The 72,089-nt window shown below is 38.8% G+C and overlaps 1 protein-coding gene and 1 long non-coding RNA gene across 3 annotated transcripts in view; one reads left to right on the top strand and one right to left on the bottom strand.

Annotated features, from left to right (window-relative positions):
- Positions 1-17,944: 17,944 nt before the first annotated feature.
- LOC116623165 lies at positions 17,945-42,734 on the top strand. 2 transcript variants are annotated; one of them, XR_004297681.1, is made up of 4 exons: positions 17,945-18,001; positions 19,517-19,674; positions 29,647-29,801; positions 42,380-42,734. It is a non-coding gene; the product is annotated as an uncharacterized LOC116623165 (long non-coding RNA). The 2 variants fall into 2 exon arrangements; XR_004297682.1 differs by lacking the exons at positions 29,647-29,801; positions 42,380-42,734 and adding an exon at positions 24,156-24,444.
- A 19,397-nt stretch (positions 42,735-62,131) lies between these two features.
- LOC116623144 (nuclear RNA export factor 2-like) overlaps positions 62,132-72,089 on the bottom strand; it is a 23,048-nt gene continuing 13,090 nt past the window's right edge. Inside the window, exons 2-21 of the mRNA XM_032390069.1 lie at positions 71,711-71,894; positions 71,327-71,477; positions 70,941-71,024; positions 70,721-70,825; positions 70,524-70,604; positions 70,336-70,405; positions 70,100-70,188; positions 69,872-69,979; positions 69,585-69,694; positions 67,728-67,764; positions 67,280-67,348; positions 67,139-67,194; positions 66,892-66,999; positions 66,713-66,771; positions 66,487-66,602; positions 66,352-66,394; positions 65,698-65,770; positions 64,961-65,143; positions 62,519-62,579; positions 62,132-62,380 (exon numbers count right to left, since the gene is read on the bottom strand). Coding sequence (XP_032245960.1) covers positions 62,336-62,380; positions 62,519-62,579; positions 64,961-65,143; positions 65,698-65,770; positions 66,352-66,394; positions 66,487-66,602; positions 66,713-66,771; positions 66,892-66,999; positions 67,139-67,194; positions 67,280-67,348; positions 67,728-67,764; positions 69,585-69,694; positions 69,872-69,979; positions 70,100-70,188; positions 70,336-70,405; positions 70,524-70,604; positions 70,721-70,825; positions 70,941-71,024; positions 71,327-71,477; positions 71,711-71,745 — 1,683 coding nt within the window. The 5' untranslated portion in view covers positions 71,746-71,894 and the 3' untranslated portion in view covers positions 62,132-62,335. The remainder of the gene's footprint in view (positions 62,381-62,518; positions 62,580-64,960; positions 65,144-65,697; positions 65,771-66,351; positions 66,395-66,486; positions 66,603-66,712; positions 66,772-66,891; positions 67,000-67,138; positions 67,195-67,279; positions 67,349-67,727; positions 67,765-69,584; positions 69,695-69,871; positions 69,980-70,099; positions 70,189-70,335; positions 70,406-70,523; positions 70,605-70,720; positions 70,826-70,940; positions 71,025-71,326; positions 71,478-71,710; positions 71,895-72,089) is intronic.

Genomic DNA, 72,089 nt, shown 5'->3' with positions numbered 1-72,089 from the left:
GTTTTATAAAACACAGCAGAATTTCAGCTCTTGATCAGTGTCAGAAATGAAACTTAAATATCTCAGACAAAAGAGGGAAAGAAGGGGTGAGGGAAGGACCATTGCTCTAACCCTATATGAAGACCTATCTGGAAGTTTTTTCAGTAAAGGAAACATTCCTAGAATCCCCAGTCATTTTCAGAACTCTTTAAGACATGTGAAAGAAATACAGAGTTGTAAAAAATTTAAATAATACAGACATGCATAAGGTGAATCTGTCTATATTTCCTTTCTTCCAAAGATATCCTCTGATCTAAAAATCCTTTAATAATTTCTTTGCATTTATTATACTAGTACCTATGTATATAGGCACACACACACAAATTGTTCCTATCCTTACCCAATTTTTCTATTGGTGTGTATGTGCTTTTTATATATTAAGAATATTGACCACTTTTTTTTTAAGATTTTTTTTTTAAAGATTTTATTTATTTGACAGAGAGAGAGAGAGCACAAGTAGGCAGAACAGCAGGGAGAGGGAGAGGAAGAAGCAGGCTCTCCACCGAGCAGGGAGCCTGACGTGGGGCTCGATCCCAGGACCCTGGGATCATGACCTGAGCCGAAGGCAGCCGCTTAACCAACTGAGCCACCCAGGCGCCCCGAATATTGACCACTTTTATAATACACTTTATAAATATTTTATTTCAAGATTTTTTATGGCTTTTAAATGTATTCATGATGATTTTTGTCATATAGAATGTGTTAACATTTTGCCTATGTACAAAGTTCAACATAAATAAATTTGGACCAGAAACAGTGCACAACTGCTAATCGTATAAACCACTCTCCTAATTATATAAATCTGAAAGTCTCCTTGCTCCCAGCTCCAACTGAGCTTCCAGTCAGTAGCGTGCATCAACCATTAGTATGTACAACTGAGGCTATTTTTGATCTTCTGACCATCCCAGCACTCCAGTTGAGACCATCTAAAACAAAAGAACCACCTAGCCAAACCATATAATCATTACAAGCAATAATAATAAACTGTTGATGTTTTAAGTTTCTATGTTTGGGGTGATTTGTTATGGATCAGTAGATAGCCAAACACTGCCTACATTTGGATTGGTTGAATAAGGGAAAGACCATGTATATATTTGTGAAAGCTCTCAAGATCTGATGAACTGTGACTCCTTGAACCACCTCATGAAAGGGTTTCTCCTACATGGGGACCTCTCAGAAAAGAGACACAAGCTTCAGATTATATTTCAAAATTCTAAAAGATAGGGAGTTGCTTACAGATGCTACTACATAGTGAATTTTATTTATTTTTATTTTATTTTATTTTATTTTTTTAAAAAATTGTAAAATTGCTGTACTTTGTTAAATGCTTTTTCTTTTTTTTTTCTTTTTAAGATTTTATTTATTTATTTGACAGAGACACAGCGAGAGAGGGAACACAAGCAGGGGGAATGGGAGAGGGAGAAGCAGGCTTCCCGCGGAGTAGGGAGCCCGATGCGGGGCTCGATCCCAGGACCCTGGGATCATGACCTGAGCCGAAGGCAGACGCTTAATGACTGAGCCACCCAGGTGCCCCACATAGTGAATTTTAGAGCCTAATGTCTGCATATGATGCCTTGTGACTGTTTTTTTTTTTTTTTTTTGAAGTGTGGTAAGAATGGTCCCATGGTTTTGAATCATAAAGAAAGGAATGAAATGGCCTCTTCCTCTCTGATTATTTCATATCCTGGACTGACTTCTTTCATTTTGGAAGGAAGCATTTGATCAACATCCAGGGGGTGCTGCAGTATTCCATAATCACCAACAGACCCTTACTATCAAATCCAATGAAAAAGACTGTACACACTACTGTTACAATTCAATTTGTTACACAGCAGAAGTGAGGGAGAAGAGAAGGAAAAATGCCTTAGAATAAGAAAAAAACCTACCGTATTTTAAGAGAAAGGATTCTGAATATTAGCTGTTTGGACACCTTGTTGTCATGATTGCGTCTCTAGAATGGGATGTACAGTTGTTCCAGACAGTCAAAATAGCATTCATTAACATTCAGTACATCCATTCCCCTGTTAGCAAAAGTGTCGGTGTCAGGGTCAGCATAGTCAAAACCGTCAGGGAACCCAGTTCAGGTATGATTTTTATTATAATCACATAAAAGTGAGCTTAAATTATTTGATAAAAGCCACATTTAGAGATAAAAGAGAATCCCCAACAAGAGGGCAGCGATGAAACTGCAGAAAGGCATGCAGAAAATTGTAGGCAGGAGCAGAGATACAAACAACACGTGTGTGTGTGTGTGTGTATTTATAGAACACTGCAGTCTCAGAACAATCCCTCTTTCAGAACAATCTCTATCTCAGAGGCTTGCTGGAATAATTAAATGAACTGACCATGTAAAGAAGTAATCATAGTGAGAGTTCCCTTAGCTTGTTCCCTAATGGGCAGTTTTCATGTGTTTTGGGGTGGCCTCTGAATTCTACCAGGTACCTTGGGCATTTAAATAAAATTAGGGGCACTTGGCTGACTCAGTCAGTAGACTGTGTGACTCTTGATCTCAGGGTCATGGGTTTGAACCTCATGTTGGTCTAGTAGAGATCACTTAAATAAAAAAGACCTTTAAAAGATAATTATAGAAGAAAAATAATTAGCAGAAGACATATACCGAGTGACTATTCTCTACAGGCCTAATTTTCTTACATATAATTCTTGTCAAATTGATTCCTTGCACATAAAAGAGCTTCTTCCCTTCTGAGAACTCAGATTGCTTGCAAAAATGGGTATCTCATTGATCGCCACAGCATTTCTGAATGCTTGGGAGTGCTTTGTCCTTTCTTCAGGTATCACTTAGGAACTGGGACCCAGACAGCATTCCTGACTTTTGTTCTTGTCTCCTTCCTGCAGATTCATCATTATGCACGATGTTTCTACTATATCTTAACATTCTGAGGCTCAAGGAATACTAGAACCTCCCAAGCCATATGTATTCATCATGTCAATCTAAAAGGTCCGAATGGGTTAGGAAATGCACAATGATTGAACTTTATCAGCCAACGTGTTCCATTATACAGAAATGATGTTGGATCACATTCATGATATAAACATCTGTTTAATTTTCTTTTCGTTGTCACATTTCTGAATGTTCTCTATGATATAGTCATGCTATTGAATTCAGGGCAGAGTTATATCTGCTAAAAAGAGAAGAGATGAGTGGGAAAAATTAATGTGTTAAATTTTCAGACAGAATGGTTGGGTGCACTACATTCCATATAGTTTCCTTTGAAACCTGGATAACAATCCCCTTGTACAGATCAGGAAGTTAGGTCTTGGAGATGCTAAGTAAACTTTCCAAGTTTACACACCTTAAATGAGTGACAGAACAGGATTTTAACCCATGTTCGCCTATTTAAACCCTATGCTCTTCCCATGCTAATAACATATAGACTTCTATTTAAGCTTTCAGAGTTCAAGGATTGTATAATTTGAATTAGCTTGATAAACTGTCCATGCCTGGTCATACATGTAAATACATGTAAATACATATTATGCTGTAGTTGGATAATAGGGCTTGGAACTCTGAAAAAAAGGCCTGTGATGGAGATATGATTTGGTCTGGCAATGCCTTGCACTTACTATGTGTACAGTAAGTATTTGTTAAATGAATAAAAGAGAGAAAGAAAGAAATTTATATTTGTTAGTCATCGGTTAGAAAATAAAACTTAAAGAATATCTCTTTTTAAAAATTATGTGATTGAAAAAAGAATTGGGATAATTCTGTACAAGCTATTTAATAAAATGCTTTTTATAAATAAAAGAAAGTGGGGGCGCCTGGGTGGTTCAGTTGGTTGAACGTCTGACTCTTGGTTTCAGCTCAGGTCATGATCTCAGGGTCATGGGATTGAGCCCTGTGTTGGGCTCCCGGTTCAGAGTGGGGTCTGCTTCAGATTCTCTCTCTCCCTCTCCCTCTGCACCTCCCCCTGCTCATTGTCGCATGTTCTCTCTCTCTCCCTCTCTTTCTAAGATAGATAAATAAAATCTTTAAAAAAGAAAGCGTTTTTCTTTTATTTATTTTGTGAAAAGTGATATTTTTAGTAGATATAATACATTGTACACTCACAAAGCTAATGAAAGGTAAAAACTGTAACACCTTTAGTATTGTCTAGTACTCAGTAAACTTTGAAAAAATATTACTCCTGTCTCCCTGCCTTGTCTTTCCCATTAAATATATGATTTTAATATAAATCAAATAATAAATTTATTATAGAGAATATTTAAAGATGTTGAAAGCAACAGATGAAAATATAAATACATTTTTAATAATCTGTGAGCTTCAATGTTACTTCTGAGTTGTAGGATGGATCACCTGATAAATATGGGCAAAGGGAAAAATAACCATTATGCTGTTTCCTTTAATTTCGTGTGCTCTCCTTTCTCTTATATTACCTTCTAGTGGATCATTAGAGAAATAGTTTCCTACTGAGTCCAAGAAATAAACGACAATAATGACTCCGCTCGTTAGAAGACTGGAGATAGAAGATCAGGGATCCAGATAGCAGACCCCTTACCAATTATTGTACCATGAACATGTTTCTTCCTCTGGGATGGCCTCATTTTTAAAAAACAAAATGCTGTGTATTAGGTTGGGCAATAAGAAACTGATATTATTTTGGTCAGAAATGCTCCAATACTGACCATTTCATAAAATTCATTTTAATGTAACAGTGGGTAGGAGTATGGGCTTGCTGTGATAAAACCTGGGTTTGACACTATATTCCACATCAAACCAGTTGAATCTTCTGTGCCTCAAGTTTCTCACATTTCAAATGGGGATAAGAACAGTATCTACACCACTACTGTAGTTGAGAGTTAAGCGTGATAATGTAAGTAAAGTGTTAGATACATTGCAAATGCTCAATAAATATTAGCTACATTTATTGTTGTGTTGTTGTTGTCATGCTTGACTTTCCCCGAGAGCAACTAATGGGGGAAATGTTACTTTTTAGCTATTAAAATGTTCTATGAAGCAACAATATTAAAACAGGATAAGACTGGTGGAAAAATCTGAGATACAATTTAATAGAACAGAATAAAAGCTCAGTCCCAAAAAGGTTTTAAAATGTGATAAACTTGGCATTTCTAACCAGTAGGTCACATGTATTTTTCATTACCTACTGGTAACATGTATTATTCAGGAAGTGGTGTTGGGTCAGTTGGTAAATTTTTCATTAAAAAATGTAACTTTGATCCTCTTCTCACACCATAAAATATGAAGCAACACAAAAAAACAAAACAAAAAAAAAACAACACCACGATACTCGTGTGAAAACTAATATACAGCTTAGTGGTAAGGAATTTTTAGAAACCCAGAAGTTTAATCAAATTACACAGTATGTATTTTAAGTACTTGGCACTCAAATTCATTAGTAGTTTCTAATTAAACAAAAATGAAATATCCCTTATCTCATAGACAAGGGAAAATTAGAATGGTGGATAATGCCAAGTGTTGCTGGGGGTTTTGGGGACCTGTCACACTGCTGGTAGAAGTACATACCAGTGCATTTATTCTGGAGATCAATATTGAAGTGCTTAGTCATAGCGAGGGTATACATGCTCAATGACCCACCAATTCTGCTCCTGGATGTATATCTCAGAGTCATTTTGTATATAGCTAAATAAGGGAATATGTATAAGGATATATTTGTGGTGGTGGGAAATTGAAGGCAAGTTGGAGGTCTATCACAGGGAGAGTGGAAAATACATGTCTGTGTTTCAGAATCATTGCTGATTTCTGTTTCTGATATGTAGTCCTTTCTCATCCATTAAAAAAAGTCACTGAAACCTTTCTAGCTTCTGTTTCCTCAACCAAAAATAAGGAAACTGGATTGATTAAGATGTCTTATCCTTTTTACATCCTCTGATGTATTACTTCAATGGACATTCCATAAACCTTTATGTTTTTTTGCCTCTGCCCTTTTAATATTAAAATAATGGACAATAACTTTGAATAGTAATTTAAATATTAGGAGTTTGACTCTCTTTCAAAGGAATCTCTACTGTAAAATCTTTATGTAATAAGAATAACCAGTTCATAATTCACTTATTCAGAATACTGTAAATAGAGATAGCTTAATAGTGAGTGTATTTATGGAAAAACATAAAACATGAAAGAGTAGAAAATGACATTTTGTTGGGCACTAAAATTTTACTTGAAAAAAGGTCAGAGAGGCCTGGTGTAAAACCCAGTTTATCACGGCAATCTTTATTTATTTATTTATTTATTTATTTATTTATTTTTAAAGATTTTATTTATTTATTTGACAGAGAGAGAGACAGCGAGAGCGGGAACACAAGCAGAAAGAGTGGGAAAGGGAGAAGCAGGCTTCCTGCCAAGCAGGGAGCCCGATGCAGGGCTTGATCCCAGGACCATGGGATCATGACCTGAGCCAAAGGCAGACGCTTAACGACTGAGCCACCCAGGCGCCCCATCTTTTTCTTTTTCTTATTTTCCCTCTTATTTTATATCTTGGCCATTTAAACACTTTATTTTTAATTCCAAATCACAAAAAGTAATATATGGTAAAGTATGAAAAAAATGTTGATGGTAATGGTAAAAATTTCAATTATTTTAGGAGTGTCAGAAGTAAAATGTGAAAGTCTGGCCCTCATAACCAAACAGTATTATGTAATGTGTCTACTTCTCACAAATTCTCATGTAATACAATTAAACAAACCTAATTTTTCAGGCCTCTTTCTATAGCATCTGGCTGAGTAGTACTGTTTTCAGAGGGACTCGGCTATGCCAAACTATATCTACTGAAAAAGAAAGAAGAGCTTACGTTCAAGTAGGAAGAGTAAAGGCTCCTTGTTTCCAGGGTCTAAAGCAGAATGTCTGTAATTGCTTAATTGCTTTCTGCCTCAGTCATCTGGCCCTTATATAAACCTTTTACTATTCAGAAGTTTCGCTTGGGGACCAAGCCAGACCAATCCAGCAGCAAAATCAACAACCTCTGCCCCAGTCATTTGTTTGAGCCCTTCTATCTCTTAGACATCAAAAACGAAAGTACCAACTTTTAGGTTTCAAAAGAGGTGCTAAACATTCAGAGCAGACATCTGCAACATCTTGCCAAGTCCAAGCATCTTTCTCTTTATCAAGGAATCTTTGGCAATGAATGTTCAGGTAACAAAACAGAGCCATAGCCTTCTTTCAGAAGATCCTTGTGATCAGTGGACAGAACAGTCTCCTGCTGAGGAGATAAAGTAGGAGAGCATTTGACCCACACATTGGTTCAATGAGAACTTGGATTAACTCTGGCTAAATGTGGTGTTGGCCTGGGGGTACAACTTGTCTCATAATAACTATAATACTGGGTTTTTAAAGACAGTTTTATATATTCTTCATCAAATTGCCACTGTAATCCAAGATGACTGACTTCAAGTCCTGTGCCCTTTCTATAATTTAACCCCATGCTGTTTCATGATGTGCTTATGCTTAATATTGCCATTCACTGCTGACCACTTCCAGGTGTATTTACTGTTATTGTGACCTTAAAGCTTCTGCTCAGTGGAATCTAAGGCCTGCACTTTCTAACAGAACATCAGTAGAGCCATGCTCCTCACTTCCCTGAGGCTTTTTTTCACTTAATTCCAGTTTATGGACTTTAAATTGGTACAACTTTTCTGGGTGGCAGGTGGGGAATTAAATTAAGCATGTGTATACCATTTGAGGCAGCAATTCCATGTCTTGAAATGTACCCTAAGGAAATAGTTAAGGATGTGCCCAACAGTATGGAAACAATAAAATTCATCAACCTAAATTCCTAATTTTGATCTTTACCACAAACGTAAATTTATTGAAAGATAAAAAGAAAACAAAGGATATCTATCAATGAAGGGGTATATGGAAACATAGATAAGTGTTCTAGAAACACACAAACACACACGAATACTCATGTGTACACACATCAAATTAGTCATCGAGTTCTATTCATAAAAACCTAAAAAGTACCTATACGGGTTTCAGGGGCACAAGGAGGACAAACTCATAAATGAGCTAGATCTATTCTAAACACAAATGTGAAATGCCTTCTTTAGCAATAGAAACTGACAATGTCATTCATCTCACCGTTATTTATTATAAGGAAAATGCATTAGTTGTGTGGTAGGATTATGAAATATTTATGTTCTTTTGATCTTTTGTATTATTTTTTTTTCTTTATGGGTAGGTGTTATGAGATAAAACATAAAGAATGAAGACCTATCAGTCAAAAATTGTGAATTTCTCATTAATATAAGTACACAAGCTTTTGTAATTTTAATAGCTTGTGGAAACTCATTTGGTATGACCTAAATCAAATCAAATTATAATGAAATTATAAAAGGGTGAGGATATTCTTTGGTATAGCAAAAATCAGCACTAAGAATCCACATCACTTTTGAACATAAATAAAAATACAGACATGAAGACTTAGAGGTGTAACACATTACAACAGTAAAGAAACAAAACCCCACAGACATCACCCTCAGTCTCCTCGAGCTTGTAGTCTAAAGGGTAAGATAGTGAAGCCAGCAGTAATGATGAAGTGTTGTAGCTACTAGGATAGGGGAAGTCAGTGTGCTGTGGGAGCAGAGTAGATAGCACAATTACCCAACTGGGCTTGGGTGTGTTGGGGAGGCTTCCCACGGGAAGTGATGTTTAATCTAGGATCTGGGGGATAACAAGTCATTAGCTGAGTAAAGAGAGGGCAGGGCTAATCTGAGACCCTAGCCAGATATAACAGTCAGGAAATACTCTATGACCTGCTTCATCCCCAGGGAAATCCTGTGTGGAAATCCACTCCCAGCAGTTGGGCATGTCCGGAAAAGTGCGTGAAACTTAACAGCACAATTGTAGAAAGTGCCTGAACTCTGCAGTTCATGCCCATGAGAGAAACCACAAACGAGACTTCCCAAGATCTGTCTCGTCTTTAACTCTTTCTACACCATCTTGGCAGTGAGCTCTAGTCAGGAGGACACAAATCACAGATGGTAGCCACAATTGTGGTGAACATAGCATAACATATAGAGTTGCTGATTATTATGTTGTACACACAAAACTAATGTAACATTGTGTGTCAACTATACTCAAATTAAAATAAAAGTGAATGCATAAGTGAGAAGGTAGCTCAAATGCTCAAAACATCAGGATGATTCTACTCTACTATTGCCCCCTTCCCTTTAGAAGGTTATCTTCCAGGATTCCTGGACTATGGTTTATGCTAGTGGGCTATGATGTCTGAGCCTGGTCACATGTGTACAGGTGAACACTAACACTGGGCAGATCTAGTGGAGTGTAGACTATTATACTTCTGGAACTCAGGAAAGATGAGGTCAGGAAACCAAGATTTAGGCTGGCCATGGGAGGCACACAGGAGACACTCAAACACTACATGATGAATGGAAGGATGAATGAATGAATGAATGAATGAAGGAAAGATTTTGGAGAAAGCAGAAGATGAAACTGTGTTTTTATCTCTTCAGGGAGTTTCCATCCATATTTACCTTTTGAGATGGATTAGGATTATATTATATATCTGCTTTCTAATCTGATTTTTAAAATATTGTTGATTTTTATTATTAGAAAGTCATTTTTTTCCTTTCAATAAAAATACCCATTTTCATTAATGTGGGTTGCAGTTTGAATATCATAGAGCAGGAATTTGGGGAATGAGAAAGCTCTTTGTGCTCCATCAACCAGACAGAGCTTTCTGGAAGTATCCTAGAGCAGGATATTGCTAAAGAACTTAGGAACTGCCTTCGACTTGAGAGAAGAGGAATAGGCAACCTGAACCCATCTTAGAAGGAGATGTGCGTGCGGAACATTCTTCAGAATAGGTCACATATTAGACCATAAAAACAAGCCTCAACAAATTAAAAAAGATAGAAATCATACCATGCATCTTTTCTGACTACAACGCTATGAAACTAGAAATCAACCACAAGAAAAAAATCTGGAAAGACCATAAATACAGGGAGGTTAAATAACACGCTATTAAACAATGAATGGGTCAACCGAGAAATCAAAGAAGAAATCAAAAAGTACAAGGACACAAACAAAAATGAAAACACGATTGTCCAAAACTTTGGGAAGCAGGAAAAGTGGTTCTAAGAGGGAAGTTTATAGCAATACAAGCCTACCTCAAGAAGCAAGAAAAATATCAAATAAACAACCTGACCTTACACCTAAAGGAGCTAGAAAAAGAAGAACAAACAAAAGCCAAAAATGGAAGAAGGAAGGAAATAATAAAGATTAAAGCAGAAATAAATGATATAGAAACTAAAAAAACAATAGAACAGATCAAAGAAACCAGGAGCTGGCTCTTTGAAAAGATCAACAAAATTGATAACGTCTAGCAAGACTCATCAAAACAAAAAAAGAAAGGACTCAAGCAAAATCACAAATGAAAGAGAAGTAACAAACACCACCAAAGAAATAAAAACAATTGTAAGAGAATATTATGAAAAGCTATATGTTAAGAAATTAGACAACCTAGAAGAAATGGATAAATTCTTAGAAATATATAACCTACCAAAACTGAAGTAGTAAGAAATAGAAAATTTGAACAGACCAATTACCAGCAAGGAGATTAAATCAGTAATCAAAAAAAATCACAACAAACAAAAAAAGTACAGGACCAGATAGCTTCACAGGTGAATTCTACCAAGCGTTTAAAGAAGAGTTCATACCTAATCTTCTCAAACTCTTCCAAAAAATAGAAGAGGAAGGAAAACTCCCAAATTCATTCTATGAGGCCAGTATCACCCGGATACCAAAACCAGATCAAGACATCACACATACACACACACACACACACACACACACACACACACACACAGAGAGAGAGAGAGAGAGAGAGAGAAAGACTACCACAAGCCAATATCTCCGATGAACGTGGACGCAAAAATTCCCCATAAAATATTAGCCAACCAAACATAATAATACATGAAAAAAATCATTCACCATGATCAAGTGGGATTTATTCCTGGGATGCAAGGGTGGTTCGATATTGGCAAATCAATCAACATGATACATCACATCAATAAGAGAAAGGGTAAAACCATATGATCATTTTGATAGATGCAGAAAAAGCATTTGACAAAGTACAGCATCCATTCATGATAAAAACTCTCAACAAGGTAGGTCTAGAGGGAACATACCTCAACATAATAAAGGCCATATATGAAAAACTCACAGCATCATAGTCAATGGGAAAAAACTGAGGGGTTTCTCCCTGTGGTCAGGAACAAGACAAGGATGTCCACCCTCACCACTTGTATTCAACATAGTACTGGAAGTCCTAGCCACAGCAATCAGACAACACAAAGAAATAAAAGGCTTCCAGATTGGTAACGGAGAAGTAAAACTTTCACTATTTGCACATGATATAATACTATATATAGAAAACTTGAAAGACTCCACAAAAAAAAACCTGCCAAAACTGATAAATGAATTCAGTAAAGTTGCAGGATACAAAATCAACACGCAGAAATCTGCTGCATTTCTATACACTAATAATGAAGCAGCAGAAAGAGAAATTAAGAAAAAAAATCCCACTTACAATTGCACCAAAAATATTAAGATACCCAGGAATAAAATTAACCCAAGAGGGGAAAAAACTAGTCTGAAAACCACAAAACATTGAAATGGAAAGGCATTCCATGCTCATGGATTGGAAGAACAAATATTATTAAAATGTATACACTACCCAAAGCAATATACAGATTTAATGCAATCCTTATCAAAATAACAACAACATTTTTTTTTTTTTGCAGAGCTAGAACAAAGAATCCTAAAATTTATATGGATACACAAAGACTTAAATAGTCAAAGCAGTTTTGAAAAAGAAAAGCGAAGCTGGAGCCATCACAATTCCAGACTTCAAGTTATATTGCAAAGCTATAATCATGAAAACAGTATGATACCGACACAAAAATAGACACACAGATTAGTGGAACAGAATAGAGAGCCCAGAAATAAACTCACAATTATACGATCAATTAATCTTTGATGAAGTAGGAAAGAGTATCCAATGGGAAAAAGACAGTCTCTTTAACAAATTGTGTTAGAAAAACTAGTCAGCTACATGCAAAAGAATGAAACTGGACCACTGTCTTACCCCATTCACAAAAATAAACTTTAAATGGATTAAAGACCTAAATATGAGACCTGAATCCATAAAAACCCTAGAAGAGGGCATAGGCAGTAATGTCTTTGACATCAGTGTAACATCTTTTCTAGATATGTCTCTTGAGGCAAGGGAAATAAAAGCAAAAATAAACCGTTGGGACTACATCAAAATAAAAAGCTTCTGCACAGGGAAGGAAACAATCAACAAAACTAAAAGGCAGCCCACGGAATGGGAGAAGATATTTGCAAATGACATATTTGATAAAGGGCTAGTATCTAAAATACATGAAGAACTTTTACAACTCAATACCCAAAAAGCAAATAATCCAATTAAAAAATGGGCAGAAGACACAAAGAGACATTTCTCCAAAGAAGACATCCAAGTGGCCAACAGACACATGAAAAGATGCTCAACATCACTCGGCATCAGGGAAATGCAAATCAAAACTACAATGACATATCACCTCACACCTGTCGGAAGGGCTAAAATCAGTAACACAAGAAACAACAGGTGTTGGCGAGGATGAGGTGAAAAAGGACCCCTCCTGCACTGCTGGTGGGAATGCAAACTGGTGCAGCTGCTGTGGACAACGGTATGGAGTTTCCTCAAAATGTTAAAAATGGAACTACAACACGATCCAGTAATCACACTATGGGGTTTCTACCCACCAAATACAAAAACATTAATTCAAAGGGATACATGTTTGTACATTGGTACAAACATACTGATGTTTATTGAAGAATTATTTATAATAGCCAAATTATGGAAGCAGCCCAAGTGTCCATCAATAGGTGAAGGGATGAAGAAGTGGCATATATATATATGGGAGAGGGAGAAGCAGGCTTCCCGCATATATATATATATATATATGCCACTTCTTCATATATACATATATATATATATATATATGATGGACTATTACTCAGTCATAAAAAATGAAATCTCGCCATTTGTAATGACACGGATGGAGCTAAAGACTATGATGCTAAGCAAAATAAGTCAGTCAGAGAAAGACAAATACCATATGACTTCATTCATATTTGGCATTTAAGAAACAAAACAAATGAGCAAAGAAAAAGAGAGAGAGGCAAACTGAGAAACAGACTCTTAATTAGAGAGAACAAACTGATGGTTACCAGAGGGGAGGTGGGTGGGGGAATGGGTTAAATAGGTGATGGGTATTAAGGAGAGCACTTGTGATGAGCACTGGGTGTTCTATGGAATTGTTGAATCACTATACTGTATACCTGAAACTAATATAACGCTGTATGTTAACAAACTGTAATTAAAACAAAAAAAAGGAGTTGTGTATGTTTGTGTGTAAGTATTTGGGGTTATAGATTTTAACATACTTTACACATATATTGGTTTATTTTTAAATAATAGGATCTTACTGTATAGTTTATAATTAGATTTTCCCATTGTAAAGTATATTGTGAGCACCTTTCAATATCAATACATATATTTTTCGTGATCAGTTTTTTGATTCAGTTTAAAACCAGCTGTTTTCTGTGTGTTGAAAGTATCAATACAATTATTTTTCACATTATGAGATCAATACGTGTTTCTTGAAATAAAATGAAACAATATAGCAATACATTATGTGAAGGCAAAATTTAACCTCTATGTCTCTTATGTCACAACCCTTTACTCCATAAAACCACTATTGCTAATAAGCTATGTGTCCTTCCAGATGTTTTTCCTTGCTAATTACTTATTAACTTAAATATATCAACAGATTATACAGATACACATGTAATTTTATATTCCTTTTGCTTTGCCAGTAGTATTCCTCTGTGAGATTTCTGCTTCTTAGTATTTATAAATTTCCATTTATCTCCATTATTATTTATAATTTTTTTTCATTTATAAGGCAATACAGCAGGTGTTTAAAAATGCACTGATGGGGGCACCTGGGTGGCTCAGTTGGTTAAGCATCTGCCTTAGGCTCAGGTCATGATCCTGGGGTCCTGGGATCAAGTCCGAGCCTGCTTCTCCCCCTCCCTCTGCTGCTCCCCCTGCTCGTGCTCTCTCTCCCTCTCTCTCTCAAATAAATAAAAGAAATCTTAAAAAAAAAAAGAAAATGCACTGGTGGGCATTCTTCACTGTCCTGACCATCTCTAGGTAAATTCCAGTGCCCTGAATAATTAGCTTCAAAGCCTAGGAGGCTGCAAGTTAATTTGGAAAGATCTTGGGCCTAAGGTACAGTATAGGTTTTGAGTCCCTCCTCTGTCACTTACAAGCCTGGAGACTAGGGGCAAGTTACTTAACCTATGAATCTTATAGTCTTCATCTGCTTAATGACAATAATTCTAGCTACCTTGAATGGTGGTTATTAAGAATACAGGAGACGAAATATAATAATGTTTATCCCATATAGTAGAAAGTATATAAATGTTATGTTCATTCTTCTTATTTCACCTTCCCAAATTGCAACACCAATACTTCTTCTTTATTTTTTTTTAAGATTTTATTTATTTGACAGAGAGAGACACAGTGAGAGAGGGAACACAAGCAGGGGGAGTGGGAGAGGGAGAAGCAGGCTTCCCGCGGAGCAGGGAGCCCGATGCGGGGCTCGATCCCAGGACCCTGGGATCATGACCTGAGTCGAAGGCAGACGCTTAACGACTGAGCCACCCAGGCGCCCCAACAACACCAATACTTCTGCCTGAACCCTACACCATCTCAGGAACCAGTTAATTCATGTGATCCCTTGCTTAGTTGTCTTAGCATAACGTGCACATTTCAGCCCACAATCATCAATACAAAAGATCATTGCATTAGTTACCGTATGTGCATGATACAGATGACACACTAAGGAAATAATCCAGTCCTTTCCTGTTGTTTCATTCTCCACATTAATTTTAGAGGTTTCCCATTGAGTCCTGGGAAGACAAGATGCTACAAGACAACAAAGCATAAGAGCCGTCTGTTTGAGAGGTATTTGCATTGAGATTCAGGTCATTGAGTTGCAGTTATATTCAAGTCACTTATCTTCTTTCAACTTCATTTGCATAACAAAGTAATGCTGTCTGCAAATTGTTAGTAACATGGATTTTAAATACACACAGTCCATCACCGTAACTTTGCCAATAACTGATTGTGCGAACTTGCACAAGTTACTTAATATTCTAAGTCTCTGTTTTATCTCTAAACAGAACATTATAGTACTACCTATTCTACATGGTGGTAGGGAAGAATTAAATAGATAACACATGGAACAGTCTTGGCCTAATGACTAGCACATAGTGAGTGCTCAGGTAATTTTAGCCATTATCGTTATTAGTGTTCCTCTCAGCCAGGGCCAGGATGAAGGCGAGGTAGGTGAGGCACGTGACGCTCCTAGAGCACACAATTTAAGGGGACACTCACTCTCAGGATAGTACAAATGCTGATTCCACACCTGGAGAATATGGAGTGTCTTTTTGAGAGGGAGGGCTTCTTTTAGGCAGGCCCCACTCTGGTCCATAACAGGATTTCAGGTGGATGCTTTTTTGTTTTGTCTTGTTTTGTTTTGCCTACTAGGGAGGCCAGAGAACTCTGAGCATCTGCAGTGTGCTTGGCTCTGTGATTTCTCCCTTATGTATTTTACCTAATTTATTCATCACTCATAACTCTGATGTGGGTAACGGTCTCCTCCATTAGGAGGAGAAAGTGAACAGAAAAAAATGAAGTACCTTGTTTGGGGACACACATTCACTAAGTGGGTAAATAGAGATGAGAACAAGTGTCCTTCTGACTGTCAGCTCCATGTTTCTTCCAATATACGACAGAGACTCAGCTGTAAATCCCACATTTATAAACCAGGGGATATTTTCTTTTTGTGTTCATGTGTAACAAAATCGAAATGCATATGCTTTTTCTGATATGTATGTCCTAGTCCTTTCTCTTTCATTCGCCAGGTGTCTTATTTTGGGCAAGTTATTGAACTTCTCTGGGCTCCATTTTGTCACCTGTAAAAATAAGTGAGGTAGATATCATTGTCAGGAACTCCCTATTTCACATCCTATACTTTATTATTTTATTGTGCTTATCATTTAGCTTTGTGCTCTTCTGTCTTCTATAGTTTTATGGGAATAGAGGTTTATTTTGAAGAACCAACCTGGTCTGCAGTTTAAATTCTGGTGCTGGTGAGAAGGGACAGAGGTGTACCTCATTACTCCGTTATCACTTGAATACAGAAAGGGGGCCTCCAGTTTAGAAGAGGAGGACACCATAGATACGATGAGAGCACAGCTAGATTATATCTCTTAAAGCAAAAGACATACTTCAGATTGATGGGGACTTGAATGAACTCTGAATGCTTAACTGGGTCCTATTTTGCAGTAAAATGATAATAAAAAAACTTCAATTCACGGGAATTTAAAGTATTTTCACATTCTTCTCCTAAAGCTGGAATGGCACTCATGGTAATGAGTCTAAGGCCTGTGCCTTTGGCAGCAATTAACTCTAAGATACCATATAGTGGTTCCCTACAGTTGGGGACACTTGATTATAATATACAGCTCATTTTTAACCTTCACAATCCTGGATGATTGAAAAGCAGGGCAAGTAGAATTCAGATAAGTAAGGTCAAAAGAGGTGAAGGAATTTACCCAAAGTTGTCACAGAGATACTGAGTTTGGTCTGTTAGGACCCCCAAAGTTCTCCCAACTTAGCTGGACTCTCCAGAAGCCATGCCAAAGAAGGCTTCCCCGCCCCCCGCCATGAGTGTCTTGCCTTTTAAGGGACAAAGGAAAAATGATTCTCCAATGTTAACATTTAGAAAGTAAAATAAGAAGACAGGAAAACACATGGAACATAAGAAGTGCATGTAAAATGTTATTTATTTTTACCTCCCTCCACTCCCCTCTAGAATTTCCTGTGCCCTTGGGAAGGGAACTCTGACTTGAAGCAGAAAAACAGTTCTCTTTTAGGAGAGGACATTGGGCATAAAGAACAACAGGAATTCTAAATTGCATAGGTCACCCTTCCAGCGGTGAGGTAAGCCCAAATCTCTCCCAGAAATCTACCACTGTGTTATGTCAGAAAGGGCTATATAGAAACCCTTTCTTTTATGAGAATTCACTATGCTCAGATCATGATTAGATCTCAACAAATATTTGTCCAATTTAGTTGCGTTAAACTGACTCTTCAGTAAGGTTTTGTAGGTCTTAGTCAGCTATATTCAGTGGAAACCCTTTTAATAAGGTGACCACAAATTTCCACAAACCCATGGATGAAAAACCCAGCTTGATAAGATGGGACAAGTAGATAGACAAAAAGCAAAGGGAGGAGCTAAACATGAAATTTAGCCAGATAATCCACCAAGTCACTACTTTATCTGTGAGAAAATTTTTTATAGAAATGTAACACAGCTCAGTTAAAAATATGTTTCTCTGAATAAATATTTCCTGAATGAATGAATTAACAAGAGAGGGGCAGATTTGGGAGTCGTCATCAGCAAATAAAAAGAATACACTATTTCAATTTTTTCCTATACATTCAAAAGTTTTCAAATATCTTGTATCATAGTGTACATACTGCTTCATAATCTGTTATTAAAAAGTACAACGATTACTAGTGTTTCTTATAGAAATCAAGGCTTTTCTATTGCAGCAAAGGTTGTGTATTGAGATAATCGCCACCTGCTGGTCAGAGTCAGAACTACATCTCTCGATATCTCTGGGAGGAGGCTCTACAAGGATTTGGGGAGGGAGGGGCCTCTGTTCTGACCCACCAAACAGGGCTTGCTGGAGGCTTGAATGGCACAGGCAGGCCTTCCTGCAGAATCAGATACTGTTTAGTTCTCTGAGCTCTTGACAGGAAGTTCCACCCCTGTCTCAGATGAAGAGAAAGCCGTCAGTGTGAGTGTTTCTGAGGGAGTGTGTATCTGTGTGTGTGGGTGTGTAGTGTGTGCGTGTTTGTGCATATTTTGTATTTTGGGTCATATCTTTTAGACACATTTGCTTTATGATATGTACTTGCTCGTATACATAAGTGTATTATCAACAATAAATAGGATCATATTGTACATAGTGTATAATCTGCTTTTTATTGCTTAATAGTGAATGCTGTTCTAAATGAATAGATCTATAACATTATCTGTATGAGCTACATCATAACAAAATGTTTCTTGTGCTTTAAAAATTGTATTTCAATTACTTTTCTGAGTTATAAAATTGATATATATGTACATTAGGACATCAAATCATAGAGAAATGTATAAATAGAGGTGAAACTGCTGTTTGCCCTCCTAAGATAAATGTTCTTAATAGAGTGTTAATATATTCTACAAATGTTTTTATCCCAATATAATGGTACTAGCATATATAAGTACTTTTGTGCAAATACATGCACTATATATATGAACAATATAAATATACAGCTATACATATCTGTTATTCAGCAAAAAGAAAAAGGACAACATGCTAATCTACATCTTTTCTTTTTTTTCTTATGAAATCTTAGGATTTTTATTTGTATTTCTTTCATTATTGTGTTTGGGTTATCTTTTTATTGATTTGTTGGGCACTTCCACAGCTTTTTATGAAAATTACAAGTTACCCTTTACTCATCTCTTACTATTCAAAAGGAATTATTTATATTGAGGATGACCATATAATTTATTGTTTGAACTGGGCACTTTTCTTAAAGATTTTATTTATTTATTTGATAGAGAGAGACACAGCGAGAGAGGGAACACAAGCAGGGGGAGTGGGAGAGGGAGAAGCAGGCTTCCCGGGGAGCAGGGAGCCCGATGCGGGACTCGATCCCAGGACCCTGGGATCATGACCTGAGCCGAAGGCAGACTTTTAACGACTGAGCCACCCAGGCGCCCCTGAACTGGGCACTTTTGAGAGTGAAGGTTGCACTGTTAAACAACAGACATAAATTGGGAGCATGTCAAACCATATGGTCACTTTCTCATTTATCATGAATATTAACTCAATGTCTATAGTATATGTGAATGATTTTCCTTCCCATTTTATATTTTGTTTTATTTTCTTGCAATGTAAGTGTTTTAAAATCTTACTGATTTTTATTATTAAAAAACAATATGGTTAATTATAAATGTTTGAAGAATACACTGGGGTGGAGTAATTGCCAGTCTACTGGGAGGTTAGATAGAGAAAGCATTCAAAGCCCATGAGGCCACAGGAAGCAGAGAGAAAAGGTCAGGTTTTAGAACAAGTCCAGGTTTAGAGTTCCTGGTCTGTAATTTACAATATTACTAACCTGAATTTATTGGCTTGAGCTCTAGGTTATGAAGAGGATAGTAATCTCTATCCTGAAAGTTCGTTTTTGGGATTAAATGAAATGAGATATGAAATTACTATGATATAGAATGAGTTTGATGAATGTTTATTTTCATCACCTAGGTCACCTTCCTAGTTGTTTAAAAGCCCGAGCTTCTGTACAAGCTCCACGCACTGCCTCAGGGATCAGCCAACAGATTTGGTCCCATATCCAGGTGCCTTGGCACAAGGGGCGGGATTTCATCTCCTCTGTCATCTTCATCACCCAGACGGGTTGTTGAGTGAGTACTCAAGGGGCCACAAGGGCAGGGGAGTGTGATCCAACCATTTCTCCAGCCTTAGAAGCCCATCTTCCAGAAGGGAGGCTGCTCTGTATCTATTGTGGGGAGAGGGCAAGAGCTGGAACCTCCATTCCTGCCTCTTACAAGATCTATGTATAACTCTGGAAAATTTATTTACTCTCTGTGAACCTGAATTCTGCTGCTGTAAAATGGGAAGAATTTGATACCTTTCCCACAGAATTGTGTGAGGAAAATGAGAAAACTTAAGGAAGTGTTTGGCATATAGTATGCAACTTAAAAGAAGTTTGTCCTGCCCACCTTGACTTTTCTGTACCATAAAAGAGACTGACATAAAGCAAAGAGCAGAACTGTCAGATTATTTGGAAATGTAGCAAGAATAAATGAAATGTTTAAATACATAATGTATGAAGTTGAGTGCCATTTCTGTGCTGTGGAATGAGTTATCTGAGGAAGTTGGGGAAAGGGAAGACAGCCATTGCCCTATTTCCTTTTATTCCATGTGATTTCCTGTCCCTGTTACTTCACTTTCTATTTGAACATCCAAAGAAACAGTGTTCCCTGAGCCCTGGAAAGAGGAGACAGTACAGACGAACTAAGCACGATAATGAACCTCAGGACCTTGGATGAGTCATTTCCCCTGTGCTGGCCTCACCTCTAATATGGAGTCACACGCACGTTGGGGGTTTGGGCCAACCATTTTCTGGTTGCATGACCTTTGGCAAATTCCTTAATTTATTTGAGCCCCATTAAAAAAATCTTTCAAATGGTTGTTATAACAGCAATAACCTACAAATTGAGTTGTAATGAAAATTAAAAGAAAAAACACATGTAAAACATTTAGTGAAATGTCTGGCACTAAGGGCTCAATAAATGTTATCTTTATGTTCCTTTATTATTAGCTTTCTCAAGCCAATCAGAAGAAGGATAAAGGGCTTGTGCTTGGGAAGAGATGTAGAGTATTACCTTGGATGACAAGGTTCTACAAAGATGCAGTATTAAAACAGTCCAATCCTGGTGCAAGAATTGACATATATGTTAATGAGACAGAATAGAAAAATAATCAGTAGAACCAAGTGCATGGGAACATTGAGTATTTGATAAATTGCTTGAGAATTCATAGTCAATAAGAATTGGTGCTGGATCATTGGTAAATTTCTGCAAAGGAAATGGAGATCTTATCCTCACGCCAAATGATATAATGTGAAGGTTAAAAAATTAGTACACAATACCATATATCCATCCGATGTGACTCTAGTCACATAAAAGGTATGTGTAACTGACATGAATGTGCATATATGTGGATGTTTCTGACTGCAAGGGGATGTTGCAAACCATGAACACTGTTTATCAGTGAGAGTAAGATTGGAGGTTATTTGTATCTTTATATAGTTGCCTGTGCTTTTGATAATATCCGAAATGAACATGAGTTACTTTCATAGTTAGAAACAAAGCTCATGAATGCTTTTATAGTTAAAGAACACAAGGCAGTGTGATGAGTTGAAAAGATAAAAAGGCTTTGTGGTCATACGCACTTTGTGTTCTTATCTGAGTTCTGCACATTACTAAGGAGTGACCCATAGGTAAGATACTTAACCCCTCTGTGCTTCAGTTTCCTCATTCTGAAAAGGAGGAAAATAACCCTTTCTTCACAGGGTTATTGAAGTAATTTGATAGAATATCAAAATATAGATTAACGTGCTGTGTTTTATTCTGAAGTGTACCTGGGATCCCATTCCAACTCTGTTACTTACTCCTGCAAATTTCTTCACCCCTCTGAACCTCAGTTTGCATATCTTTAAATGTAGTGATAATATTGATCTTGAAAAGGCACTCTCCCTCAGTAACTATTTCCTTGAATATTATACATAATAGTAATAGAAAATAAAGAGACGGTTATTTCTGACTAGTGGCAGAAGAACTAATGGTAATTGTTATTTTTTTCAAGTGATTCTTACTTTCTTCTTTTTAATTAAATATTTTTTAAGATTTATTTATTTGAGAGAGAGCATGCACATGGGGGGAGGGGCAGAGGGAGAGGGAAGAGAGAATCCTGAGGAGACTCCCCGCTGAGCACGGAGCCCAACTTGGGGCTCGATCTCACAACCCTGAGATCATGACCTGAGTTGAAATCAAGAGTCCTATGCCTAACTGACTGAGCCACCCAGGCGCCCCAAATTAAATATTTTATATCTGAGAAGCCTTGATCCAGTCATTCTGCCCTGAGGAATTTATCTTACAGCAAAACTTGTTACAAGAATTTCCTATTTGAAACAATGGTACAATCATGGTGATTGTGCATATATCTTTAGAACTTGTTTAAGATTTTCCATAGGATAAATTCCTGAGAGTAAAAATTTTCATCCAAAGCATATGGCATTGTCAAATGCAGATTTAAAATGTTCAGTACTGATTTCCACTCCCACCAACAATGGGTGAGAGCTCTTTCCCCACAGTCATCCAGTAAGTTAAAAAGGGTAAACCTTTTTTGCATGTTGACCCAGCAATTCCTTTTGCAGGAATTTTTTCCTGCAGGACAATCCACAGCTCTATATTGCAGGGGTTTACCCCATGGTTGAAGCAGAAGGACCAAGGGACAAGAGAGTGGAGGATCACTGAAGTGAAACAGCTGAAGTGATGGGCCATGCATTTTAAGCTGGATTAGAAAGGAGGGTGCAGATTTAAGGAGCTGATTCACTGGGAGAAAGTAGAAGGGTCAGATGATGGGTTCCATGGTCCATGCCCCCATTCACTGCTTCCCCAGAGAGCGTGCACATGGGGGGGAGGGGCAGAGGGAGAGGGAAGAGAGAGAATCCTGAGGGGACTCCCTCTGGGGAACCCAAGGAACTCTGGGCACCTGTTCTGTGCCTGGAGCTGGGATTGTTGCTGTACACTGTTTTACCTCCCTTAATCCTCATGACAGTTTGATTTTTCAGCTCTATATTCTAGATGAGGAAACTGAAGCTCCAACAGGTGAAGAGCTGTATTTCATTGAATATAAGATGCCATCACTTTTAAGACACAAGCTATTTTAGATATTACCAAGAAAGATAAAATGCTTGCTGTAGTAATGCTAAGACCAGTGACTGAAGTGTTAAAAAGTGAAACAAATGTGTATTTTAGAATGGATTAAATGCAACAGCCGGTGTAGGGTTGTTCATCCGTTCTGTGGAAAAATTGTGATTGGAGGCTATCCTTTTCTGATATCAGTCAGACTCCATGTTCTTGACATAATACAAATAAGACAAATCAGGTATTGTTTTCTCCTCTCATTACCTTATTGTGTGGTACAGTAGAAATATTTGTATTCCTTTCTGATAGCTACGTGCTAGTCCTTTCCCTCCTGCATAGTGGTTCTATGACCTTGGGCAAGTCACTGCATTATCTGTGTGCCATATTTTCCTCAGTTGTAGGTATTAAAAAGAGGGATTCTGTCATCAGGATCACTTTAACCCATTTACATTGACTTTCCTGATACTCAGCCTTACATTACTTTGCCTCCCTCCAATCTGTTACTTACAGAACAATTTAAAAAGAATCACTTAATACCTTCTGATTAGAGTCCAGGATTGTTTGGGGTGGGGTGAAATGGTGAAGGGTAGAGGGTGTTCTCTTTGAAAGATGCCTACAGTCACATGGCTAAGTAATGGGATTTACTCTTTCATTCTTCTGCTTAATGGAATCCACATTACCATATATGGAGCTTTCTTAATCCAGAACACGTACATTCAGAAACAAGGGGAAAGTGCCAGAGTGTTGGAAGTAAGTCAAGCAAAACCTGGTAAGGGCTTGCCTATAAAATACATGGAAAGATTACTAAAAGGTAGAAAATAAGTGGTTTTGGTTGCGCTTTAAAATTCTAGTTGAAAAAAAAAAGAAAGCTGAGGGAGGATGCAAGCAAGGCCATTCAAAAGTTTTATTCATTTTCTTTTAATACCATTATTTTAATAATAATATTATCCTTTTAATGTCAACAATACAGACATGTGTAAAGTAAAATTACAGATTATTGTTTCCCTGTCTCTGTATTTCCTGATCTCTCTGGATTGCTAAGTACTATCCTACAGAAATGATCCTTGTATAAGATTATTTGTTATTGTTGGTTTGTAAGTAAAATTTAAAATTCTCAATGTGCATGGACTTGGAACACTGTTTTTCTCCTCTTAAAAATGTAGGGACCAAGTGGATAAATATGCTAAAGTGAGACACGTCACAAAATGCACTTTCAGAAAGGAGTAGGGTGCAGAATATTCCAGGAGAAAGACAAATGAGAGAGCTTCAAAATACAAAATAAGGCCATTTTTAATGTTTATATTGTGTGCATTGTAAAAGAATATTGCTCACCGTATGTGCCTTTAACAATTCAAAAAATAAGTGAGCATATAAAGTAAAATCTGAAAATATCCATCACTTACCAAGACCTTGTTGTATAATGCTATGTATTTGCTTTTGTGTACCTGCAGATCGAAGCATTTGGCTGATTCTGTTTTTACAAGGACTCTGAAAAGTTATTTCTTGCTTACAAGAGAAAAGTGGGGCATCATGTTGCCTCTGACCCATATGAAGGCATTTCTATCATTCATAGCACCCACTCAGAAAAAGAAGCTTCACACTGCTTCACATTTCATCCCTTTTCAGTCTAAGGGGCTTCTAGAAGTCCATCCCTGACCAGACCTTCAGGATGAAGAGCTGAGGCCACCCAGAACTGAAAACAGTCAAAGATATTTGAATCTTCTAGAAACTTTCATAGACTGTGTGGTATCTTTTTCTTGATTTATATAATAGATTACATATTCTTCATCAATTCTGGATACTAATCCTTTGTTCATTATATTTGTTGCAAATATATTTTTCTACTTTGAGGCTTGCCTTTTCATGCATTTTAAAATGCATGTTTTGAAAAAAAATAAAATGCAGGTTTTGATACACAAGTTTTCTATTTCATTGTAATTTAATTATCAGTCATTTGCTTTATGGTTTGTACTTTTTGTGTCTTGTTTTAGGAAGTTTTCCTACCCCAGTGTCAAAAAATTAATTCCTATATTTACCTCTATGTGTTTCAAGATTTTTTTTAGATTTAGTCTTTAATCCATCTGGGACAGAATTTTTATGGGTGTGAGATACAGAAGCAATTTTACTGTATTTCTTGTACATATAAATAAACAATTGTCCCAATACCACATACTGAATAACTTATCTCCTCCCACTGACCTGATCTGCTACCTCTGTAAAAGGTTGAGTTCCCGTATGTGTATGGTTCTGCTTCTAAGCTCTCTCTGGTGTTCCAGTGGCTTAAATGTATATAAGGTTGCCAGATTTAGCATGCAAAATACATACCATTGTTTATCTGAAATTCCAATTTAACTGGACTTTCTGTATTTTATCTGGCAAACCTATTTGTCCCTGTGCCTATATCGCACTGTCTTAATTACTATAGATTTCTAATGGGTCATGGTGTCTGGTAGGGCATGTTTCCCTATCTTGTTTCTGGCTTCAGAATTATCTTGGTTATTGCTGGCACTTTTGCTCTTTCCAATACACTTTAGAATCAGCTTGTAAATTTTTTGACATTTATATTATGGGCTAGTATGTCAATTTTTGTAAATGTTTCCTTTACAAAATGCTTGAGAAGAATTTGATTTCTCTAAATGTTGGTGTAGAATCCTATGGTCCATTAGATGAAGATGTTAATTTCACTTTTTCAAGTCTTCTATGTATTTACTGATTTTTTACCTGCTTGATATATCAATTACTGGGAGAGGAATGTTAAGAACTCTCACTATAATGGTAGATTTGTCAATTTCTCTTTGTAATTTGTCGATTTTTGCTTTGTAGGTTTTGGAGCTGTGTTATTAGGAAGCATAAAAGCATATAACTGTGATGCCTTCCAGGAGAATTATACCTTTCATCATTCTGTACTGACCCTCATTATCTTTAATAAAGCTTTTTGCCTTAAAGACTGTTTTTTTTTTTTCTGGCAATAATATAGCTACATCAGGTTTCTTTGTTCAGTATTTGCCTGACCTATCTTTTTCTGTCCTTTTACTTTCAACATTTCGATGCTGTTATTTTTCGGTAGTAAATCTTGTTAACTCCATATATCTGGAATTATTTTTTCGTTTCTCTGCCGTTATATTTTAGGCGTCTTTTGCAAATCAATCAAATATTGTCTTTTAACAAGTGGCTGGGTTAGTGTTTTTATATTTAGTATAATTTCTTATGTATTTGGAGTTATTTATGCCATTTGATTTTGTCCTTTCTATTTTCCTGCTTTTCCTATGCTCCTCTTTTTTCTAGTTTCAGGTATTGTTTTCTAGTTTCTGGATTCTTTTAGGCTTTTTGCCCTTTAAAATCCTTGGTTTAATTCTACCCCTTTGGAAATTATACATTAACTTACTATTATTTTACTATTATTTTAGCCGTTATCATTACATTTTTAAAATAATTTGCTCACTTTATTTTAAAATCATAATGTTTGCATAGAGGGGAAGGAAAATAACTGAATGTTAACAATTGCTGTCTTAATTGTTTTTAAATGTTTCCTGTGGTTTCTGACAAGTATTCTTCTCTAAGTGTTCTATCAGCCTCTTCAACTCAGAACTGGTCTTAAAAGTGGTCTATTTTTTCAGCTCAAGTTATTGAAGTATACTTTACATACAGTCACTCTGGCTCTTCTTAGGTGTTCAGTTCTATAAGTTTGACAAAGCATACAATTGGTTGGCATCCTCCACCACAATGGAGATATAAACATTTATTATCATCTGGTAAAGTTCAATCTCCTCTCCCCTTCCACCTGTCTCTGACAATCTCTGATCTTATTTTTATCCCCATAGTTTAATCTTTTCCAGAATGTCATAGAAAACTATCATATAGTAAATATTCTTTTTTGGGGTGGGGGTATGGCTTATTTCACTAAGCATAATTATTTTGAAATTCACCCATGTTGTAGCTTACAACAGTACTTCATTTTGTAATTGCCAAATAATACCCTATTGAATGAATATACTACATTTTGTTTATCCATTTGCTTTTTTTCCACTTTTTTCTATTATAAATAATGCTGCAGTGAACATTTGTGTACAAGATTTTGTGTGAACTTATGTTTTATATCTTTGGGGATTTTGTCAAATCTGAAGACTGCTTTGAGTAATATTGCTATCTCAACAATATTATGTTTTCTAACCATAAACAAGGAAGGAATGTCTTTCCATTTATTTAGGTCTTCTTTAATTTTTTTCAGCAATGTTTTGTAGTTTTCATTGTACATATCTTTCACCTCCTTGGTTAAATTTATTTCTGGGTACTCTATTTCTTTGAATGCTATTGTAAATCAAATTGTTTTCTTAATTTCCTCTTCAAATTGCTTATTGCTCGAGTATAGAAATACAACTGATTTTTGTGTGTTGATCTTATACTCTGAAACTTTGTTGAATTAGTTTATTAGCTATAGTAGCTTTTTTTGTGGATTCTTAGGGATTCTGTATATATGACCATGTCACCTGTTAGTAGAAATAGTTTTAAGTCTTCCTTTCCAATTTAGATGTCTTTTAATTCTCTATTTGCCTAACTGCTCTGACTAGAACTTTCAGTACTATGTTGAATAGCAGTGGTGAAAGCGGACATTCTTGTCATGTCATCGATCTTAGGCGGAAAATTTTCAGTTGCTCACCACTGAGTATAACGTTAGCTTTGAGTTTTCTATAAATGTCCTTTATCATGTTGGGGAAGTGCCCTTCTATTTCGAGTTTTCTGAGTGCTTTTATCTTAAATGGGTGTTCCATTTTGTCAAATGCTTTTTCTGCCTCAATTGAGATGATTGTGGTTTTTTTCCCCCTTTTTTCTATTAATGTGGCATAGTACATTTATTGATTTTTTTGTGGAGGAATACTGGCCTTATAGAATAAGTTAGGGAGTATTCCCTTTTCCTCTTTTTTTGGGGAAGAGTTTGAGAAAGATTGGTAATATTTTTTTAAATGTTTGATAATAATCACCAATGAAGTTATCTGGTCCTAGGTTTTTCTTTTTGGGAACTGTTTAATTACCAATTCAATTTATTTACTTGTTACAGATCTGTTGAGATTTTCTTTTCTTTTCTTTTTGAGTCATTTGTGGTCATTTGTGTTTTTCTAGGAATTTGTCCATTTCACCTAGGTTATATAACTTGTTGGCATATCATTGTTCATAGTATTCTTTTATAATACTTTTTATTAAATTTCTGGAAGGTCAGTGGTAATGCCCCCATTTTAATTATTGATTTCAGTTGTTCAAAGCTTCTCTCTTTTGTCATTCTAGCTAAAGATTTGTCAATTTATTGGTCTTTTCAAAGAACCAATTTTTGGTTTTGTCAATTGTATTGTTTTTCTATCTTCTATTCACTTATCTCTGTTCTAATATTTACTATTTCTTTCCTCTACTATGTTTGGATTTAGTTTGCTCTTTTTTCCCTGTTTCCTTAAGGTGTAAAAGTATGTTACCGATTTGAAATCTTTTTCGTTTTTAATGTAAATATTTATAGCTATAAATTCCCTCTGGGTACTGTTTTCACTTCATCCCATAAGGTGTTGTGGTATGTTGTGTTTTCATTTTCATTTGTTTCAAAGTATTTTCTAATTTATTTTGTAATTTTTTTACCCATTGATAGTTTAAGAGGGCATTGTTTAATTTTCACCAACTTGTGAATTTTCTAGTTTTCATTGTGTTATTGATTTCTAGTGTCATGCCGTTGTGGTCAGAAAAGATAGTTTGTATGTTTTTGATCTTTTAAAAGTTTTTGAGGCTCATACTGTGACATAAAGGTCTATTCTGGAGATTGTTCCATGTGCACTTTGAGATGAATGACAAAATAAAAGCACAGCATACCAGGACATATGCAATGCAGCTAAAATACTTTAAGAAGGAAATCTGTAACTCCACTTACATTGGAATCCCACTGTCTACTCCTCTGATTGTACTTTCCCATTCCTTAGAGGTAAACACTCTATTGAAATTGGTTTTTTTGATCCTTGTGGTTTTCTTTATACTTTCATTACCAATGACTGCATCTCTAATCAGAATGGATCTCATGATGTAGGTGTCCTTGCACTCCTTACTATTGTTACACCACCTTATGTTTCTGAGATGCTCTATGTGCAGATTCCTGTAGTTATATTTCATTGATGCTTCACCACTGTGCATGATTCCAATGATTATACCACCATGTATTTTTTTGGTGTTCTATTAATGGGCATTTCCCCCTAAAGATTTATTATCACAATGTATCAAAGAATATTCTTGTTATTTGTTTCCTTGTGCTCACCTGTCAATTATTTTTTCACATTGCGTACCAAGGTTGTGCAATTGCTGGATCATTACGTAGGATCACACTCAGCTTCACTACATACTTACTAAGAGTTACCACATTGCTCTTCAGAGTGGCTGTACACTCACCAGTAGTACCTATCATTTTCATTTGCTCAAATCATGCATCTAAAGGGGATGTTGCATTTCTGGTTCCAAACTTGGGCTCTGGAGTTAGGCAAACAGGGGAGATGATGATGGTTTTGTCTCTTAGTGGCTGAGTGAGCCTAAGGAATCTACTTAACTTCTCTCAACCTCACCTTCTTGAGGATTAGAAAGAAATTCTGACTCCTACCTCAAGGGATCATTGTGAAGAGTTCAGGAAGAAATCTTTGTAAAGATTCCAACATGTTATTTGGTGTATCATCCACAATGCCAATGTTTGCTTCCTTCCCATCCCAACTGCTCCAGTCTTTGACAGGGATGAGGTTTCTTACCTCAATAGCATCACCACGTTTTAGTGAATATTTGCCAATGTAAGAAGAAGGGAAACACACATACTCATCCGTTTAACATAGGTATTTCAGTGCCATCTCTGTGACATGCGGTGTTATGGAGCTGCGCTGGGGCAAAGTCCTTATCCTTTCCATGGAACAATTCTGCTTTTTCTGTCCTCAGTTGGTGCCCTCTATGTTCGCATCAGGACTGCACATGACCTGGGTGTCTGGGAAGATCTTGATGCCCAGGAAGAGGTGACTGGGGATCTACTGGGAGGAACACTGGAATGCGCGTCAGGAGCTCTTCCTGGGACTCAATGCCTGAGCCATCCCAGGGTAAGTTCCTTCCCCTGCATGTCCTACACTGTCACATGGGTGTTCACTGAGCATCTGTCACTCTTCACACCTTCGGTGGCCCAGGGGCTGCAGAGGTCACGGTAATGGTTTCACAAGGTCCAGGTCCTTGTGGAACTTATGGTAACCTCTGTAGAATCTCCTTCATATATAAAGAGGAGGAAGGGCTCACTGGAGTCGTCAGAGACTCCCCAAAGATGAGCTGGGCCTGCACAGTGGGCAGGACTAATGGAAGCTGGATGGGAGGGAAGAGATGGGGAGTCCAGCCCAACTGGTGAAGAGTGGGGGCTCTCAGGTGAGCAGACATGGCTCAGAGGTAACTGATTGGACACACCAGGGGGCTGAGACCATCCTGGGTTAGGAACAATTGCAGGATTATTACATATTTGCTTCTTTGTGATATTACACAATCTTCTAGGAAGTCTGGGTGAGATCAAAGCCTTGCCTGACCTGGGAGATACTTGGTTAGAGGCATGTCCTCCTACCACTACCTCACCACCACCTTTTCTGACGCAGGCTAGGGTACTAAGAACAGCCAGGCATCACTTCTTCTCACTTTATTTTATTTTGGAGGGGTGGGGACAGTGTCTAACTTTGTCTGCTCCAGATCTGAGGTTCCTGCCTTTGGATATGGCCATTGAAGAGGTATAAAATGTTTGCATCCAACCACTGGCTCTCTTCAGCACAAGAGTGATAGGATGATGGTATGACAAGGGGCTGTGAACGGAGGGGGATTCTGGGATCATTAAAGGCATGATGTCACTCAAGGCTTATGAGAAGCCATGTGGGATCAATGGAATCTATATTTAGGAAGATTAGCAGTTATGCAGTACTTTGGGGTTAGGGACCACAGGCAGGGATCCCAGAGTATGTGATCAGTCAGAGATAAATTCCAGAACAAAATATTGGGAGCAGAGGGTAACACAGGATCCAGAGGTATTCTGGGTGAAGGCACACAAACTAGTTGGAGATGAGGGATGGAAAAGGGCATCATCATGGCCACTCCCCCTGGAGACTTGCAGCTGCTTCTGGGCCTCCTTCCTCACAGAGGCTGCTGGGCCCTGAAAGGGCACATGAAGCAGGGCCTACCACCCATTCCACCAGCAACCTTTGTAAGATGTGCACCTTGTTGGAGGTGTCCATGAACTTGATGCCTCTGTTCATAATGAGCAGGAAAAGAAGAAATGTACAGGAAATAATGCCTTTTCATGGAGCTAAGCCCACATGGATTCCACAGCCTTATCTTTCCATAAGCAGAGTGTGCCAGGACCCAGGGAAATGAACGGAGCAGCTGCCTCTGGGCATTTCTCTCATTACAGTTAGGGAGAATGGACACCACAGAGACCCATGGGATGTCTCAATAAGAGGGCATTAGGAATAAAGTATTATGGGATTTGGGCTTGTGTTAGGTGATTTTGGAGAGGGTTCCAGGAAATGGAAAGACGGCAGGATGGGGCACTAAGCTTCCCAAGCCTCAGGCCTCCCATCCGGGGATTGAGCAGAGGACCTTCCCTCATAGGGTCCTTGTTTGGCATTTGATGAAATCACAAGGGCAGTGTAGGTCACACAGGTGTTTTGGCCTCAGGCACGCCTGGGATGTGAGGCTCAGCCTCCTCATCTGTAAAGAGGGAAACACCATGTGGACTCTGCAGGTATGTCAAGAGATTCAATATTATCACATAGATTAAAAGATAAGTCAGCGTAGGGCGCCTGGGTGGCTCAGTCGTTAAGCATCTGCCTTCGGCTCAGGTCATGATCCCAGGGTCTTGGGATTGAGCCCCGCATTGGGCTCCCTGCTCAGTAGGGAGTCTGCTTCTCCCTCTCCCTCTGCCTGCCGCTTCCCCTGCTTGTGCTCTCTCTCTCTGTCAAATAAATAAATAAAATCTTTAAAAAAAAGATAAGTCAGTGTCATATTATGCACACAGTTAATAAGAATATAGAGAATGATTATATGTCACCAGAGTTTAATAGAGAATTTTGCTTGCTTTCATTTTCCCTCTTTTCCAAGTTCATTTATATATTTTGGAAATAGATTTTCAACAGTATTCCACAAAGTAAATCATTTAAACTTTCAAGCCCGCAGTTGTACCTCTGGGAGGTTCCTGTGGTCCTTGCCATGGAATACCGTGTCTGGTAAAAAGAAGAGATTCGTTTAGGAGTTCTCATGGGACCTTTTAGAGGAGGGAACATCAGTCCACAGCCTCCACAACTTCTCTACAGTACCCGCCCCAGTTGTTCTCCATGGAACAACTCTGCTGTTCCACTGCTCAACTGGCCCATGTCCTGGACATCCCTCTCAAAAAGTGCAAGAGGTTGGGACATCTGGGTGGCTCAGTTGGTTAAGCATCTGCCTTCAGCTCAGGTCATGATCCCAGGGTCCTGGGTTCGAGTCCCACTTCAGGCTCCCTGCTCAGAAGGGAGCCTGCTTCTCCCTCTGCCTGCCGCTCCTCCTGCTTGTGCTCAGCTTCTCTTTCTCTCTCTTTCTGACAAATAAATACTTTAAAAAAAAGTGCAAGAGGTGAATCCTGGGGCGAAGCTTCAGATAGGACATTTGAAAGCTCTAGAGTCTTCAGTGCATTGTATGAAGCCACACAGCCCGTGAGACTTTCGGAGCTCACTCTCATCGGACTCCTTGCAAATGAAAAAGTGTATCTGGAAATGGTGAGCTGGTGGAGTGACTAGATGATTAAGGATAATCAAACCATTATCTGTGTCTGAGGAAACTTCCCACAGGAAGTGAGGTTTAAACTGAGACCTGAGGGAGGCTAACCAGGGAAACTAACCAGGGAAAGAGGGGAGCGGAGAGCTAATCTGAGACCCCAGCCAGGTATCATGGTCAGGGAATACTCCAGGACTTGGTTTGTCCCTGAGGAAACTGAGGAAATCCTGTGTGGAAATCCACTACCCAGCAGTTGGGCATCTCTGGAAAATTGTGTGTAACTTCACAGCACAATTGTAGAGGGGCCTGAACCTCTTTTCCCTTTGCTCTGATCCCAGACCTGTAATATGATTTTCATCTGTGGAACCATAGAAAAGAAGAAAACTGCTGAGTAGTGTGATTTAATCATGATTTTGTTTTATATACTCTTTTACAACTCACAATGCAAAATAACTTTTAATAGGTACTTTTTCCAAATAATAAAAAATTGGAGATTAGTGTCATTTAATGATAAAATCCAGAATGGTGGCTTGGACATCATTTACCAGGAAAGGAGGGGCTCCATCAGAAAGAATTTTCTGGAAGGTTACTTGAAAATGAAATAATCTAGACAGAGCCCCCAGACATTAAATCACATTAAATCATGTGACAAGAACTTTTCTTCACCTTCTTCCAGGATATAAAAACTGTGTGTGTGTGTGTGTGTGTGTGTGTGTGTGTGAGAGAGAGAGAGAGAGAGATAATGTTAAAATATGTATAGATATATATAGTGAAACACATATGTAAGTGTGGGCATACAGATATAAATTTTGTTAAACTTTCTGTAATCTCTCTTTTAAAATTATGTGTATGTGTATTAAATGTGTGTGTATATATTAATATAAAGACATATTATATTTTGACAATATTTTTATAATCAAATTCCCAATCAGGAATAAACTACAACTTTGTCTCACTTTTTTATGATTTCAAAATTATATGTATTTGTTTCAAAATTAAATGCAGTGGAAAAATGTGTATTGCTATTGAAAAAGTTTTTGTTATATTTCTTTGATCCTATTACATAGCAAGATGTTCATACATGGTAATTTAGTTTATATTCTCCAAATATATTTCTGTGTGTATAGTACTGTATAAGTGGGTTCGCATGAACATATATATTGTTCTTCTAAATTTTAATCACTACATATATATGAGTGTGTATATATTTTATAATATGCCTTTTTATTTATATATGTTATACTTATTTGTTCTTTAATCTTATATGTTTGTGATGCAGAACTTTTATTTAAATTATTTCATTGTAGATTTTGAATAACACCCTTCTAGGTATTCAAATTTATTTTCATATTAAGATTATTTAATATCTGCCTGTGAAATATGCTGGAAATCTTTTCCCATAATTCACATTTCCTTAATGTTACTTCTTTTTGTTTTTGGGTAGACAAAGTCTTTTTTAACCTTTTAACCTTTCACTATTTTTTCTAAATGAATTCATAATATAGTTCACTGTAAAATATTGGAACCAATTAATGTCCATTTGCTACTTAATGATGGTTGTTAATCATTGTTAATGATTGTTAAAAAGAAAATTTGTGACTTTACTGATACAGAGGGAGTTGAGGATTTTGTCAGGAGAGTATGTGAAATGGTGGATTTTGGAATTAAGTTTGGATGGTAAAGAAGATTTTTATGAAAGTGATAACAATGAGAAAGTTAAGATGTTAATGTGAGGAAGAGCATTGGTAATAATGAAACATGAAAAACCTCAGAGGAACAGAATTCATCCTTGAAACTTCTTTTTAGTCTGTATGCCTTTCTTTGTTATTTCATATTTTAGTTGAATATTAAAGAAACAATTTCCCATTAAGTTTGAGAGAGAAGTGATAGTCACGATGAACAGAGGACTGGAATCAAATACCTGGGCCCCAGATTCCAGACCTATCACTGATCATTAGACTTGTAGTGAATCACTTGCCCCCTGTGCTGGCCTCTGTTCTAACACACAATTATGCTCCATATAGAGATGAGTCTTTACTCAAATGTCACCTTCTTCAGAGAACTTTTATGACTGCACTACTTAAAAAAATTCAGCCCCACCCCGTTCCAGGCACTCCCTCTCCCCTTTCCCTGCATTACTTTTTCCAAAATAAAAATGATAGGAAAAACTTAGGTAGTGCTCACTTATGTGTTCGTATGTACTAACACATTTATTTCTCACATCAAGGGAAGTACTATTATTATTACCATGATTATTATTATTGTTATTATATCCATCTGTGAGATGAGGAAAGGTAGGCACTGAGAGGTTTAAGTACCTTCCCTAAGGCCACACAGCTGTTATGTGTGCACAGCTGTGACTGAGATTCATCATAGTGCCTCCAAAGTCCCTGATCTTAATTATTACCTTCTTGCTCCTCTCCAAAGCACCTATGCCATCTCATATACTCTATATTTTACTTCTTGTTTACTGTCTATTATCAACTCTACTATATCATGAGCTCCATAAAGGCAAGGACTTTGTTCATTTTGTTCATGTTTATATCCTGAAGCAGAGGCACAGAGTCCTGTAGCTACCACGTCAAAAATCTGATACTAATATAGCCGGCAGTTTTCTTATGCTTACTGTCTGCATGGTATATCTTTTCCTTTACTTTATTTTCAGCCTATTTGACCTTTATATTTAAACTGCATGTCCCTAGACAGCATATATTTAGATCTTGCATTTTAAATCCCATTCCTGTATTTTAACTGAGGAGTTTAGTCTATTTACACTTAAAATAAATATCAATAAAATTAAATTTAATTATAACACTTTGTTATTTTTAATGTATCTCATTTAAAAACATTTCTCCATTCTTTCTTGTCTTCTTTTAGATTAAGTGGATATATTTTAGAATTCCATTCCGCTTTATTGATTTTTTAACTATACCTCTTTACATTTCTAAGTGATTGCTTTTAAGGATTACAATATAAATCACTAACCTTTTACAGTGTCTTTACTTTTATTTTTTATTATTTTTTAAAGATTTTATTTATTTATTTGACAGAGAGACATAGTGAGAGCAGGAACACAAGCAGGGGGAGTGGGAGAGGGAGAAGCAGGCTTCCCGCAGAGCAGGGAGCCTGATGCGGGCTCCATCCCAGGACCCTGGGATCATGACCCGAGCCGAAGGCAGACGCTTAATGACTAAGCCACCCAGGCACCCCTACAGTGTTTTTAGAATCCATATTGCAGGGATGCCTGGGTGGCTCAGTCGGTTAAGCGCCTGCCTTCGGCTCAGGTCATGATCCCAGGGTCCTGGAATTGAGTCCCGCATCAGACTCCCTGCTCAGCGGAGAGCCTGCTTCTCCCTCTGCCTGCTGCCTCTCCCTGTTTGTGCTCTCTCTCTCTCTGACAAATAAATAAATAAAATCTTAAAAAAAAAAAAAAGAATCCATATTGTACCACTTCACATAAGATGAAAGGACCGTGTTTTCATACATTTCCTTTCACCACACCTCTCTTTTATGCTATAACCATCACATGTATTGCATCCACATAAATTATAATTCTACAACACATGTTATAATTGTTGCTTTAAACAGTCATTTGTATTTTAAAGAAATTAAGAGGGAAATAAAAAGTAGTTTTTAAAATAATTACCCACATATTTACCATTTCTTCTGCTTTTTATTCCTTCCTATAGATTAGATTTTACATCTGGTATCAATTATCTTATATTGCAGATGTACTGACAATGACTTTTCTTAGTTTTTCTTTATAGGACACTTTGTTTTGCTTTGACTAGTGACATATATTTTTGTTGAGTAGAAATTTATGGATTGACAGGTTGTTTTTTTCTCCTTTCAGTTCTTTAAAGACGCTTTCCCACTGTGTTCTGGCCTCCATTGTTTCTAAAGAGAAGTCATTTATCATCTGTATTGTTGCTACTCTGTATATAATGGGTTATCTTGACCTGAAACTGCTTTTAAGGTTTTTTTCTCTTTGTCTTTGGCATTTGCCAATTTGTCCATGATGTGCTTAGGTGTGGTATTCTTTGTCTTTGTCTTGCTTGGGATTTTCTCAGCTTCTTGTATCTGTAAATGTGTGTCTTTCACCAAATTGAGGAAATTTCCCTCATCATTTCTTTAAATACTTTTTATTCCCCATTGCCTACCTTGTCTTCTCCTGGCATTCCAGGTACACATATGTTAGACCTTTTGCATTGTCCCCAGGTCATTGTGACTCAAATTTTTTCACACTTTTTTCTCCCATTATTCAAACTATATAATTTCTATTGATCTCACTTTAAGTTTACAGACTCCTCCATTACCTTCAGTCTTCTGTGAAGCTCATCAGGAATTTTTATCTTTTAGATATATTTTTCAGATCTCACATTTCCATTTATAAGTATTTTCCATTTCTTGTTTTCATTCATTATGAGAATATTTTTCTTTATGTTTTTGAGCACGGCTATAATAGATTTTCTGCTGTTTCCAACCTCTAGCTCTTTTGGGGGTCAGTTCTATTGATTACCTTTCTGCTTTGGTATGGGGTTATATTTTTCTGTTTTTTCAAATGTCAAATAATTTTGGGTTGTATCATGGATATTGTGAACGATACCTTATAGATTCTGAATTTTGTTTCTCTAAAAACTATTTATTTGTTTCAGCAAGCAGTTAACTTGGCTCAATTTTGAATCTAAACTCTGTCTCTCCTGCAATTAGCACTAGCTGAAATATTTCAGCTCAGGCTAAAAGAACAGAAACTTAGCATTTTCCTCACCATGTGTATGTAGTTCAGGGGTCAACCAGAGGTTTGGGCCAAGACTTTACACAGAATTTGTGGTACCTTCTTTGTGGCTTTCACCTTCCAGTGAGTTCCTTCTTCATTTTCCAGCTGCTGTGGTTGTCCCAAAATCCATTGAGTCCTAAACTAGTAAGACTAGAGATGTCCATCTGAGTTTTAGACATTCCACATGTAACCAGGCAAAATGTCATAAAAACAGGCAGTCAGATTCTATTCCCTCTTCCAAATGTTAACTTCCTTCCAATCTCTGCTTGCTTTCAGTCTATTTCAAGTGCTTTCAGATAGTTATATTAATTTTTTCCAGAGTTGTTAATTGTGAGCTATGGGAGGATTGGTCCAACATGAGTTACTCTGCCATTACCGGACTTGAAACATATACTGTGCCTTTAATTATGGAAAAAATGAGTCATTGGACTTCTTGCCTGAGGAGTTTGGGAGCAATTTAATTGTTTAAGTGAGGACTGCCTACTTAAGTAGAGACAGAGAACACAAATAGAGACGAATTCTTCGGTTAGTATGAGGAAAAATATATAGGTTTCATATATAGATCCTTATATTTAGAAAAGTGAAACATAAATTAAAATGAATTATTTTTACCAGAATGCCTTAAATTGGGAATATGTGAACTTTTATAATAAATCACTGGATTTTTCTTTCCTCCACAATGTACACTGTCTTAAACCACAGCAAGTGATAAGAAGTTCCTTTCATCTATACTCTTACCTAAAGAGAACTCTGCATATGTGTGAGCACACACATACACATGCATGTGTGAGATAATATATGTAATAGAAATATAAAGATAAATATATTTTCAAAGGAAAATGCAATCTTACCATACCATATGTTTGCAACATGTCTTTTTCAGATAACAACATATTTTCCAAGTAATTAAATACATTTCTAAAATAATTTTTGTGGTTTAATTCACAGGTTTATCCTATATTTAAATTTTTTTATTTTGTTTACTTTTACTGATTACATAATTGTTATGTTTGCTCAAAACAAGTTATTATCTTGTATTTTCCTTTCCCTCCATCTATGTTATGTATTAATACAGTTATATAAATTATAAATCTATCTACCTATCTATATATATATGGAAACTGTATCCAAATGTTAACTTTGTTTATCAGTGGGTATTTGGATTGCTGGTTGTTATTACCTCTATACTTGATTGTACTCTCCAGCAATTTACTGCTATTACTATTGCCATTTAAATGTCAACTGGTACATGGTTCCATTGCAGATGGGTTCTCTGGTTCCTGCCCTGTAGGGAACTCAGGGAATTCTGAGCATTTGTCCCACATATGTTATTTTATTTATTCCTGCGAGGAAGATAATTATCATCTCCATTCTCTGGATAAGGAAACTAAGGTTTGAAAATAAGAGGGATATTGTGTAGGGTCACACAACCCCTGAAAAAAAAGACAGAGATGGTAACCAATGCCTTTTGGACTGCCAACCCCATATTCCCTCCAGGATACTACCAAGTTCAGCTAAAACATAATCCCTCAGCTGTAAATTACATGCTTACAAAATTCAGAGTTATTTTCATATTGGAAAACCATCAGGATGATGTGAAAGGAGCTTATGTTTTAGGTTTGATTCAGCTTTCAAGAACATTACCCTCTTTGTCTTTGCTTTACTCTCCTCATTTGTATAATGGGAATTGTAGATTTGGCCTCCACTGGTTGTAGTTAGAATTAAAGGGTCTAAAAAATGCTGGCATGAGGTGAGACTCTAAAATAGTTAATTTATCACCCTTCCCATAGGTCTTCTTTCCCCATTTAAAGACTGTGCTTTTATAAAACTACCTCAGTAACTTGAGGACTGGTTGAATCACAAGGTCATCACGCTAAGGCCACTTACCCCTTTTCTGCATGATACAACCTATGAAGGCAACCCAGCAAGTTAAGACAACCAATCCTTGAGACTGGAAGACCACAAGGCTTCCAAATGGGAGGTTTCTGGGTGCTGGGGACCAAGATCCAGAACTCTTCTTCTGTCTCTTATAGGATGGATGTCCTTGTGTGCCTCAGTTGGGTTATATGTAAAATAAGACTAATAGCATCTTTCTTTTTTTTTTAATTTAAATTCAAATAGCCAACATATAATACATCATTAGTTTTTGGTGTAGTGTTCAATGATTTATGAGTTGCATATAACACCCAGTGTTCATCACATTGTGTACTCTCCTTAATGCTCATCACCCAGTTACCCCATCTCCCCACCCACCTCCCCTTTCCACAACCCTCAGTTTGTTTCCTGGAGTCAAGAATCTCTCATGGTTTCGCTCCCTCTATGATTTGTTCCCATTCAGTTTTCCCTCCCTTCCCCTATGATCCTCTGCACTATCTCTTATATTCCACATATGAGAGAAACCATATGATAATTATCTTTCTCTGATTGACTTATTTCACTTAGCATAATCCCCTCCAGTTCCATCTATGTCAATGTAAATGGTAGGTATTTATCCTTTCTGATGGCTGAGTAATATTCCATTGTATATATGAACCACATTTTTTTATCCATTCATCTGTTGAAGGACATCTTGGCTCCAAGACAAGACTTATAAAACTCAACACCCCCCAAATACATAATACAATTAAAAATGGGCAGAAGACATGAACAAACATTTTTCCAAAGAAGACATCCAGATGGCTAACAGACATGAAAAGATGCTCAACATCACTCATCATCAGGGAAATACAAATTAAAACTACACTGAGATATCACCTCACACCTGTCAGAATGACTAAAATCAACAACACAGGAAACAACAGGTGTTGGCGAGGATGTGGAGAAAGGCGACCCTCTTGCACTGTTGGTGGAAATGCAAACTGGTGCAGCCATTCTGGAAAACAGTTTGGAGGTTCCTCAGAAAGTTAAAAATAGACCTATCCTAAGATTGAGCAATTGCATTACTAGCATTTACCCAAAGAATACAAAAATACTAATTCAAAGGGATACATGCAACCAGATATTTATAGCAGCATTATCTACGATATTTATAGCAGCATTATCTACAATAGCCAAATTATGGGAACAGCCCAAGTGTCCATCGACTGATGAATGGATAAAGAAGAAGTGGTACATATGTACAGTGGAATATTACTCAACCATAAAAAAGAACGAAATCTTGCCATTTGCAATGGCATGGATTGAGCTAGAGAGTGTTACGCTGAGTGAAATAAGTCAGTCAGAGAAAGATTAGTATCATATGATTTCACTCATATGTGGAATTTAAGAAACAATACAAATGAGCACAGGGGGAAAAAGAGAGAGAGAGGCAAACCAAGAAACAGACTCTTAACTATAGAGAACAAACTGATGTTTACCAGAGGGGAGACGAGTGGGGAGATGGGTTAAATAGGTGATGGGGATTAAAGAGTGGACTTGTGATGAGCATTGGGTGTTGTATGGAAGTGTTGAATCACTATATTGTACACCTGAAACTAATATTACACTGTATGCTAACTAACTGGAATTTAAATAAAAACTTAAAAAATAAATAAAATGTGCAGAACCTCTGACTTTATAATATTTGTGGGAATTTATCCTTGTCTTGTTTCCAGGATTTTGTATGATAAATAATGCCACTGTGTACTTTGTAGTGTGTGGTTTTTTAAGCAGTGGTTGGAATAAAAGGAGGATGGTTGTAAGAGAATTGAGGAAACTGTCAGGAGAGTTTTGAAGCAATGGCCTGTTGTGACATTGAGGCTGCTTAGCAGAGGCAGAGGGCTGATATTCATTGAGACTACAGGGGTTGAACAGAGGGAGGTAGCCAATCTGGAGGTTAATGTTAAAGTCAGCAATAGCATTGGCAATAGAATTGAGGAGCAAAATTCATACTTAAATTAGTTTTTCCCTGGGAGTTTTCCTCCTGGAGGACATCATTGCCTTTTCTGCATTTAATCACTGTGCTGGGGAAGGCAGTTAGGATCATGAAAGCCTGAGGTGTAGAGAAGAAGCAGAAGAGTTAAGACATAAGACACATGACTTCTGCCTGCTTGGGAGCTGAGGGGTATCCTAGTGCCTATCATAAGCCAGGCACCAGGCCTGCTACCTTGTCTGGCCTGTCAGTTTTATCCTCTATATTCTTGTGGTGTGGGGAGTTATTACCTCCATTTCCCAGATGAAGAGACTAGAGCACAATTCAGTGAATTATCTTGTCTGGGATCCCGCAGCCACTAGGTGGATGATCAGAGATGAGAACAAAAGTCCTAACTGCCAATTCTATGTTCCTTTCAGGATACCATGGAACCTCAACTATAAATCCAGTGGTTATAAATCAGGTGATATAGATATACTGACTTACTCTGTAGGGTAGTGGATATTCTTTATTTTTGATAAATAGGTCCCAGTCTTTTCTCTCTGATTAGTTAACTGCATCATCTTGGACAGTTCCTTAGACCTCTCATTCCCCAGTTGAATTACGTGTAAAAGCCCCGGATTTGGGGTGGATCTTCTAGTCCTCTTTGACTTCTTTTTTTTTTTATATCAGTTTAATGTTTTTCTGTCTCCTCCTTTTGGCAATGAAGGTAACAATGTACAGGCACTCACTCAAGAACATCAGGTGCGGACCTTTTCTACACTAAATCTTAACTGATGAACAGATGTGAGATGAGAGGTTCTGGCTGAAGTGGATTTCCAAGACCTGGATCTGATTCATTCCACAGCAGACACATAAATACACACACACACACACAAACACACACACACATCCCAATGGGGGTGTCAGGTGTAAGGAGGAGAGGAGGGGATCTAGATGTGTGCGACAACCAGGCCCCACCATCAAGATAGTCAGCTATAGACCACCCTTAATGAACTTCCACTTTCATCAAGCCTGAAGTCTTTTGTTTCTCTAGTCTGTCTCTCCAGTTGTGTTTGTGTGTCTGTATGGGAGGTATACAGAATATCTTAGTGAAGTGGTGACAGAAACCTTAGTGTGTTAGCAAGTGCAAAGAGCAGGATCAGCCTTCCACTTTGCTGTCCTTTAATTCCCTCAATTTTTAGGAGGTTTGAAAAACTTTTCACATATTTGATTGCCATTTCTGCTTTGAGTGATCTGTTTTTTTCATTGCCAATTCATTTTCTTTCATTTAGGTTCCTCTCCCACCATTTTATTGTCTGGTTGGATGTTACGGACAGTGTTCCATTGAGCTGGGAACAGAAGAAGCTGTACATTCATTTTACAAATATTTGTGGAGTGCCCACTTTGTGCCAGGCATTGTTCAAGGTCAGGAGAAGCAGCAGTGAAGAAAACAGTCACAAATTCCTGCCTTCCTGAAGCTTATCTTCTGGTGGATACTGATTTTAAATATTGGAAAATTACCCATGGTGTTCCAAAAAGAAATTTATTGGCGCTGTTCTAGATGCAGTAGATATAGTGGTAAACAAAGCAAGCAAAAATTTCTTCCCTGCTACCGTTGTACTGGGAGTCAGTCTGAAAACTTGAACGTGGTGGACCCAAGTACTCCTTGAATTAAAAGTTCATTGACTAAAACCAGAGGGCTCATGTGTTCATTTAAAAAATTTATATTTTTGTGAAAGTTTATTGAGATAGCAATCACACACCATACAATTTCTCATTTAAGGTGTACAATTCAATGGTTTTTTAGAACAATTTCATCACCATAAATAGAAATTCTGTACCCCTTAGCTATCACTCTCTTATCCCCTCATTCTTCGCCTAGTCCTAAGCAACCACTAATGTACTTTCTGTCTATATGGCTATCCTTATTCTGGACATGTCATATAAATGGAATCGTATCATATGTGACCTTTTGCGTCTGGTTTCTTTCACTTAGCATAATGTTTTCAAGGTTCATCCATGTTGTAGTGTGTATCAGTACTTTTTAATGTATGAATAATATTCCATTATATGCATATACCACATTTCATTTCTCCATTCATCCATTGATGGACATTTAGGTTATTTCCATCTTTTGGCTATTATAAATTATGTTGCTTTTAAGATTAGTGTGTAAGTTTTTGTTTGAACACTTGCTTTCATTCTTTTCTGTATATACCTAGGAGTAGAATTGCAGGCCACGTGTTCATTTTTAAACCAAAGCAGATATTATTTGTGCATAATTGACCAAAACAAATGCACACGTGAATAAACAAAACTGTTTTCATGACATTACCAAATGGCTGGATATGAACAAGAGCCAGCATGGAATGTGGACAAATACAGTATCTGAAATTTTGAGAGAGGGCATTTAGCAGTTAAGTTAATGCTTTCCCATACTTCACAAATAAAAGTCACACATGTAGAAAGCAGCAGGAGTTACTTCTATTACTGAAAATCCAAATCCATTAAGTCCATTCCCTGATATTAGGCACTTAAAGTTATGTTGAATATTTGCAATACAATTCTTGTAAAGGCATAAAGCAAACCACTCTGAAAACAGGCAAAGCCTGTCTTAGAGTTTCCTAATTCAGACCACTGTCTATCTCTAAAAGTGATCTGGCACAATTGAAATGCTATATAACTTCACTCATTGGGTCAGAGGAAAATATCATGGCCAGAGGTAACTTGGCACAGAATTGAATTTATCTAATACGTATTGTATCCAATACCCCGTTGTGACCTGCCAGGAGGAAGAATATAATCCTTTTTCTGATAAAAAAAAATATGACAGTACTAAATATAGCAAATGAAAGTTCATTATATCCTATCAAACATTCTTCTAGTCTGTCATTAAAAAGTCACTTCAAATATGCTTGTCCTTTAAGTGTTTAAATATTTTAGAATGTGCATATATACCATATTCTCCTCAGAAGGGTTGTGTGGCATATTAGTGATGTGACGTGGAAAACTTTTAACTCCAGGAAGGCTAAACTCAAAGCCTAGGGTGGCCACATTGGTAATGTAAATAATGAAAGTTGGTCTATGTAAAAATCAAGGGAAGAACCTTTGCTTCTACAGGTGAATATTCTCCCTCCAGTTTTCTTGAAATGAACAACACTCTCAGTCTTTTGGTCCCACACTTTTGGTTAAATGGAGGCAAGAAATATTTCAGTTTTCTCTTTACTGTAAGAAAATCAATAGCATTAACAGCAAAATAGAAACTAACATTCTGTGTCAGTGTGTGGAGTCATAGAATAGGGAGTGATAAATATTATGATGAATGCCTGATGAGGAAACTGCTATCAGCTCCAGCCAGTTGTTTTCCTGAGGGAATGTAAAAATGTAGGCCCCATGTGACCAAACCCCATTTTTAAAGATAAGCCAGAAAGCTGTATTTATATGTGAAATATCCCAATTTTTAGATGTGGACAATTATTTAAATAATTAAATATTATGTGGAAAAAATTGTGGTCCTCAGGTCCCTAATTTTTATCCTCTGTTTGTAAACTAATATTAACTGAAGGAATATAAGACATCTAAAACCAGATAAGTTAAAATCAAAAGACAGATTTGATTAGTATTTCACAATTATCTTTGTATAAACAGAGATTCAATTAGAAAATCAGGAGTAGAAAAAGAAAGGGAATGAAATTAAAATCAGAAACATGAAGAAGCTGGCATTATATACTTCATCCAGATATAGTTGATATAGTAACTATATATAAGTAGATACATAAGATGAGAGTTTTCATTGCTTCAGTTATTATGGAGGTTAATGAAAATGTTTGCCAAAATTTCAGAACTATCAAGGATAAATATAATATTCAATGAGAAAAATGGGGACACTACAGCCAGCCCCCCAAGAGCCTTCCTAAAATAAGAATGATTCTCATTTTTGACATGCCATGAGTCGTGTAAATATGGCTTTCTTGTATTGTACAGAGATTCTCAGTTTATAAGCTCTTGTATAATGACCACAGTCTCTTTTTTGGCAAGGAGTGATGATCTGTATTTCATAGATCAGGAAATCAAAGGCATAAACCATGTTACAGAGAAAGGACTAGGAATAACTAACCTTTTATTCATGCAAATCTCAGTTAAAGTTCACATAGTGAAGGCGGAAATGTCAACCGGATGTCTAGAATACAGAAAGTCAGCACTAGTCTTTGCTGAGCCTTGAATACTATTTTTAAAATCATATTAATGTAAAAGACTCAGGACACATTTTACCCTCATTTCTAAAGTTTTATCTGCTAGTACATGGACAGTGTTTACAGAGAAAGAAACCTATTTGTCATTTGACTCTGGAGAAAAAAAACCGCCAGTTCAAAAATCTCACTGTCAAAACTAAGCAGGAAGCATACAAAAACATAATGTCCAGCTGAATAATTTTTCTCAAAATTAAATATTTTATTTTAATGCGCTCACTAATGAAAGATTGAATGACAATATTTTTGCTTGTTGGTAATACAAACAAAGACCATACAAATTGAGAACAAAATTAGGTTGCCTTCATTCCTATTTAAAGGATGTTTGACTCCCATCCCCCACGAAAGTAGTCTCACTATGAATACTCTCTATTAAATTCTCAAAATAAATATGGCTGAATACAAAGCATTCTTGTTCTCCCATTGACACAATTCATTTTCATACACTGGGAATAAAAATGGTTTGGCAGAAAGCATGAGAACAGTGTTAGTTTAAAGTGAAGAAGTGAATGTCCACAATGTAAAGGCATTAGACTGTCTACTGAAAATATTAACTTCTACATTGAACATTAAACTGAGAATTCCAATTTGATTATCTTCTAGCACAATGGTGCCCTGATCTGATCACTATGCACTTAGGTCAGCCAAACTATGTAGGGCCTTTATTTTTGTATAATTGCTCTAGTTGTCCTCATTGACTCTGGTTGCACCTGGCTTTGCCTATTCTGGCACATTCTGTTTTCCTGAAAATACTTACAATCTCTCAGGTTAGCCTTGCCCTCCACCCAACCATTCTCCATCACATGGTTTTGGTTATGTGAGTGGCTGGGGATGGCTTGGGGACTCAAAAGACATTGGTGGCTTACTTGATCCTGGGCATTAGGTAGCTCCCTGCACTGGTGACTACTGAGATGTGACAGATTTTGGCTGCAACGTTTTTGTTTTTTTCCACAACCCTTTCATCAATATAGTGCTTTCATAAATAGTTAAATGTATCTTTATTATCACATGTACATTCTTACAATATTTTATCATGTGTATATATAAATGGAAAATAATAGTGAAGGAAATAGATATTGCTGAGTAGCAAAATTCCTGCCTAACAGGATTTTGATGGAGAATATCAGATAAACTATAGAAAGTGTCTGGCACATCCTAGGCCTTTAAGAAATGTTAAAAATGCTAGTCCCAGAGTTCTCTTTTCTATCAAATGGGATTTTTGATGTAGAAGAAATAGCATGACTGTAATAAAGAGCATATGAAAATATACACAAAAGATACAAAATGTATACACATTTATGAGCTTGGTGCTATTTTTTTTTTCATTGTAATATATGGAGTTGGAAAGAGGAAAGAATATTTGTGCCATTTCTTTTTATTATTTAATGAGTTATCCTGTCTGATTCTTTGTATACCAGGAGCTCTCTTGAATCAGGAAAGACATAAACAAATGAAAACAGTTGAACAGCAGAGAAACACATACACATACACAAACCCACTCCATACATATAGAAAGGAATTGTAGTCATTTGTCTCCAAGTGAACAAGTCTTGTAGGTAGCTGGAAATGAGAGTCTGGGGATCAGAGAAAAGAGTGGGATGGACACATGGACTCGAGCTACCAGTGTTCCACATATGTGTGCTGAATAAATGAATGGTTGTGAGAGACTCAGCTTTGGGAGTCATTATCAACAAATGAAATCATACATACAGTTTGAGTCTTTATATATATATATATTATAGATGTTCTCTCTCTCTCTATTCCTATATATATTTTCATATATATGTATAAATTCCTATACATATGAATTAAAAATTATTTAGGACTATTTATTTCATATTGTCTCTTCCTGTAAAAATTGATACTTTTCCTTTGCAACAAAGGTAGCATATTGAGAAAATCACCACCTGCTGGTTAGAACCAGAACTACATCGCTCGATATCTTTGCAGGTGCTGTGCAAGAATTTGGGGAGGGCCTCTGGTCTGACCCACCAAACTGGGCATGCTGGAGGCTTGTATGGCACAGGCAGGCCTTCCTGCAGAATCGGATGCTACCTGATTCTCTGAGCTTCTGACGGGAAGTTCCACCCCTGTCTCATGAAGAGAAAGCTGCCATTGTGAGTGTCTCTGAGGGAGTGTGTGTGTGTGTGTGTGTGTGTGTGTGTGTGTGTGGCTATTTTTGGCCATATCCTTTTAGACACACATGTACTTACCCATATTCATATACTTTTGCACTTCGGTGTATTATAAACAATAACTGGGATTATATTGCGTATACCTCATGTTTTTTTTTAACTTAGCAATTAACTATGAATTACTTTTGAGGTTAGTAGATTTATATGGAATCAGGGGTCAGATCATAACAAGTTGTTTCCTGTTTTCCAAAAGTTATCTCATTTACTTTCCTCAGTTATAAAGCTAACGTATGTTTGTAATTGAAAGAAATCAAACAATATAGGCATGTATATGTGGAAAATAAAATGATCTTGTATCTACCAGCTTTTATCCTGCTGAGCTATCCTTTGTTAATGGCGTGGAGCACATTCTGCAGATGCTTTTCTCAAATGTATATGTGCAATATACGTGCAGATGCACAATACGTGTGAGTAGATATACACACTTTTTTGTAAGAATGGGGTGGCAGCAAACCTCATCATGCAATTTATCTTTTTTAGTTGAGGATAAAATTACCAGGACTTTTATTTGTAGGTTTATTGTTGTTGGATTTCTTTTCATAAGTTTATTTGCATTCCTATAGTTTTCTATGAATTTTTCGTTTTCATTTGTTTATGTCTTTCCTGATTCAAGAGAGCTCCTGGTATACAAAGTATGTGTTGCAGTAAATATGAATAATTTCCCTCTAATTTTTCATACATCTTTTAATTTTTTTTTTTTTTAAGATTTTATTTATTTATTTGATAGAGAATGAGAGACAGAGAGCATTAGAGGGAGGAGGGTCAGAGGGAGAAGCAGACTCCCTGCCGAGCAGGGAGCCTGATGCGGGACTCGATCCCGGGACTCCAGGATCATGACCTGAGCCGAAGGCAGTCGCCCAACCAACTGAGTCACCCAGGCGCCCCATCTTTTAATGTTTAAATCTCATTGACTTTTATGATGAACTCATTTGACATTGTCAATTCATTATCAAAGTTTTGAAGGAATGTTTTGAAAAGTGTTTATTGCTGAATTAAGGAATTAATCATGATTTTGTTTTTTTTTACATTACTGTTTCATAACCTCCATTCAAAGTAGAATTTGTTCATCTTGCCAAATGAATAGTTTTTCCTTTGGAAAATAACTAATTGGAGACTCATGCCATCTGGTGACCAAATCCAGAATTGCAGTTTGGTCTCACGAGCAAGAAGCCTGAAAAGGAGGGAGAGAGGGAAAAAAAGCTTTCCCTGTGGAAGCCCTCTGGAGAAAACTTTCTGGGGTTTATATTGCACAGGAAGTATTAAGCGGTGATGCAGAGCCCATGGATATTAACTCCTGCGACAGGATGTTTTCTTTGGCCCTTCTCTCAAACAAAGGAATGCATGTATGTGTGTGGTTATAAATACAAAGCTATGTGTATTTTATTTTGTAATATATTTAACATATTTAATGTCCAGGAATATATTTTTCAGCATTAGTTTTGTAAATAAAAACACAACTAGGTTCATCTTATGCTGTCATAATTTTCTTTTATTTTGTTAATTAAAAATCAGTGCACGTGCTCCCCTAAGTCCTTGGAAACACAGAAGAAATACCCATTTGTGAGAGGAACTATCTTGTAACTCCCCTCTCCAACTTCTATGTCCCACCTCAAAATAACCAGTCAATATATTTGTTAATATTCCCCATATATGTTTGTGTGGGATTGTTTATCGTTTAAAATATGACGTATGTATGTTCTTATGAAAAGAGAAATTTTCCAAAAATTAGGTCGTGTTGTACATGATGTTCTATACCTTGTTTACATATTTATATATCTCGATGCTTCTATTACATTTATTTTCATTTAGTTTTTGGTGTGGTTGAGCAATTTTACACATGTCTGATTGCCATTCATTTTTCTTCCTTGAATTATCTGTTGGTACATGTGAACATGACTCTTTCAGCTACTCAGATTTCCTTATATGGAAATTAATGGTATATTAATTATGTCTGTAAATTATGTTGCAAATGTGTTGTGTCTGTACAGAACCCTCCCTCTGCACTGATCCCGTATCTGCCTCTTTTCCCCCTGGACTTACACTACTGAACTGTGACTGGTCCCTTCTGCCTTTAGGGAGGTGACATATACTGGCACCCAGGTCTTACTTCTGAGATCCAGACCACTGTTCTAGGGGCATTACATCTGTGTACATTGTGGACTCTGCTCTGACCCTAGGCAGTTTCGTTCACTGGCCTTCTCAGCACAGGGTTGTAGACATTTAAATATTGCAGCTCTTAATACGAATTGTATACTTTAAAATAAGAAAGAAGAAGGAAAACAGTCATTTCAGAATAAGGGTCATTATTTTATTGAAGACTGTTTCATAACCAGTATTTAAAAATAACATTTTGGGGATTTTTATTCACTTAGCCAAATTAATATATCAGGATATTAATCTTCTGCCAGGACTCCCACACCAACTAGAAGATACTCATTATTAATTATTTGGTGCATATTCTGTTGTTTTTTTTCCGGTATATATCCTAATAAAATGCACAGATATTTATCCTAAATTATATATTTTACAAACTTGTGATCACTCTCTACATATTGTGTTGGTATTTACCTGTTTCACTTCGAATGAGAGCTCATTTGGCATTTCATCAGTTATATGGTTGGGCATGTTTTTAAGGATTTTATGGGGCATTTATGTTGCTTTGAATGAGCATTCTCTGTTGTAATCTTTGGCTCATTTCTCTGTTGATTGAAAGATTGAAGATGTTAACCCCATACCTACAATGTGTCTTCCAAATATTTTCTCCCACCTTTTTATATACTTTGTACTTTTTTTATTTTTTAAAGATTTTATTTATTTATTTGACAGAGAGAGACAGAGAGAGAGGGAACACAAGCAGGGGGAGTGGGAGAGGGAGAAGCAGGCTTCCCGCCGAGCAGGGAGCCCCATGCGGGGCTCGATCCCAGGACCCTGAGATCATGACCTGAGCTGAAGGCAGTCGCTTAACTAACCGAGCCACCCAGGCGCCCCTACTTTGTACTTTTAAATTTTGCTATACGGCTGGCGTTTTAAACCATCTGTATAGCTGATATATACAGATATATGTATATACAGTGTATATATACATATCTGTAGTATATATACAGACACATACCACCATATATATATATATATATATATATATATATATATATATATATGAATGTATATATTCAAATACAAAAGGAGTAAAAGCTCATTGTTAAAGCGAAATCCTAAATAATACACTTAGCTCCATTGACTCCTTGCCCACATCACAGAGCAGAAAAACACTGGCATTTTGTGTAATTCTAGGTTTTAAGCTCCTGAGCATTAATTTACAAGGTTATTTTCCCCGGAGAAAGTTACCTCACTTCTCATAACTCCTGTACCCTAATCTGAATAATGTCAACAATGAACAGCAACTTGAATAGCTGTAAGGATTAAGTTAAAGTACCCAATCATTAAAGTCCCTGTGTAAATGTCAACAACCTTTTCTCAGATCACCCCCCAAAAAGAGCAAACAGCTCTGCTGTCACATCGACCTTGCTTAACACCTCAGAGACCAGCTGGACCATGTGGTTTATACACCTGGGCCTCCTGGCACAAGGTTTCATCTCTATAATCAATATCACATTGAGTAGCCATGTGGTCATAATTCTAGGAGAGTTTAAAACAATCCGTTCTTAAGCTTTGGAAACCCAACCTCACAAAGGGAAGCTGATGGGTATATTGTGGGGAGTGAGAGAGAGAGAACCTCATTCTTGCTCCTGAGTCAATGTGTGACTCTGGAAAATCATAGTGCTCTGTGGGCTTATTTTGATCATCTGTAAAGTGGGAATAACAATACATTCCTCACAGAACTCTGGTGAGGAGAAACGGAGAAAACCTATAGAAACATCTGGCAAATTGTAGGACTTGGATAAACATTAGTACTGCCTAGCCTGCCTCTTCCCTCTCATAAAAGAATTGACTCTTAAAGAAACCAAAGAGCATATCTCTCATAAAGAGTATCCAAAAATATAGCCAAGGGAGAGAAATGTACAGACATTTACCTGGTGCATGAGCTTTGGTGTCATTCCTGTGTTGTGGGATGAATTAAGCAAGGAATTTTGAGAAAGGTAAGAAAATAAATTGCTTTTATTCCAAGTGATTTCCTGTTCCCTTCTTTTACCTTCTAGTTTATTACAGGTAAAGCAGTTTCTAACTGAGCCTCAGAAAAAGAGAGCATACATGGGAACAAGCCAATAAAAGGTCTACTGGACAGAAGAGTTGCTTCAGGAGGCCTGTGCCCATGCCAAACCACAGTATCTTGGGTGAGTCGCTTCCCCTGTGCTGGCCTCAGCCATAACAAAGAAGACATATAACATAAGAACACTGGTTCAGGGAATGGGTTTGACCATGGGCACCTTTAGTTGCAGGATGCATGATCTTTAGTAAGCAGGTTCCTTTCTCCGAGTCTCACCTTTTCTCTCGTATTTAATGGGAATCAGGATGGTACCTGTCCCTTAAAGTTGTAGTGAAGATTAAATGAAACACTACATTGAAAATAATCAAAGCAATGCTCAGCACCTTCAGTATTGAATACATCTTTGTGTCACTCATTCTAATTATCACTACTCCTCCCAGCCATTCAGAAGGGGAGCTGGGCAGGTGGGCTTCACATTGCCAGGTAATGTAATTGTTCTGTGGTGCTGTAAGTTCATCACTGCTGGGAAGAGAATGGTTGACATACAAATTAAAGGAAGACTGTAGAAAGCTCATGAGCAGGAGAAGGTAGTTGCATTATTTAATATGAAACAGGTGTGGCATTTCCAAGGCTACGGATTAAGATGCATTGTTCAAGGACTGGTACAGGTACAGCTGTAAAGGTTCAATAAAAATCAACATTTAAAAAATGGATGCATGTCATTATATATCTGCCAAAACCCAAGGAATGTATGCCACCAACAGTGAACCCTAATATAAACTATGGACTTTGGGTGATTATGACTTATCAATGTAGGTTCATCAGTGGGAACAAATGTACCACTCTGGTTGAGGATGTTGATAATGTGGGTCATTATGCATGTGTGGGAGCAGGAAGTAATTTCCCCTCAATTTTGTTGTGAGCTTAAAACTGCTCTAAAACAATAAAGTCTTTAAAAAATCTAAGTTAAATCCTTTCCTCATACCAAGTGATTTAATATTAATTACAAAAATTAACAAAACAGTGATAACATAAAAACTGCATATATGATATCACAATTCCATGAAACGTTGACGTAATGTATATACGATGTATTTGCATATATGCAAGCAAATTAAAGATAAAGGAATGGAACACAGCAAAGTGTTACTCTTTTTTTCCAGTGATGGTGGGATAGCTGATTATTGATGTCTTCATCTCTGTAGTTAACTGTATTTTAATTGTTTGATAAAATGAATATACATTTATGATAAAGAACTTCAGCCCCTAAATGTTTTATTTGTTACTTATCAAAAATATCAAATACACTAACTTTTACAAAAAGCTATAAAATAAACCCTTGTGTACCCATAACCCAGGTTAAACAATAAACGTAACAAGTGCTTTGAGTCCATCCCCTTAATTGCACCATCTGTCTTCCCTGCCCCTGAGATGTAACTAATAACCAGAATAAGGTGTTTGTACACTCCATAAATTGCTTTATGTTTGAACTGTGAATGAAAGTATTCTTAAAAAATGTTATACACATCAACAAAACCAAAAGACAACTGACAGAATGGCAGAAGATATTTGCAAATCACATATCAGATAAAGGGCTAGTATCCAAAATCTATAAAGAACTTAACCAAACTCAACACCCAAAGAACAAATAATCCAATCAAGAAATGGACAGAAGACATGAACAGATATTTCAGCAAAGAAGACATCCAAACGGCCAACAGGCACATGAAAATGTGTTCAACATCACTCGGCATCAGGGAAATACAAATCAAAACCTCAATGAAATACCACCTCACACCAGTCAGAATGGCTAAAATTAACAAGTCAGGAAACAACAGATGTTGGCGGGGATGCGGAGAAAGGGGAATCCTCCTACACTGTTGGTGGGAATGCAAGCTGGTGCAGCCACTCTGGAAAACAGTATGGAGGTTCCTCAAAAAGTTGAAAATAGAGCTACCTTATGACCCAGCAATTGCACTACTGGGTATTTACCCCAAAGATACAAATGTAGTGATCCAAAGGGGTACGTGCACCCCAGTGTTTATAGCAGCAATGTCCACAATAGCCAAACTATGGAAAGAGCCAAGATGTCCATCAACAGATGAATGGATAAAGAAGATGTGGTACACACACACACACACACATACACACACACACACACACACACACACAGGAATATTATGCAGCCATCAAAAAAATGAAATCTTGCCATTTGCAATGACGTGGATGGAATAGAAGGTATTATGCTAAGCGAAATAAGTCAATCAGAGAAAGACAAGTATCATGATCTTACTGATATGAGGAATTTGAGACTCAAGACAGAGGATCATGGGGGAAGGGAGGGAAAAATGAAACAAGACGAAACCAGAGAGGGAGACAAATCATAAGAGACTCTTAATCTCAGGAAACAAACTGAGGGTTGCTGCAGTGGAGGGGGGTGGGAGGGATGGGGTGGCTGGAGGATGGACATCGGGGAGGGTATGTGCTATGGTGAGTGCTGTGAATTGTGTAAGACTGTTGAATCACAGACCTGTACCCCTGAAACAAATAATACATTATATGTTTAAAAAAAAAAAGAGGAAGATAGTAGGAAGGGAAAAATGAAGGGGGGGAAATCAGAGGGGGAGACGAACCATGAGAGACGATGGACTCTGAGAAACAAACTGAGGGTTCTAGAGGGGAGGGGAGTGGGGGAATGGGTTAGCCCGGTGATGGGTATTAAAGAGGGCACATATCGCATGGAGCACTGGGTGTTATAGGCAAACAATGTATCATGGAACACTGCATCAAAAACTAATGATGTATGGTGATTAACATAACACAATAAAATAAAATTAATAAAAAATTGTTATACACACACATACATACATACATATACATATATATTCATACTGTAGGTGCCTTTATCTTCCATTTGATAATCTGATATAATGGTACATTTTTCAGATGAATATAAGGCCTGATTCCTATAGTTCTAAGACACTCACTTTTATTGCTATACGATATCACACTGTAAGAATGAATCACAATGCATTTTTTGGACCCCCTTTGATGGACATTTTGTTTTTTCCTACACTTTTGCTCTCACAAACAATGCTGAAATGAGCATTATTATAGATGAAACCATGTGCCCACTTGCCAGATATTCTCCAGTTCTTACTACTCAAAGTGTGATCCATGCAATAGCAGTTTCAGCATCACCTGGTGTACTAGTTAGGGTTTTCCAGACAAACAGAGCCAATAGCTTATGTGTGTGTGCGTGCACACGTGTGTGTGTGTATGTGTGTGTGTATTTTCCTTTTTTCTTTCAGTTTCATTGAGACATTACTGACATACAGCACTGTATAAGTTTAAGGTATACAGCATAATGACTTACGTATATTGTAAAATGATGACAGTGGGTTTACTTAACATCAATCCTCTCTCATAGATATTTAATTTTTTTAATTTAAATTCAGTTAGCCAACATATAGTATATCATTAGTTTTTGATATTTTAAAAAGCAAAAACAATGTGTTTTTTTCTTGTAATGAGAACTTTTAGGATTTGCTCTCCTAGTAACATTCAAATGCACCATACAGCAGTGTTAACTGTAGTCATCATGTTGTACATTACATCCCCACTACTTTTTTATGTTATAACTGGAAGTTTGTACCTTTTGATCACTTTCATCCAATTCCCAGGACACCTGATCTCCTGCTTCCAGTAACCACAAATCTGATCTCTCATTTTTTTTATGAGTTTCTTTTGTTTTGTTTTTGTATTCCACGTATAAGTGAGGTCATACAATATTTGTCTTTCTCTGTCTGACTTATTTCACTAACATAATGCCTTTAAAGTGCATCCACGTTGTCACAGATGGCAGGGTTTCTTCTTTTCTATAGCTAAATAGTATACACACACACACACACACACACAGACACACACAGACTCACCACCAACAGTACACAGGGTTCCCTTTTCTCCATATTTGTCAGCATTAACTATCTCGTCTTTTTTTTTTAAAGATTTTTTTGTTTATTTGAGAGAGAGAGAGAGCAGGAGCGGGGGGGGGAGGGGCAGAGGGAGAGGAAGAAGCAGACTCCCTGCTGAGCAGGGAGCCCAACATAGGGCTCGATCCCAGGACCCTGGGATCATGACGTGAGCTGAAGGCAGATGCTTAACGACTGAGTCACCCAGGCACCTGTATCTCTTGTCTTTTTTTTATGATAGCCATTCTAACAGGTGTGAGGTGATATTTCATTGTGGTTTTGATTTGCATTTCCCTAAAGATTATTGATGTTGAGTACCTTTTCATGTATCTGTCAGCCATTTCTATATTTTCTTTGGAGAAATGTCTATTCACGCCTTTGCTCATTTTTTAATTGGATTGCTTGCTGTTATTGAGTTGCATGAGTTCTTTATATATTTTGGATAGTAACCCCTTATATGATATATGGGGTATATGATATATGATTTGCAATATTTCCTCCCATTCCATAGGTTGAATTTTTATTTTGTTGTTGATCTTTTTTTGTTTTTTCTGAGCAGAAGCTTTTTAGTTCGATGTGGTTCCACTTGTTTAATTTTGATTTTGTTGCGTGCGCTTAAGGTGCCATACCCAAGAAATCATGGCCAAGATTCATGTCAAGGAGCTTTCTTCTCTATGTTTTTTTTTCTAGGAGTTTTATGGTTTTAGTTCTTACAAATGGTGTAACATAGAAGTCTAGTTTTATTCTTTTACATGTGAATATCCAATTTTCCCAGCACCATTTATTGAAGAGATAGTCTATTCTCTATTGAGTATTCTTGGCTTGCTTGTCAAATATTAGTTGCCTGTATATGCTTGGCTTTATTTCTGGGCTCTCAATTCTTTTCTATTGATCTATGTGTCTGTTTTTATGCCAATACCATGTAGTTTTGATTACTCTAGCTTTGTGATACAGCTTGAAATCAGGAAATGTGATGCCTCCCAGTTTGTTCTTCTTTCTCAGGATTGCTTTGGTTATTCAGTGTCTTTTGTGGTTCCATATAAATTTGAGGATTGCTTTTTTCCATTTCTGTAAAAAAAAATGCCATTAGAATCTTGATAGGGATTGCATTGAATCTATAGATGGTTTGGGTAGTATGGACATTTTAACAATATTAATTCTTTCCATCTATGACTTCTTTCCAATTATTTGTGTTCTTCAATTTCTTAAATCAATGTTTTGTAGTTTTCAGTGTAGTGACCTTTCACCTCCTTGGTTAAATTTATTCCTAAGTATTTTATTGTTTTTGGTGCTAGTGTAAATGAGATTGTTTCTTTTTTGTTTGTTTGTTTCAGATTTTTCTTTAAATTCTAATGAGTGAACATAAAGTGTAATATTGGTTTCAGGAGTAGAATTTAGTGATTCATCACTTACATATAACACCCAGTGCTCAACACAAGTACCCTCCTTAATATCCATCACCCATTTAGTCTGACCCCTGCCCACCTCCCCTCCATCAACCCACAGTTTGTTCATCTGTTTTGTTTCTTAATTTCCACATAGGAGTGAAATCATATGGTATTTTGTCTTCCTCTGACTGACTTATTTCACTCAGCATAATACACTGTAGCTCCATTCACACTGTTGCAAATGGCAAGATTTCATTCTCTTTGATGGCTGGATAATAGTCTATATATATATATGCATATATATATATGAAGAGGTGATATATTATTATAAAGATTTATTTATTTATTTGAGAGAGAGTGGGGGAGGGGTAGAGGGAGAGAAACTTTAAGCAGACTCCCCACTGAGCATGAAGCCCCACGTGGGCCTTGATCTCAAGAGCCATGAAATCATGAACTGAGACAAAACCAAGAGTTGGATGCTCAACCGACTGAGCCACCCCGGCACCCCTATACCACCTCTTCTTTATCCATTCATCAGTCAATGGACATTTGGGCTCTTTTCATAATTTGACTATTGTTACTAATGCTGCTATAAACATCGGGGTGCATGTGCCCCTCTGAACCTAGGAGTGCAATTGCAGGGTTGTAAGGTCGTTCTATTTTTAACTTATTGAGGAACCTCCATACTGTTTTCCACAGTGGCTGCATGAGTTTGCATTCCCACCAACAGTTTACATTCCCTCTAACCCTTTCTCCACATCCTCTCCAACCTCTGTTGTTTCCTGTGTTGTTAATTTTAGCCATTCTGAGAGGTGTGAAGTGGTATCTCATCGTGGTTTTGATTTGTATTTCCTTGATGATGAGTGATATTGAGCATCCTTTCATGTGTCTGATGGCCATCTGGATGTCTTCTTTGGAAAAATGTCTATTCATGTCTTCTGCCCATTTCTTAACTGGGTTATTTGTTTTTTGGGTGTTGAGTTTGATAAGTTCTTTATAGACTTTGGATAATAACCCTTTATCAGATATGTCATTTGCAAATATCTTCTCACATTCCATAGGCTGCCTTTTAGCTTTGTTGATTGTTTCCTTCACTGTGCAGAAGCTTTTTATCTTGATGAAGTCTCAATAGTTGACTTTTGCTTTTGTCATAAATGGGATTGTTTTCTTTATGTCTTTTCCAGATAATTCACTGTTGGCACATAGAAATGCTACTCATTTTTGTATGTTAATTTTGTATTCTGCCACTACTGAATTCATTGATTAGATCTAACAGTTTTGGGTAAAATCTTTAGGATTATCTCTGTATAAAATCATGTCATCTTCAAATAGAGATAATTTCACTTCTTCCTTTCCAATTCTGATGCCTTTTATTTCTTCTTAATACCTAATTGTTTTGGCAAGGACTTCTGGTACTATGTTGAGTAGAAGATGTCAAACTGGGCACCTTTGTCTTATGTCTGATCTTTGAGAAAAAGCTTTTAACCTCTTGCCATTGAGAATGATGTTAGTGGTGGCTTGTCATATATGGCCTTTGTTATGTTGAGGTATGTTCCTTCTATAGCTAATTTGTTAAGAGTTTTTATCATGAACAGGTGTTGGAATTTGTCAAAGGCTTTTTCTGCTTCTATTGAGTGATCATATAATTTTTTTCTTTCATTCTATTAATACGATGTATCACATTTACTGATTTGCGTATGTTGAACCATCCCTGAATCCCAGGGATAAATCCCACTTGATCATGGCGAATTATCCTTTAATGTGCTGCTGGAATTGGTTTGCAAATATTTTATTGATTTTTTTTTTGCATCTATATTCATCAAGGATATTGGCCTGTAGTTTTCTTTTCTAGTAGTGTCCTTTCTAGTTTTGATATAAAGGTAATGCTGGCCTCATAAAATGAATTTGGGAATGTTCTTTCCTCTTCAATATTTTGGAAGAGTTTGAGAAGGATTGTCATTAATTTTTCTATAAATGTTGGGTAAGATTCACCAGTGACGCCATCTGGTCCTGAATTTTTTCTTCATTGGGAGATTTTTTTTCTTTTTTTAATGCTCGTCCAATCTTCTTACGAGTAATTGGTCTGTTCAGACTTTTTATTTCTTCCTGATTCCATCTTAGTAGGTTGTATGTTTCCAAGAATTTTTCCATTTCTTCTGGGTTGTCCAGTTTGTTGGTGTGTCATTGTTCATTCTTTTTTTTTTTTTTTTCTTAATTAAGGAGTTGGCTCATGCTATTGTGCAACCTGACAAGCCCCAAATCTGCAGGACAGGCTGGCAGGCTGGAGACCTAGGGAAGATGTGCAGTTCAATTTTTTTTTTTAATTTATTTATTTGACAGAGAGAGAGAGAAGCGAGAGAGGGAATACAAGCAGGGGCAGTGGGAGAGGGAGAAGCAGGCTTCCCGCTGAGCAGGGAGCCCGATGCGGGGCTCGATCCCAGGACCCTGGGATCATGACCTGAGCCAAAGGCAGCCGCTTAACGACTGAGCCACCCAGGTGCCCTGAGGTGCAGTTCAGTTTTGAAGGTGGTTTGCTGGCAGAATTCCCTCTTCCTTCAGGGAGGTCAGTCTTTTCTCTGTTAGGCCTTCAACTGATTGGATGTGACCCACCCACATAATGAAGAGTAATCTGCTTTGCTCTAAGATTTAAATATTAATCTAATCCCAAACAATCCTCATAGAAATATCCAGAATAATGTTTGACCAAGTATCTGGGTACCACAGTCTACCTAAGTTGACACATAAAATTAACCATCACAGCTGGGATCCTGTTACAACTGCAAAATTTCAGACCCTGCCACAGACACTCTCCCCCGCAACCCTCAGAAATCATGCCATCCTACCATTACATTACTACCTTTCTTTGATGCAGGTTAGGGTGCTAAGAACAGCCAGACACCATTTCTCTCTGCTTTATTTTGGCAAGGGTGTGAGACACTGTTTATTCTTGTATGATCTAGGGCCAAGGCTTCTGCCCTTGGTTATGGTCACTGAAGGGGTGATGTGTTCACATCCAAGACTGACTTTCTCCAGCACAGGGGTTACAGGGTGGTAGAATCATAAGGAGCAGTGCTTGAAGAGAAATTCTGTGATCATTAAAGAAATGGCAAGTAGGATAAATAGAATCCATATTTAGAAAGATAAGCAGCAGTTATACACTAGAGTTAGGGGTGGAGTTTCCAGGCAGGAATCCTAGGGATAAGGGCCTCAGTTCAGAGCAAGATCTGGGACAAAGTGTTGGGAACAGAGTAAAATACTGGAGTCAGAGAGATTTTTAGGAAAGGCACAGAAGCTAGTTGGAGATAGAAAAAGCCATCATCAAGGCCACTCCTCCCGGAGTTCCTGCAGCTGCTTCTGGGGTTCCTTCCCCACAGAGGTTCCTGGGTCCTGATGGGATACGGGGAGGGGTCCACCACCCATCCCCAGTAGCAGCCTTTGTGAGAAGGGCATCTGGTTGGAGGTGTCCATAAACTTGATGCCTGTGTACCATGGGACCAAGGGAATTGGCAGAATTGGCAGGAGAATGAGTGACTGGAAGTCCATGGCATCTGAGCTAGCTAGGGAAGGAGGCCAAGGATGTGGAAACCTAATGATGTAGATGTAATGATGTAGAGAGAGGCAGTAAGGGGCCATGCAATGGGTTCCGTGGTCCCTGGCCATGAGGGAACTCAGCTCAGAGAGCCTAATCTGAGCCAGACACTGCAACTGCTCGCTAACATGGGAGACTGCCTCTATTCCTCACAATGCAGGCTCGGTTCTCTGGGTGACGAGGCTGAGACTTGTCTCTGACCACGGAGGCACTGCATGGAATAGCATGGAATTACTCCTTATGTAATGGCAATTATTCCTTCAGTTCATATTTCTAAGAAATTCACACACCCCCGTATGGATTCCTTGTGTAAATGTACATAAAGAACTGAAAAGTGGCGAGTGGTAGGAAATGACTTACGTGAGACCTGCCAATAGAGGCATAATTTGTAAACTGGTGGTACCTCACCAGTGCCATCATTTATATAGGATGGTAGTGAGAAACTTGGTACTGCTACTATTTTAATTTCGAGATTTATGCCTGTCAGGGACGCCTGGGTGGCTCAGTCGGTTAAGCGTCTGCCTTCGGCTCAGGTCATGATCCCAGGGTCCCGGGATCGAGTCTGGCGTTTGGCTCCCTGCTCCGCGGAGAGCCTGCTTCTCCTTCTGCCTCTGCCTCTCTCTCTCTCTGTCTCTCATGAATAAATAAATAAAATCTTTAAAGAAAGAGAATTATGCCTGCTTGTGGTCTAAAGTCCAAACATTACAGAAGTGTGGAAAATAAATTGCACAAGTGTCCCTTTCAACTCTTGCCTGCGATTCGGAACTGCCAATTGCTGATCATTGAGAAAGGTCCCACAGAACCGACCATAATGTGAGATTCCGTGCTATTGTTGTTTGTCTGGAAGTGAAACTAAATGTCTGAACCCCCTCAAGCACATGGACACGGAGCACCCTTGTCAGCTCTCTGAGAAATGCACTGGGCAAACCGGCTGGCTCTCCCTCACTCTCAGGTGCTAAAGTGAGATCCCTCCCACAGTGCACCTTCAGAGAGGGGAGGGGCAGTACAGTGGCTGGATGAGAAGACAAATGCAAGCATGGTGAGAGGTGTGGGAGGGCCCATTTCCCATTCACTTGTGTGCAAGTCATAAAACTGTTGACAGTATGCCTTTGAATGCATTCAAATGATTAGGAATAAGAAGTAAATATGTGTGAGTCCTCATCTTCCTTCCTTCCATGGCCCTCACTAGCCGGTAGGCAGCCCTTGCAAAGCCCGTATTGTTCCAGGTCACATGCCTGCTTTTGCAGGCCTCCAGGTAGAGCATCTGACTGAGTCACACTGTTTCCAAAGGCCAATCCCTGGAAGCAGTGTGTGTACCTTCTCACCAGAACTTATTGACATACTACCTATGGAGTCAAGCCTGTGTACCTGCCGGGGACTGCCAGGGTGAATAACGTCGGGGAGAGGACAGGGCCTTTTAGGCCTGGACTCACTGGCTCATGGTTGGGGCAGGAGAAGAACGATCCAGGACACACAACACACAACCTGCAACATAACTCTTTATTATGAAAATAAACAGCAATCATGTGTGGGCAAAATACGTGGAACAACTGATCCTTCAGGTGGTTATGTTACCTGGCTTGCAAGGTAATTTTGATTTCTTGGTCAGCCAGGCCTCCATCCCCAGTCATGGGCATGGCCTTAGGTTGGAGAAAAGAGAAACTGATGACGTGGACATCCAAGGCTTCTTTTAGGTGATTTGCTTGAAGGCCTCCTCTGGGATCTTGCCCTCGTTCTGGAGGGAAGGAATTGGGACATCAGAAGACCCAGATCCGGAGTCTCATTCCCAGGCCACCCAGCCCCCACCTTCTTGACCTTCCTGAAGGCCCAGAAATGCCCATCTGTAGCCCGCTTAATGACTCCTAGACCTCACCCTGAGCATAGTGAAGACCTGACCAGCTCTGGTATAGTTCCACTCGTTGTCCTGAAGGCACCTGGAGTGGGAGAACAGGTGATCTCCATTAGTACCACAGTACAGACAGGCTGACCATGCGATGCTAAATCTGTGCCACTTTTTTGCTGGGATGCATGTACCAGTATGAACACTATGTGCAATGATGAAGAAAGACCTAGTGAAAATGCCTATCACTGGCATTCATGCCCACTAGAATTCAAAACAGAAAATAAAGCTCTCCAAAAGAACAAGAGAACTTAATATACATTGATAAAGAAAGACGTTCAAGAAAATAAATGGAAAATTTAAGAGTACAAGTTTCTAATCATTTTTACTGAGATATAATGCACATACCATTTTATTATTTTTTTATGCACATACCATTTTAAAGTGTGCAATTCAGTGTTTTCTTAGTATAGTCACAAGATTGCACAACCATCACCATTATCTAATTCCCATATAATTTTATCGCCTAAAAAAAAAAAACAAAACTCCTTAAACATTAGAGATGACTCCCTATTCCTCCCCTTTCCCCAGACCCTGGAAAACACTAATCTGCATTGGTCCCTGTGGATTTGCCTATGCTGGGCATTTCATATAAATGGAATCATACAATATGTGACCTTTTGAGGCTTGCTTCTTTCACTTAGCATGTTTTCAAGGTTCATCCACGGCATGGCATATATCAGAACTGTATTCTTTTTATGACTGAATAATATTCTACCATGTGGACGTACCAGATTTGTTTATCCATTCATCAGCTAAGGGACATTTGGGTTGTTTCCACTTTTTGGCTATTATGAATAATGCTGCTATGAACATTCCTGTACAAGTTTTAGAGTGAACATATGTTTTCCTTAGATACTGGGGCGTGGAATTACTGGGTCATAGGGTAACTCCATGTTTAACATTTTGGGGAACTGCCAAAATGTTTCCCCAACCACTGTTCCATTTTATATTCTCATCAATAATACATAAGAAATCCAATTGCTCCATATCTGCACCAACACTTGCTATCATTCATTTTATTGATTAAAGCCATCCCAGTGGGTGTGAAGTAGTAACTCATTGTGGGTTTAATATGCATTTCCTTAATGACTAATGATGCTGAGAAGTTTTAAATGTGCTCCTCGGTCCCTTGTATATCTTCTTTGGAGAAATGTCTATTCAGACCCCCCTTCCACTTTTTAAAATTGGGTTCTTTGTCCTTTTGCTGTTGAGCTGCAAGGGTTCTTCATATATTCTTGTCAGATATGTGATTTGCAAATATTTTCTCCCATTCCTTTGGCAGGATTTTCACTCTTTTGATACTGTCCATTGGTGCACAACAGCTTTTAATTTTGATGAAGCCCAATTTATCTATTTTTTCTTTGGTTGCTTGTGCTTTTGGTGTCAGATGTAAGAAACACTTGCCTAATTAATGAAAACTTACACCTATGTTTTCTTCTAAGATTTTTATAGTTTTCGCTCTTAACCTTTAGATCTTTGATCCATTTATAGTCTATGTGTGTACATGATGTGAATCTGGGGTCAAAATTCATTGTTTTGCGTGTGGATATCCTGTTGTCCCCATACCACTTGCTGAAAAGACTAATTTTTTTCCCAACAGATTTTTTTCAGCACTCTCATTGACAATCAATTGACCATAAATGTGAGGGTTTATTTGTGGACTCTCAATTCTACTCCATTGATTCATGCACTGTCCATATGCCAGCACCACATAGTCCTGATTACTGTACCTTTGTAGCAAGTTTTGAGATTAGGGAGTGTGAGTCCTCTAACTTTGTTCTTTTCTCTCGAGATAGTTTTGGTGCACTTACATATGAAGTTTAGGATAACCTTGTCAATTTTTGCAGAGAAGGATTCTGACAGGGATTGTGTTGAATCTGTAGATTGCTCTAGGTATTACTGCCATCTTAACAATATTAAGCCATTTAGCAATATTCCAACCCATGGAAATGGGATATCTTTCCATTTATTTAATTTTTTTCGACAATGTTTATGGATTTCAGAGTATAAGATTTGTGCCTCTTTTGTTACATTTGTTTCCAAATATTTTACTACTTTGATGCTATTGTAAATGGGGTTGTTGTCTTAATTTCATTTTGGGACTGCTCATTGCAAGTACACAGAAATGCAAATGAGTTTTGTATATTGGTCTTTTATCCTGTAACCCTGCTATGTTTTTTAGTTCTAGTAGCTTTTTGGCAGATTCTTTCAGATTTTCTATATATAAGACAATGTCATCAAGCATTATACTATTTTTTAAATCCTTCACATATATAATAGTATGATACCTTTTCCATGGGCCCACTTTCTTTCCTTTTTTTCCCCCAAATTTCCTGTGAATTTCGATTCACGCTCCCCCACCCAAGTCGCTGTCCCAACTCACCCTTCTTCCCATGTACACCCAACACTCACTTCTCAGACCACTCGAGTTTCATCCCAGACTGAGTGGAGAAAGCATGCACCATTTCCTGCTGCTCCTGGGAGAGGGTGGGCATGGAGCTGGAGGTCAGTGTAGGCTCTTGGTTGGAGAATGCACTCTGAGTCTCAGTGGGGGTGGCATCTCTCACAAACAGCTCATCATTCACGATGCAAAGACTGAAGGGAAAGTGGGCCCTCAGACAAGTGGATGAATGTACAACTCCACATCCCCAACAATGATCCTGCTCCCACGGCCACTCAGCAACCAGATTCCTTCCATACTTCTACTGTGCCTGCCCCCTGCCCCCAGATTCCTTGGCTGGTGCCTCCACCCCTCCCACAGAGCCCACCTTTGTAGGGACTGTCTACCAGCCTCACTAGATGTGTACTTAACCTGCAACCCAGGGATGATTTTACACCCACATTTATCCCTTACAATAGCTCAAGGGAATGGACAGTCTAATCCCCATTTTCCAAGGAAGACAATGAGTCACAGAGAGGTCATGTGACTTAACCAAGATCACATGCACCCAGTGAGTGCTGGGGTCAAGAAGAGAACCCAGTGCTCTAACTCCAGAGCCCACGTTCTTAACCACCAGACCGGACCGCTCCTTGGATCTACCTGTTGGCTTCCCACAATACTGAGAAAACCAAGATGTCTTCACCACCACGTTCCCACACCCCTGAGCCCAGGCTGGGACGAGCATTCCCACCTACAACGTAGCACTCACCTGGAACTGCCGGCAGGGGTAACGATGAAGGTCCGGGTGAAGGCACGAACAGAACCCTGAGACTTTCCCTCCACTTTAACAACAAACAACAATACCCCATTAGAGTTGCACATGCTTCACATGCCCACACAGTGTTCCCAGTCAGGGTCTGACTTGATACTCACGCTGAAGGGGATAATTGTTCACTGGGAGTCGGGGTGTCTGGTATGGGGATGGCAACAGTAGGAACAATCTGCTCCCAGTGACAAGGCCTCTACTATGTGACAGGTGGTGTGACAACCACTTCACAAATTCATTTGATTCATTTTTCACAGCTGCCCGAGAGGTGGGTGTTATTAGCCCCATTTTGCAAACGAGGAAACTTAGAGGTTAAGTAACCACCCCAGGTAGTTCTCAGAATAAGGATCTGGGACGACAGCCATGAAACTCATTAGGGAAACAGACTGTGTCCCTAATGCCCAAGCTGTGTGGGGCAGACAGGCATAGACCCGGTTCAGACCAGGATGGTTTGGGGACAGAGTGGAGGGAGGAGAACACAACAGGAATAGGAAGAGAAGGAAAGGGATCAGGGAAGCTGGGACAGTTCTGAGAGGGAGCCCAGCCAGCGGGGAGGGAGCAGTGGGGCAACTGGGGAGGGGCCCAATGCACACTCACCTTCCTTGAACACCCCGTTAACAGAGAAGCAGAGCATCGTCTCCTGAAAGGGAAGGGCCCAGGTGCTAAGTCACCTAAACTTCCTACCCATCCATAGCTTTCTGGGGCTGCCCTTGGGAGGAAGCCGGTGCTCACCGTCTGGAACCACATGTCCACCAAGAAGGAGCTGCGGTCATGCTGTGTTTTGGGCAGCACACAGAGGGAGCGCACGATGTTATGTTTTGTATGCTTCAGTGGCTGAACACACAGGGCTATGGGGGGAGGAGAAGAAAGCGAAGATCAAGGGCTGCCACACCCTGAGCCCTATAATTACCCCTGCACACCCCCTTTCCCTGCCCAATCTTCCTCATCACACACGCACAGGGTTCCTTCGGCTTCTTCATATTCCTGCTTTTCTTGAAGTACTTGTACAAGCTGCTTCTAGCAGAGAAAGAGGAACAGAAGGTGGTGGTCTGGCCAGTGTGGGTATTTCCAGGAGCTTCCCTGTATCCACTGGGGAGCCACAGGACTCAGGAGCAGAGTTGGAGCTTTGCTACTCACAGGGCTGGGTCCTCGGGGTTGAAGGGAATGGCCAGGGAGAAGCAGGCCTCATCATGGTAGGCATCGAGGAGACCCTGACGGTCTCCAGAGTCATAGATCAAGTAGTACCTGTGGGAGAGTAATGAGGACAGTCTATCTCTGTGGTCTGGACCTCAGATGAGATTTCCAGACCCAGTCAGCAGTCCTGAGCTTGGGTGGCCTCACCCACCCTAGCCAACCCCTTCCCCAGATTCCCAGGAGTACTTACTGCTGCAGGAATTGCATGACTAGACTCTTCATTGCATCAGATCCTTTGTAACTTTCCTGGAATCAAAAGACATTTGAGATTATGTGGCTGATAAAGCCTCCCTTGTAATAGCCCAAATGTTGTTGATCAATTTTCCCTCACCTTGCAGGGCTTTATCAAGCAGGGTGTGTCATTATCAATGATAATTGGTGGTGATAACTCCTGGCCATCCTGGAGAAGGGAAGAAGAAGTCAGCAGTGGAGACCAGGGAGGTGGTCTTCCCCTGGATGATCAGGGAGAAAGATGAGCCCAAGAGAGGGTGAGGGTCAGAGGTTAGGTATGAACGAGCCCTGGAAATTACATGGACAAGATTACCGTGAGTGTCTTCATCATGATGTCCTGAAAGTATTTACTATTATATGCAACTTGTGTGTGTGTGTGTGTACATTTTTCCAGGGAACATATTCATGTTTTTTTCAGGAGTCCTGGTCCCCTAAAATGGTTAAGGTTCTGACACAAACCTGTAATCTAAGCAAGGCCCAAAGGGCTTGAGGGCAGGTGTGGTGGTGATCAATGTTAGTAAGAGACAATGATGAATGTAGTCACTTACCAGGCGCAACAACTTAGGAAAACAATCCATGATGGCACTGTCCAAAATCCAAAATAGAAAGAAGTGACTGATAGGTCAGGGTTGCAAAGCCTTCCTCCTACACTTTCCCTCCCTTCCCTGCCTCTCCTTTCTACTGGGTAGCTCCCACCTAGATGGCCCTGACTCCCTTCTTCAGTGCCACAAGAAACAAAATTTAGAGCTCAGGCTCTAAGGCTGAGCCTCCCTTCCTGCCTCCCTTCCTTCCTCCAAGTCCCCACTGAAGACTCCAGAAAGTGGGAATGGAGTGGGAGTCCAGCGCTCTACTACCTCATTAGGGGTCCAACATGCTGCAGGACCATGATATCCCCCCAGGGATAGCCCAGGATGCTGGGGTAGGGAGGTGAGTGAGGCAAGGCCCAGGAGGTAAGGAGGGAGAGGTAGGGGGATGAAGACAGAAGAGGGGATGAAGGTAGGAGGGGAGAGGTGGGAGAGACATAGGGGAACCAGAGACAAAGGAGGAAGAGAAGGCAAAGCAAAGGGAAGGGAAAGAAGCTCTACCATGGTGCTGGGGGTCAGGGAGGAAGAGAGGAGAAGGGGGAAATGGCTCTCTGCCTGCAGTCCCTTCCTTCATCTGCCCTGGCTGGCCCTGGCATCCGACGTAGAATGGAAAACATTGCAGGTGTTGGGCTGGGGGCCCATTGCATGCTGGTTGAAACTTTGTCACCTGTGTGAGCTCAGTCTGAGCTGGGCATGGGGAATGAGGCAGCCACAGGGCCAGGAGACCTTTCCCAGAGGGAGTAGAGGGTCAAGCCCAAGGTCAGCATGGGGCTGAGGGTCTGTGGTCCCCTCTTATGATCACCGCCTTCCCTCCTGATGGCCCCTGTGCACTGTGCCTGTCTCAGTCGGTTCCTAGCCTGAGGAATCATACCTGTGCTGGGCTACCCAGGACTTCTCTGAAGGATCAATCGCGTTGATGTAATGTGTGGAGGGAAGGGGGGGGGCAGTGCCTCCGAGAGGCCTGTCTTTCTGTCCTCTCAAGCACCTCTGCCCTCTGCCTTCCACTCCTGCCTCAGGAAGCCCTCTGCTCACTGGCAGTCACCAATTTCTGGCCCCTTGACTCAGGGAACCCTGGTTTCTCCCAAGGAGGACCTTGCTCTTGACATTGGGTCAGAGGAATGGATGTCATGATGGCAGTCCCCCAGGACCTCGGCCCTCAGCATAGGGCAGGAAAGCCACCATGGCAGCCTGAGATTAGAGAGGGCAACCCTTTTGGAGCAAGGGAAGGAGGTCCCCTCTCAGAACAAGTGAGGGAAAACCAATCTCAGCAAGGGGTAGGAAGGCCTGTCTCAGCATGAGGCCCTGGACTGGAGGACCATTCTCAGTCCAAAGCACCAATATCTGGCTCAAGACTGGTCGCTCCTGGTCCTGGTGAGGAGGAGGAGCCTTGTTTCTTGGAGCACACTCTCGGAGGGCATGCTAAGGAACACTGAATGCATAAGGAGGGCACTTCATGTAATGAGCCCTGGGTGTTATATGCAACTGATGAATCACTAAATTCTACCCTTGAAAATAATAACACACTAAATTTTAACTAAATTGAATTTAAATAAAAAAATTTTAAAAAGATCATTTTAAAAAAAGAAAAAAAAAAAAAGAACACTGGCTGCAGAGAGGTAGAAACAGACCCCAGACCAGAACAGGTGAGCAGGTCAGAGGAAGGAAACTCCTTACAGGTGAAGGACACAGAGAGAGGAGAAGGTGGGACTTATGGTCCTAGAGGACCAGGGTTGCAGCTTCCTGCATACATGCATTCTCAGGGACAGTTCAGGCTCCCAGAACCAAAGGTTCCCAGGACGTGTGAGAGGTGTTCACACTGACCTTATGTAGGTGGACTGGTCTGGAAAGGTGTCACACAAGGGGTTCCCTTCTAGCCAAAGCTCTTCAAGATCCAGCCCTTTCATCTTGTTTAACTCCCACACCAAGTTCAGCTGAAAAATATGGGGAAGAAAGTGGAAAGGAGTCCCAGGGAAAGAGAGACACACAGGCCCCTGCACCCCCAGCCCCCACGTTTCCACACAGGTACTTTCTCCCGCCTCCTGTCATCACTCTGATGAGCACTACCACTCACTGTCAACCCCAACTTTGATCTGGCTCCCTCTTCTCACCTCATTTTTGGAGAGATTCAGGATCTTGACTGTGGGGACCATCTGTACAATGTCAGACAGGCCATCCAGCCCGTACAGTTTGTTGCTGCTCAAGTTCAAGGACAACAGCTGTTGGTGAAGAAGAGTTAGAGTGACAGTTACCATCTAGGGCCTCAGAGACAAATCTGTCCTCCACCCCATGAGTTCCACCCCCTACCATTAATAACAGCGCTGGGCCTAAGGCCTCACCTTGGGATAATTCTCTTCAATGATCTGCAAGGTGGCAGCCATGCAGTTTCTTCGATTCAGGATCATATCTATATCATGGCCCACCAAGTCTTCAGGAAGCCGAGAGGAAGCAATCAGAAGGCTGAGAGGGGTCCAGGGCCAGCACCAATCCCTCCTCACATCACCATCCCTCAGTCTCCCTCCCAGGCAGATCCCTGTGCCTTCACCTGCCCTAGAATTACTGCTGTCAAGTGTACCTGGGTCAAAGCGGAGACACTGGAGGTCAAGAGCTTGCTGGAAGACGTCATAGCGTTTGTTCATGGTCAGCTGCAGAGAGGGATGGAGAAAGCCACTGGGAGGCTCTGGTGGGGATAGGGAAATCAGGGGCTGGAGGAAGAAGAGGTGGGTGTGGGTGTGGGCACAATGGACCTTGAGGCTGCATTACCTTTAGCTGCTCCATTTCTTCTGGCTCCAACTTATACCGCACAGAGTAGGGCACAGTAGAAGGATTGACAAAGATAGATATCTGCAGGAAGGAGACGTGGGGTCAGCACCAAGAACTTTCATTCCAAAGAAGATGACCAGCCCCTGCCCTGTCCTCCTGCCCCGGGACTAGGTAGAAGTAATGCCCTCAACACATACCTTTTGGTTCTCCTCGTCACAAATCTTGTAGCTGACATCCTTCAATGCAGAGGCAGTGCCAACATCCTGGACAAAGAACCGAGCCTGGTTTCTCACGTAGTGAAACTGCAGGAGGGGGAAGCAACAAATAATTTTGGAGGAGAGAGTCTTCCTGCTCAGTGGGCTCCCCCCGCCCCCACTTCCCTGTGCCCACTCATCTGGCTTCACCATCCTCTCTTACATCCACTGGAGTGAAGGGGACACTGCAATGACTCTGGATTGAATTCACTAGCCATGCCTTGTCATACTGTCTCCCATAAGGAATCTAAAGGTGAAAAGAAAGGATGGGAGTAAAGAGAGACAACATAGAATTAAAGCTGGAAAACAGACCCAACAGCGTTCTTGTCTGACCTTCTATGGAGCTGTACAGGGCTTCAAAAGAAGGGACTACTGGCATTATTTCTTATTTTCGTGCCAGATATGGATTTCCTACACCCTCCAATGGATAGAACTCTCCATTGGAAAGCTCTCCTCCAAATAATTGACATAAGGTTGTTTAATGTGGTCTTCCTTTTTTATAAGGTTCCGGGATATTCTATCTAATGCAGACCTTGCCAAGACACTCACGGTAATCTTGAACCAGCTCCCTGGGTTTCCATCTTTTGTGTTCTCTCCCATTTTCTTCAGAGTTTTTTTATCTCTCCACACAGTAATATGGATATGGCCTTCATTTTGCCATTTCACTCTCCTCTTTTTGCGCCGGGTGCTATAGGGAGTGCTGTGGAGGGGAAGTGGAAAGGAGGAGGGTGGCCATAAATGCTAAGACAGTCTTCTTCTATACACTCTCACCTCTCTGTCACCAGGACTACAATTAGGATTGCTTAACCATTTATTCCCCTTCTAGCATTCTTCAGTTTTCCAGTGAGAAAAGAAAAAGAAGACCAGGGAGAGTGAAAGAGTTGCCTAGTCCCAGAGGCTGCTGCATGCAAACCAGTCTGCCTGGTCACTTACTGTCTTACTTGGGGGTCCTCCTGGACATCCTTCATCAATACATTTCCATCATCTTCCTGGAGGTGTGAAGGCTGAGGCTCATATCCACCATGTTCATATTGAGGGCTCCTCTTGTCAAAATTACCTCCGAAAGAACTCCAAACTTTCTTTCTTCCTTGAGGTGAGCTACCACCATCATTGTGTTCTCAAAAGGGGAACAAAAATACAAGTTTGAAGACACATCAGTGGTCCACTTACCATGTACCACATCTTAGACTAACACCATGGTAAGGCAAGCAAAGTGTCAACCTGCCCTAAGGGTCCAATCCCCCAAACCCCGGAAAGGAAACTCCTCTGCTTGTCCAGATAAGAGAGCCTTATTTGACAGATGGCACTATCA

This window comes from Phoca vitulina, unplaced genomic scaffold, assembly GCF_004348235.1.
Source record: "Phoca vitulina isolate PV1807 unplaced genomic scaffold, GSC_HSeal_1.0 scaffold57, whole genome shotgun sequence".
In the NCBI taxonomy this organism is placed as follows: Eukaryota; Metazoa; Chordata; class Mammalia; order Carnivora; family Phocidae; genus Phoca; species Phoca vitulina.
This window is presented reverse-complemented; position numbering and strand designations above follow the sequence as displayed.